At 38.2% G+C, this 70979-nt stretch overlaps 7 protein-coding genes across 8 annotated transcripts; 4 read left to right on the top strand and 3 right to left on the bottom strand.

Annotated features, from left to right (window-relative positions):
• LOC109845618 (NADH dehydrogenase [ubiquinone] flavoprotein 1, mitochondrial) lies at positions 1978–11832 on the top strand. The gene is made up of 3 exons (XM_020414892.1): positions 1978–2119; positions 9187–10385; positions 11300–11832. Exons 1-3 carry the CDS (start codon positions 2060–2062, stop codon positions 11535–11537), a joined length of 1497 nt encoding a protein of 498 aa, XP_020270481.1. The 5' UTR covers positions 1978–2059; the 3' UTR covers positions 11538–11832.
• On the top strand, positions 21135–22895 carry LOC109845908. The gene is made up of 3 exons (XM_020415157.1): positions 21135–21295; positions 22172–22504; positions 22676–22895. Exons 1-3 carry the CDS (start codon positions 21176–21178, stop codon positions 22739–22741), a joined length of 519 nt encoding a protein of 172 aa, XP_020270746.1. The 5' UTR covers positions 21135–21175; the 3' UTR covers positions 22742–22895.
• Positions 33577–34022, bottom strand: LOC109845745 (FK506-binding protein 4-like). The gene is made up of 2 exons (XM_020415017.1): positions 33933–34022; positions 33577–33837 (listed from the first exon to the last, which is right to left on the bottom strand). The coding sequence occupies exons 1-2, from the start codon at positions 34020–34022 to the stop codon at positions 33577–33579; spliced, it is 351 nt and encodes a 116-aa protein (XP_020270606.1).
• LOC109844552 (chaperone protein dnaJ A6, chloroplastic-like) lies at positions 46562–55836 on the top strand. Of its 2 annotated transcripts, none has more exons than XM_020413633.1 (7): positions 46562–46716; positions 48497–48632; positions 51096–51237; positions 51372–51429; positions 52483–52525; positions 54252–54381; positions 54798–55836. In XM_020413633.1, exons 2-7 carry the CDS (start codon positions 48517–48519, stop codon positions 55647–55649), a joined length of 1341 nt encoding a protein of 446 aa, XP_020269222.1. In that variant the 5' UTR covers positions 46562–46716; positions 48497–48516; the 3' UTR covers positions 55650–55836. The 2 variants fall into 2 exon arrangements, with proteins under 2 accessions (XP_020269222.1, XP_020269223.1); XM_020413634.1 differs by having other exon boundaries at positions 48492–48632.
• On the bottom strand, positions 55961–60647 carry LOC109844554 (bidirectional sugar transporter SWEET7b-like). The gene is made up of 5 exons (XM_020413635.1): positions 60582–60647; positions 59550–59586; positions 58788–59007; positions 57226–57387; positions 55961–56315 (listed from the first exon to the last, which is right to left on the bottom strand). The coding sequence occupies exons 1-5, from the start codon at positions 60622–60624 to the stop codon at positions 56082–56084; spliced, it is 696 nt and encodes a 231-aa protein (XP_020269224.1). The 5' UTR covers positions 60625–60647; the 3' UTR covers positions 55961–56081.
• LOC109845744 (zinc finger MYM-type protein 1-like) lies at positions 62792–66082 on the top strand. Its single transcript, XM_020415016.1, has 4 exons — positions 62792–62926; positions 63373–63455; positions 63570–65754; positions 65866–66082. Exons 3-4 carry the CDS (start codon positions 63578–63580, stop codon positions 66080–66082), a joined length of 2394 nt encoding a protein of 797 aa, XP_020270605.1. The 5' UTR covers positions 62792–62926; positions 63373–63455; positions 63570–63577.
• LOC109846472 (bidirectional sugar transporter SWEET4-like) lies at positions 66947–70143 on the bottom strand. The gene is made up of 6 exons (XM_020415716.1): positions 70026–70143; positions 69890–69936; positions 69032–69068; positions 68717–68936; positions 68063–68224; positions 66947–67320 (listed from the first exon to the last, which is right to left on the bottom strand). Exons 2-6 carry the CDS (start codon positions 69930–69932, stop codon positions 67090–67092), a joined length of 693 nt encoding a protein of 230 aa, XP_020271305.1. The 5' UTR covers positions 69933–69936; positions 70026–70143; the 3' UTR covers positions 66947–67089.

Raw genomic sequence — 70979 nt, 5'->3', positions numbered from 1 at the left:
CACATAGAACTAAAACAAGAACAAAATTTTATAGTGTTAGTCAAGTAGAACTCTAACAAAACTAGAATTGGGATAATGATACAAAATTATCCCACTTTTTTTATTTTTCTATACAAAAATGAGAGTTCTAGTCTCTCAAATTATTCCAAGTTTTAGCTTGGAACTAGGTGGTAAAAAACTGGAACTCATATTTTTTTGTTATTTTTTATTTTTTATATTTCTTTTTTTTTTCTTTACTTCTTTCCTATTATGGTTATCACCATCATTAGACCATCATTATAATAATAATTGTCAATATCTTATAGTCTAACCAAAATTTATTTAATAGTAAAGAACATTATTGTAAGCAATTATCAATCAATAATAGTAAGTTTAAAATACATAAATAGTATTTATATCTTCAAAATGCATAAATATATATTTCATGATTATAAAAATTTATCCCACGTTATTTTATCAAAATATCCCGCTTCCACAAAATTGTTCATATTTATCCCACTAAAATATCCCACTAGCAAAAAATTATTCTACTTTAACAATTATCCCATTTTGCATGAAAATGTCCTAATTGACTAACACCCCCTTAGTCATCTATAATACTTACTTTTTTTATCTAATATATATAATTATATAACTAATTTAACAATAAAGATCGCATCAGTCCAGAACTTATTAAACAACAAAATTGAGAAATGAGGGAAAAACATTTCGTATCTCAATATTCATTATACAAGTGAAACCTTTTGTAAATGAAAACTTTTGCACAATTGTCAATTGGAAAGAATAAAAATACGCTTCAAACTTGAGAGAAAGAGAGAGATTTCTTTCAAACCTTTTTATTTTTTATTTTTGGCGAGCCTCCAACTTTTTAGAGTAAATAAATGCTGTGAAAAACAACGTACAGGCGTACAGGTGCAAACTGAGTGAAAGTGTAAGACCATATGCAGCAGGGGTTATTTGAAGAGATATTTGGTTGCAGCAGGAGTTTTTTGAAAAGGTGAATCAAAAAGACAAGGCCAAGGGGTGAAAAATTCACCCTGGGTATTTCTGACCTGGTGGGCTCCACCTGATTAAATGCATGATAGGTTTATTAAAAAAATTAAATAGAAGCCGCCCAATCAGAAACGGGCACGTGGACGTGTGCATGGAGGCTGCAGGCGCATGCCTGCCAGCTACCGCGTGGTGAAATCTGATTGGGCGGCAATTTTTGTTTTCCTCCTTATTTTTAATTGATATTTTTTGAGATAAATACAATGAATTAATTTATAATTTTTATACCATTAATTTTCATTTTTCAAACTCTATAAATAGAGATTAACTTTGTGTCATTTGGACACCAAAAAAAATCTGAGTTTCTACACCCTATTCTTCTTCTTTCTACAATTTGAAGCTAGTTTCTTCATGGATCCTTCACAAAACTATCCTAATTTTTCCTACAACTACAACTTTCCTAACCAACCTCAAAATACCCTCCCTCAACCACAACATCCAAATATACAACACCCCGAAAATACTCAAAATACGGGGATGAAGCCCAATTATTTATTATTTATTAATAAATTATAATTATAAATATATGAGTTATATTAATAATAATAATAATAAAATAGTAATATAAATGAAATAGGAAAAAAAATGAATAAATATGGTGGGGTATATGTTGAAGTGATGTGGTTTATGGTGGGTCCCAAATAAAGTAAAAACTTTCTGAAAAATCTCCTGTTGTAGAGTTGATAGGGAAATGAAGATTATTGAATTAAATAAAGTGATGTGGCAGGAGAGAATGAGGTGAAATTTCACCTCTTGCTGGAGATGGTCTAAGACGTTAAAGTATTATTTAGCCCTTCAACTATTTGGACTTCCTAAAACAACCCAGTGGGCGTTTTCGTGGACCAGTTATCCGTGACGTGGATCATTAATGGGCCATGAAATCAATCAAAGCCCAATTAAACAGAAGTAGAAATTATATGCGAAAAAGTCCATTAAAGATCACTCTTCTCCATTCTCAAACACATCGTCCTCTTCTTCCCCCAAATTGAGGAGAGAGAAACCCTAGGCGATGGCAATGGCCAGCTTGGCGAGGCGCAAAGCCTGCAATCTCCTGTGCCCTAACTCAAAGGTCTGGTCCCAATTTCAAGTTTAGACTCTCGAATTGCTGCTCTTTTTTTTGTGGCTTTTTAGTGATTTGGATACGTTTAAATCTTGTCAATAGTAGCTTCGAGTTGTTGATTTTGGGATCTGATAAGTATGAATCGGTGGGATCGGAGAGATTGGGGATTCCGTAATTAGGATTTTTTAATAGATTTAGTATTATTATTATTATAGATTTTTGTTTGGAGATGGTTGCTTTTGAGCTTGAAGAGGGGGAAGTTTTGATCTTTGAGAAGAAATTTGTTTACTTAGTTGGATACTTTGTGCTTTTCTAGTTCGCTGACTGAGAGTTTTAAGATTTTGGAGTGTGAGTTCAGTAGTAGATCATATGTTTCGTGCTAATATACTCTAAAAATATTACTTAGTAGATCATATGTTTCGTGCTAATATTACTTTGTGCTTTTGAGCTGGATACTTTGTGCTTTTCTAGTTACCCTCTTTAGTTTAGTTCTATCCCTTGAACATAGTTAGGATAATTTTTTGATAGTATGTGATATTTTTCAGTAGATTTTAAAGTTTGTGGTATTTTTCCAGTAATGGAAATAGTTCTAGGTGGTAGACAAACAAAACGCTAAACTTGATTATTTTTTCATGCAACTCACCTTTCTTATTCTTTGTGGAACCCTGATGATATCTTGGCCAACATAAATTTTTCATTCTATGTAAATGCTGTTTCTTTAAATTTGTTCTTATTTGCAATTCAAACTGATCTAGTAGTTCTACTTGTTACATTTGTTTATAATCTATGCACATCAGATAGTCCATGCATATGCATGTCTCAGAAGCATGATAATTCTAGGTAGATACATGTCAAACTAAAGCAGGATAAGCGAATATGTAGTGAACTATAGAAGGATGAAGGGGAAGCACGTACACTGATGGGCTACAGCAGTGGAGCTTTGACTAGTGAGGGCCTAATTCCGATGGTAGAGTTGTGCATAACAAAAATGTGTTTATTCTTAGAGCAAGTCCAGCAAGCTCCCAGTTGGGAGTCCTAGTCAGCAAGCTCTCAAGAGCTCTCAAGCATTTTAGTATAAAAAATTATAAAAATAAGTCTTGGGAGCATCTCCTTATTTTATGGAGCTCCAACAAGCTCCTAGTTAGGAGCTCCAACAATATCATAAAAACCCCTCTTCTATTTTAATTTTTTTACCCATTAATTTCAATTATATTTAAACCTCTTTTATTAACTTTCTAACCGTTGGATACGGCCTTCGAGGGAGCGCACACGGTCTTCGAAAAGATTACTGCGGTCTTCGAAGTAATCTACGGTCTTCGAGGGAACGCTCACGATCTTCGAGGTAATCTACGGAATTTGAGGGAACGCTCACGGTCTTCGAGGTAGCTCGCGGTCTTCGAGGTTGGGCACGAAGTTTGAGGTATCACAAACTTTGACCGTCAACCGACTGATTCCTATAAAATTCGATGCCTTCTCACCTCAACCCATCGTCTCCCAGAACAAAATGTCTAGCTCATCTAGCTCTAGCGATGATGAAATGATGAAGACCTTTTTTATGGGAGCTGCTGTCGTCGAGGAAGAAGAACAAGAGAAAGGTTCAACTTCAGTTCAACACAAAAGATGTATCGTGCTCCATCGATACCGACTGGAAGGCCATAATCGGTTGTTTCAAGATTATTTTGCTGACGCACCAACATATCCTCTTCATTATTTTCGTCAAAGATTCAGAATGACGCGTTCGTTATTCCTTCGAATCCACGACGTTGTCGTCGAACATGACAAGTACTTCGTCCAAAAGAGGAATGATGCTGGACAGTTGGGACTATCTAGCCTTCAAAAGATTACTGCAGCTATGCGGATGCTCGCATATGGAGCATCCGCTAACGCCGTTGACGACTACGTTCGGATCGGTAAAAGTACGTCACTTGAGAGCGTGAAGAGGTTCGTTCGATCGATTATCAACATCTTTGGGGAGGAATACCTTCGTTCACCGACTAATGAAGACGTTGCACACTTGCTCGAGGAAGGTTCACAACGAGGTTTTCCTGGTATGCTTGGGAGCATCGACTGCATGCACTGGATATGGAAGAACTATCCAACCTTCTGGCAATGTATGTATACTGGACATTTTCATGAACCTACAATTATTTTGGAGGCCGTAGCTAGTAAAGATCTTTGGATATGACATGCCTTCTTTGGACTGCCGGGGTCTCACAATGACCTCAATGTTCTACATCGTTCATCGGTTTTCGCACAACTTGCGTAGGGAAGAGCTTCACCGTGCAACTATACTGTTAATGGTCACGAGTACAATATGAGATACTATCTCGCCGACGGGATTTACCCAGAGTGGTCCACATTAGTGAAGACTATTCTAGCACCGTGAGGAAACAAACATAAGTACTTTGCTCAACAACAAGAGAGCGCAAGAAAAGATCTTGAGCGAGCTTTTGGCGTGTTGCAAGCTCGATTTGCGATTGTTCGTGGACCAAGACGTTTCTGGCAACCTAGTGTGCTGAAAGACATCATGACAGCTTGCATCATAATGCATAACATGATCGTTGAAGATGAACGGGATTGTCAATTGGACAACAACTTCGACTTTAATGATTCGAGACCAGTCGTTGAACTTCCTCATGTGTGGACGGTACCTCTAACTGAGTTCATCCAAAATCATCATCAAATCAGGAACACGCAAACACACAAATCACTAAAGAATGATTTGATCGAGCATCTGTGGCAGCTCAAGGGATCCATCGACGAGGATTAAGTTTCTTTATGTCTAATGTAATTTCAGCAAAGAAGTTCGAGTTGTACTACGCCAATTTTCTTTTCAATAAAGTAGTTTTCATTAAATGCCAAAATTTTTAACTTCAAGTAGAATCATAAATCTAATACAAGATAATTAGGAAGAACTAATTAGGATGTGATGCGAGTACAATCATAAATCTAATACAAGATAATATATGATAATTAGGAAGAACCCTTAGACATCCACCTCTCCAATATCTCTGCCTGACGTATTTCAAAGTATTGTCGTTGAACTGAATTGAGTGTTGAGAGATCCATCTTCATGATATCGTCATCTTGTTTCTTCTGTTTTAGCTCTATTTTTTGATTGGTGGTTTCCTTCATCCACGCGAAAGCCTCTCCCATGATGGACTTAGCGGACTCAGAGTTTTTCATATTTTGTTTCCTCTTGAGCTTTGCCGCTTTCCTCCCTTCAGGTCTTGCTATAACATCATCCGAGTCAGTGTTCAACTCGATGGGGGTCGCTGGCATGGAATTGTTTGGTGAGGAATCAGAGTATGTGGTTCTTCTCGGCTGTGATCGAATCTTATTGTAAGTTTTTATTTGTTGGATCTACTTTTGATGATGACGCAACTCAACCCAGCAATGGTCAAACACGAATGGTTTACCATAAAGAGATTGATATAATTCTTTTACTTCTGCAGTCTACACAAGAGTTAATTTTAGAATAATCAAACATAATTAAACATATTGAATCTGAGCAAACATTATCAAACATAATTAAATATTTACCTGGTCAATAATTCCCGTACCAGATCTTTGTCTTCCTTCAATTTGAGCAACGCACCCACAAAACTTGTTGACGGACAATTGAATCGTTGACCAACGATGCATCATTTGGTTTGGTGTGCGGCTCGTTGGATCGGTGGAGTATAGAATAAAGTAGTCGTTAGCTCGGTGTCAAAACTTATCTTTGTGTTGCCCCGTACTTTGGATGGCGTCTTGGCTCGTGTTCAGCCAAGCAGACACAAGAAGCTTATCCTCGTGGACAGTCCAATTTTCGGACTGCGTGTAAGCCTTCTTCTGTGGTCGGTGTTTCTTGGGATGACACTTGTTGTGTTGCCGATTGCGAGAACTCGATGGGGTGACCTTCTTCTATGACTTCTGTATAGAACGACGATCCTTCACCGGTAAGGAGTTGTGAATAAAAGTTTTGGGAGGGATCCATGAGATTTGTAATTTGATAGGAAACTATAGAGTTTTTTTATGAGAGAATTGAGAATTGAGAGTTGTGTGGAAATCTTTGTGTAGTGAATTGAGAATTTATAGATGATTTTTTACTGTTCATGCCAGTTTTTTTCATCTCAACGGCTAAATTTTTCACTCAACGTCTTATTTTTAACGGCTCAATTCAACTCAACGTCTCAATTCAACTCAACGTCTTATCTTCATTATATCTATTATTTTATCAAAACAACAGACCCAATTAAATCCCCAAACCCAAATCCTCTCCCGTAACCTTCAACCCCAAACCCCAAACCCCAAACCCTTCGGCTATGACGACCACAACCTCCTCTTCGCCTCGCGTTCCTCTTCGGCTACGACGGCCACAAGGTCTGGCTCCCCAATCTCCAGCCCCAAACCCCAAACCCTTCGGCTACGACGACCACAACCTCCTCTTCGCCTCGCGTTCCTCTTCGGCTACGACGACCACAAGGTCTGGCTCCCCAACCCCAAATCCTCTTCTTCGACGGTGGCGAATAGATCGGCATTCGGCGGTGCAACAGGAGATTGGCCTGATTTGGTAGGGGGCTTTTTGTGTGTGTGTGTGTGTGGGGGGGGTTGTAAAATTTTACCCCAGTTGGGAGCTCCCAAGCGCTCCACAAATTTGTGGAGCGCTTCCGAGCTCTGAAGCTCTCCACCGCCACGTAGGCACTGAGAGCGGCCTTGGGAGCGGTTAGGAGCTTGCTGGAGGGGGGCTGCCAACTTCCACGACCACGTCAGCCTTGAGAGCCTCCTTCAGAGCTTGCTGGACTTGCTCTTATAGTCATATGTTAATATGACAGAATGATAATATGATCAGTGGTGAATAAATAAAATAAAAACAATCTTGGGAGGGTGGACAACAAGTATCTATTTACCTAAAAACCTAAAATATAATATTGTAAAGCCATATTCTTAACAAATGGGCTAATTTTCTAACTTGAGCTAAAATTCAAATGAGATACAAGTTTTTAAGGGTTGGGGTGTGAATATATTTAAATCATGGGGGACAAAGTGTAAGTCTACAAGACTCAAGAATGCAATTTTCAAATCCCTAGGGGTGCACTGCTATGTGTACACTTAGATCCTCCCCTCAATATGATTTGAGGTCCTTGAAAATAGACAGTTGGAAGCATTTATCCTACAGTTAATATGGTTTTGAGACTTTGAGAATGGTTTGAAAAGTTAATATGGGAACCTGGAGGAGTAACTTTTTGTAGGAACAAGTTACAAATGTAATGAAGAAAGGACTCATCTGATATCAGTTGACGCTAGGCATATTGCATATTTTTTGTTTCTAAAGTGTATTTTGTAAACATAGATGATCCCTTAAACACCAGCTAAAATCACTGTCCTCGTTTCTGTTCTGGCCAGCGTATGTTGCTGTACATGGAGCGAAATGCATGCTTGGTTATATTTTGTTTTTGTGTGTAAATGACATTTCAGAAGTATTTGTTATTAGCTTTTTTCTGTGTGTTAACGACTGGATTTTTAGACGTACTCACATATACTCCAAAACTGATCCATCATTTCGAAGTGTGTTCTTGTAGAGGAAGTTTCTAATAAGAGGCAAAAAATCCACATGTTGACATATCGAAAGTTCAACTTTGGTGAAGTGTTGACAGTATCCAAGGATAACATTCAGTTGGCCTGGTCTTCTCCCACGGGCCACACTTCATGATTTAATATGGATGGTTGATTTTTCTTGGAGTTGCTTTTCATAAGCCCTTAAATGTACACGACCTAGTTAAGGTGTTACTCAGAGAGGACTCATACCAAACATTAATGTTTGTTATCATTGATCTAGTAGAAGTCTTGTTTAATGTGATATAAAAAATGTGATAATTGTGTTGCAGGAGAAATGGTGGGACTGAGATGATGCTTGATAGACCTTGCATTCTCTAAGGATCTGTGATGTAGCAGAATAAATAGGTTAAAACCTTAGTTTTGAGGTCTTTGCATCAGGTGTTGTGGTACATGATCTGGATGACATGTTGAAAATGTATAGATGCAGAGAATTTATCCAGTTATACAGTTTTTCCCCCTCTTTTTTTTTACTGAAGCTGTTGTTTGATTAGCAAAATTTGGTAGACTGATAGAGGGTTTATAAGTTCAGGCCTAATAGCAGCAACGAGCAAGTTCGATTTTATGTCATGCCTTCTGTTAGTCAGTTAATTACTTAGTAGACTGTCCGGGTTGCAAACACTTTGTTTTCTGCCTTTTGTCTGTTGACTACTTAATAGCTTCTTCCTGTCTGATTTTCCTGATCAAATTCCTTGTCCATGAACTCCCTAACAGGAACTAGTGAGTGCTCATGTTTTCTCACCGTGTCATATTTCTTTTATTCTCGTCAATTTTGGATCTTTAGAAATTCTTAAGGTAACTGTAAGTCCTGCTATAGCTGCCCCTACCTCCTCTTGTCCTCCTCACACTTATATACAGACACATGCGAGCACACAAGCTTGTAAACACTTGCATATGTCATGCATGTGTCTGCTTTCAATTCTGTCCTTTGTAATCACCAAGCTTTACCTAATATCTTCAAGGAGCTCCATGTTCTGATTATAAATTTTGCTATTTCCTTGTCTGAAATTGGGAAAGAAATGCGTCATGAATGGGTTCATCGGTTCTTTCATAATCAAGCATCAATATTGACAAAGAAGGTCCTAGAATAAGCATTCCGGGTCCGTGGGACTTGCTTTTGTTATTGGTTTGGAGAAATATTACAATGTGGAGGGTTCCATGTAATTGTAGATTCATTCTGGTTTTGAAAGAAGATTCCAAGGATTTCATAATTTGTACAGTTGCAGAACCTTATTCTTATTTTTGGATGGACATGGGAGTAAATGTGATCGTTGCTTGAAGATTTATCTCCTAATTCTATTTGATTGCTTAAAGGGCATTTCCAAGCTTGTTGTAGCATCAAGATAGTGTTGGCAGCAGTGCATCTTTTTACTAACTCTTTTAAAATAGATAGCTTGGTTCATTCATTTGATTTCTCTCTGCCGAAATTTAATCCAAAGTTTGAAAATATTTCTGACACTCAATTTATTTCTTTCCAGGGTCTCCTCAAGAACCTATATTCTCTTCCAACAGCAACTCTAGATTCTACTACTAGATCATTCAACACCCAAGCTGCAACCACAGCAAGCACACCTCAGTCTCCTCCCCCACCTCCACCTCCAGAGAAAACCCACTTCGGTGGTCTCAAAGATGAGGACCGCATATTCACCAACCTTTATGGCTTGCACGACCCATTCCTCAAAGGTGCTATGAAGAGGGGTGACTGGTACAAGACTAAGGACCTTGTGCTCAAGGGAACCGATTGGATTGTGAATGAAATGAAGAAATCTGGCCTCCGAGGACGTGGAGGAGCTGGTTTCCCTTCTGGTCTCAAGTGGTCGTTCATGCCCAAGGTATCCGATGGCCGCCCCTCGTATCTTGTTGTGAATGCTGATGAGAGTGAACCCGGTACTTGCAAAGATAGAGAAATTATGCGCCATGACCCCCATAAACTTCTTGAGGGGTGTTTGATTGCTGGTGTTGGCATGAGGGCAACCGCTGCTTACATCTACATCAGAGGAGAGTATGTAAACGAACGTTTAAACCTTGAGAAGGCAAGGAAAGAAGCATATGCAGCTGGGCTTTTAGGGAAGAATGCATGTGGATCCGGGTATGATTTTGATGTTCATATCCACTATGGTGCTGGTGCTTATATCTGTGGGGAGGAGACTGCTTTATTGGAGAGTCTCGAAGGAAAACAAGGGAAACCAAGATTGAAGCCCCCATTCCCAGCCAATGCGGGTCTCTACGGTTGCCCAACCACTGTAACCAACGTTGAAACTGTTGCAGTATCTCCCACGATTCTGAGGCGTGGGCCCGAATGGTTTGCAAGCTTTGGTCGGAAGAACAATTCTGGCACAAAGCTCTTCTGCATTTCCGGACACGTGAACAAGCCTTGCACTGTGGAAGAAGAGATGAGCATTCCATTGAAAGAGTTGCTAGAAAGACACTGCGGTGGAGTAAGAGGAGGGTGGGATAACTTGCTGGCAATTATACCTGGAGGTTCCTCGGTTCCCCTCCTCCCGAAACACATTTGTGATGATGTCTTGATGGACTACGATGCCCTAAAGGCCGTTACGTCCGGATTGGGAACCGCAGCGGTGATTGTTATGGACAAATCCACTGATGTTGTGGATGCAATTGCAAGGTTGTCGTACTTCTACAAGCACGAGAGCTGCGGGCAGTGCACACCTTGCAGGTAAGGGTGGAAATGAACCAAATTGAATTGAGTAGTAACTAGTAAGATATTTGGGCTCAAATTTTGTTCATTTAGCTTTATTCAGATTCATTTCATTTATATATTTTGGTGTTCGATAATTATTCGTGAATAATCCTCTTATGTATTTGCGCAAATTTTTTCCCATATTATTTGATAATTATTCTTCAGTAATTGTTTGGTAACGGGCACCAGTAGTGATACAGAGAAATACTAATAGAGTAACAGAAACATGTCACACTATATAAAAGCTAAAAAATGAGAGAGAGAGAAACATGTTTTCATATATTGTAATTTTCTGGGTAATAAAACTAGCAGGCAATCACATTTGTGCAAAGGATCTTACTAATACAATGTAGAAAAATCAATAACAAATAGCCACAGAAACATGCTTCCCTACAACGATTAGAGAAACAGTCCCAATGCAGCGGTGTCACTTGCTTTTAATAGTAAACTTAGAAAACAGAAAGCTGGCTGGTTTCAAATTTGACATCTATAACTATGCATACAAAGACAACATCTTATCATATTTCACAAAAGTTCTTGGTCAAGGACTAAATTACAAAATATAAATGAATAGGTGGTAATAAAATGAATCAAATATGTAGATGGTTTATGAACTGAATAGTTCCAATCACTTGTTTACTATTAACAATATCAGTTAGGAGAAATTATGAGATTATAACTAATGAAGGAGGAGGACAAAGGCTAGGCCTAGGAGAACTTGGCTAGAAGCTCTCAAGAGAAATATGACAAGGATTTCTTAGTGCAGGAGATGATTCATGTAGCTGACTCCAAATTTTTTTGGATATAGGCTTTATTGCTGTTAATGTTCTTGCATTAAATGAACTACTGAATAGAATATCAACTGTTCGATCGATTTCAACCCTTTGCAGGGAGGGGACAGGATGGCTATGGATGATGATGGAGAGGTTGAAGGTGGGCAACGCAAAACTTGAAGAGATTGATATGCTTCAAGAGATCACAAAGCAGATCGAAGGCCACACGATCTGTGCGTTGGGTGATGCAGCAGCTTGGCCAGTGCAGGGATTGATCAGGCATTTCAGGCCGGAGCTCGAGAGGAGGATCAGGGAGAGAGCAGAGAGGGAGCTCTTGGAGGCTGCGGCAGCTTGAATTGATGCTGTGGATTGACCATCTCCCTTGTTTGATGTTGTGTATTGAAATAAGTTAATGCTATTTGTGTTCAGCATCTCTACTGAAAGTGAAGCTGGTTCTCTGTCAGGAAACCTTATATCACCTGTTTTCGTAAGTGCAGCTGAAATTGAGAAACTGATCAGGGAATGAATTCTTCTGACAAAACTATTGGACCCCATTTTTTGTTGTTTATGTCAAAAAGACATGTTTTGCTGCTATGAACGTTGTATTCTATTGACATGCGTACAGCAGTGATAGCACTTTTATTTGTTCGTGTTGTGCTATTAGCCTATTATGCCAAAAGTCAGTAGCAATACTATGTGGATACGAGCAGCGCTGGCGATGATATACCTCTCTCTTTTAAAGTTGAATATATCTTGCCTTCCCATATGCGGATTCTTCCGATAGAATTTGTGCTCCGGTATAACGTCATAGATCATTTGCAGGGACAACAAATAAAGTAGATTGATAAAAAAAATTTAAAATAATGCAATTTTGTATTTTAAGGGGTGGTCAATTTGGGCCTTGAGTGCAGCCGTTTGGGCCAGATTCAGATAAAGAACAGTTGGAGCCCAGCCCAGGTGAAACGTTTTAGCCCAAAACAACCAACCACGACGAAGAAAGTGAGGGAGAGGGTTTTAGCATGAAATCAGCAGCAGCAATGGCGGTGGGGGTTTGAGGAGGATTCTACTTCGCTCCTCTGTATCTTCTCCGAAACCCTCCCTCGTGGGACCCACTCCTCTCTCCTCTCCATCTCTGACCTCTGCTCGCCTCTCCCCTCGCAAGCTCCCATTGGGCTTCTCAAGGTGTCGTAACTTCTTTTGTTTCTGCATATTTTTTTAGTAATTTTAATGATTTTTTTGGGGTAAAGTTTTAATTTTTTAGATGCCCGTGTTCTGGGTTTTGTTGGTTATAGCTTCTGAAGACATATGTAGAATTTTGCCCGTGATTATTGAATTTTATTGGTAGTTTTGATGTTAATATGTGTTGTATGTGCAATACTGGATTTAATAGGATTCCTGTGGAGTTGGGATGTGTTCAATCTTTGATGCCTTTGCATAGTGTGACTGCTTCAGCATTGCTCATCTCCAAGCTCTCTTCAAAGCCTGGGGGCTGGGCTTGGCTTTCTGAAGGTAATTTTTTCCAATTAATTTCCATCAAATTTATTGCGATTTGTGATTTTTGTTGTCTGATAAAAATAACCTCTTGTAATTCTGTGTAGATCTGTTATTCGCAGAACTAGCAATTATAGAACTGCAATTGCAACTCATGTTGTTTGCTTGGATTGCTGAAGTTCATGAGTTGTAGTAGTTCTGCCTTTAATAGCAATAAAAGTTTAGTATAGACTTTTAAGTATTCAAGTTGAGATTACCACCTCTCTCCGATACCTGGAAATTTGTTTATTTTGAGAGTGGATTGCAGTTTGTTGTGGTGCCATCCAGCTCATTGTGAACTTGGATTCCTCAATCTCTTCTTTGCCTCACGCTTGATCATTTTCGGATCATTCATGCTCATCTTATACTTTTCGATGTTCCTACACTCTAAACAAAGAAGTAACATTTTCACTTTCTTTTATTTTCATTTTTCCTTTCGTTTACACTTTTCTTTCGGTCTGTTTTAGTTCATTTTCTATCCAACCACAAAGGTGATTTAAATATCAACAACAAAGTCTTTATTCTGACAGTTTGGCATCTTCTACATAAATTTTTACATCAATCAGCTTTTGTAATGGCCATCGCTTTTATGAAAGTAGAATCCATATGCAGTTTTGGTCTACCCCTGTTCCAGGCTCATAACTGCTCCTTTATTCATATTTAGATAATCTCATTTCAAGTGAGTTTTTACTCACATTATAACTATGTTATAACACCCTCAATAAGAGCTAAATCTAGTCTCTTATGAATGGACCCGTGCCTTCTCACGTTTACCTTGTTTGTGCAATTGTTTGTCTAACTTTCTGCTTCATGAAGCTTGGCCGATGGTATATCCTTCTATATAGTTTTTCTTTCCAAATTCATAGGTAGTTCATAAAAAAAACTAAACATTGCTGATAGAAAACCTTGGGTTTTTTATTAGAAATAATCTGCAAACCCATAATTATATGAATTGTACGGTTAAAGTATTAGATAGCCACATGCAACATATCACATCCTTGTTTAAAGATAATCATATAGGTTGATATGTTTATGCTTGTCATAGGGGATCACGGCTGTATTAAGTGCAAACAAAAATGTGTTTTTTAGGGCGTGTTTGGGAATCGTGGCGCTTGGCCTGTTTCTCTTTTTTATTCCCAAAGAAACCAAATGAAGTTGTTTGGTTACCAAGGCGTTTATCTTGGGCTAAAGCATGTCACAACCCAAAAATCCCAAAATAAACGCTTTTCACAAAACACCAAAAGGTGTTTTGAGTTTAGCGTTTCAATTTATTTTTTCTCCCATAGAGCTATGGCGACTCCTCAAGAGTCCTTCGCCACATCCGATCACGACTTGCCACCATGCCTCCATCTCCACTACGGCGAAAATTGTCACCACGCTGTAAGTTGCCGCCGTGCCAGTGGTCGCCGCCGGGCTTCATCATCTTCGGATCTCTGTGAAGAAATTACACCTTTCTCTCTTCAACAATGTTAATCTTTCTCTCTTTTCATCCATGTTTTTCTCTTCCCCTCAACCTTATACTTCTTTACAAGAGTTTGTTGTGAATTTCCCCCTAGTTAGTATGTATTTGTAGTTTAATTTGATTCTTTCCCTTAATTTGTGTCAATTCCATTGCCCTAATTTTTTTTATTTTCGGTCCCAAATGCTTCTTTTTTATGTTTTTAGTCTCTTTTTTTTTTTTTTTTTTGGGGGGGGGGGGGGGNNATTTTGGTTTTCATGTTAGTACTTCATTGGGTTTGTTCGTGTTAGGGTTTATTGACCTGTTTCTGATCTAGTTGACACATGTACTGTACACTTCTTATCTATAATTAAAGAAAATATTATTTTGTTTGTAAGAAGAAATTTGCTTAATCTACTTTCTTACCAGAGAATAGGAGACTAAACTGCACCTATAGCTTGTTTCAGCTATATAAGAGTAACAAAACAACACACTTGGAAAGGAACATAGCATGCTGTATTTGAGTCTCCAACAACTACTTGGAATAGAGCTTAAGATTCCATACTCCCAACTGCTGGTTAAAATCTTACCTTGAGTGAGCAAGTAATAATAAAACTCAAATCTTCCTCAATCCACTGCTTTAAAACTCCCAAGGTTCGTTCTATACACAATACTATCTCCTGTTATCGATGGCCCTGTGTCTCACAAAGTCCTGTGTCTCACAATTCTTCTAAATGGACTATAGGCCAGAGCAAGCAGGCAACCAGTTTATAGTTATTGATGATGTAATTTTCAAGGCTTCACCTGCACTTTAAGGCCAAAATTTGAACTAACAAAACTAGAATAAATCCTGACCCATTTGTTTGAAACAAGGTGTAGGTTCTGGCCTAGGTTTATTCCACTAACCTAATTTAAGAGGGAGTTGCAAAATAGTCCTCAGTGTTTCATTTGGCTCGATGTGGATGTGGAACCCTGCTATTCTTGGTTCATTTTCTGCCCTAGAGATTAACGCGGCTCACTTTGAAAAGGGGTATCATTTTAGCTGGCTTTGTGTACTAGAAAAAAATTGGAGGTTATTCTTTAGTTTCATGAGTATAATTTGCACAGATCAGAAAGTTTGGTAAAAATCACCTGTCAAATACTCAGCAAGATTCTATAACCCTGGCCCATTTTTCTGTAGTTAATCTGGCTAACAATTTTGCACCAATTTAGATATTCCTTAATTTCATCTTCTTGATCCATTTCACGAAAACTTGTGAACAACAATTTATGTCCTCAATTTGGTAAATTTGACAAAACCCCCAGGGGCAATTTCCAAGCATTTTGGGGGTAATATCAAAATGGCCAACTTTTTGTTTTTTGTTTGTTGTTGTTCCGAAGAATTGATTTTCTTTTTCTTTTTCTTTTTCTTTTGGGGTTAATCCAGAAAAGTAATCTAATCAATGGATATGCTGAAGTTAAACATGAAATTGATGGTATTTGGCTTGTAATGTGCTTCTTTCCCTCTTATTTCTTTATGATGTCTACATAAAACATGATATTGTAACATTTCTTAGTGATAAACTTGGTTTTTTCCTCCCTTGAACTATAGACTGAATGCTAATATTTTGCATCCATATTTCGATTACTTTTGTAGGATTCGCGACGCCACTATAACAAGGCCGATGAACTTCACAAAGGAGCATGTCCTGGTATCAGCCGGTATCACCTCCTCTCATCCTTACCTCAAATAATATCTTTTGAACTTTAAAGAGAAAATCCCAGGGTATCAACGGCGGAATTTGACTCTTTCCAAAGCTGTAATTTTCTTAAATTTTTTATCTGCTGAATTTGTATGCCTTCAATATGAATTACCTTTAAAGAGAATATCCCAGGGTATCAATGGCGGAATTGGACTCTTTCCGAAGTTGTAATTTTCTTAAAACTTGTGATCTGCTGAATTTGTATTGCCTTCAGTATGAATTTTTAATATTATGGTTGTATGGTGGGTTCCTAATTTGTGTATTGGAATGGTAAATTGCAGGTTAAATTTTACTAGTTGTGTTATGGTTATTTGTTACTCTTCGATGTTTCATTGTCAAAATGCTGTGAATTCCTTGTTTCCCACTTTTTCCACAGTAAATCATTTTCACTATTTTACACGTGTTACAGGATGCTGAATTGATTTACTTTTGTTGGTTTAATGTTTCAATGACAAGAGGTACAAAAATGTGTCGCGTTATTCTTTCGGCTTGATAGGGTGGTCTTTTGTCTATCTAGATTCTAGACCATGCAAAGAAACTATAGAGGATACATATAGATGTTCACATGACAGAGGGTTAATTTAAGGCTGTCAATCTTGGTATATGTACGACTTAACTTATGAGACTTGAAACCTGCGGGCTATGATTAAATGGAGATGAGTAAATGAAAATAAGGCTATTTATGTTTGATTTTATAGATTCTCAGTTGATTGTGGGTGAAAGAGGTTATAGGAGGTTCTTGTTGGTGAATAAATGACTACAAGTTTGCATACATGTGAAAAAACCCCATTGCATCAAGTCAAATATTGATTTAAAGTAGTAAGATACAAAGATCAAAAGGATGGATTTGAAAAGGCTTTTTACCATCAATAGTAGGAGTGCACAAAAATATCCTTATACGAGAAAATATTTATATAATGCCTATTTAAGATATGGTTATGGTTACTAAAATATATAACCAAACAAATATTGTTACGAATATGGTTATGTAGTTAAATATCCGTATTCGTGTCCGAAATATCCGAATATATTCTGGTCATATTGTTGCAACAATTTTAATTATTAGATTATTGGGTTTGAGGTTAATTTCTAATCTTAGGTTTTCAGATATAACCAACATGAATGAACTCTCTTGTATCAAAGGGATTATATTTTTCTTAAAGTATTATCTAGTTTTCTAATATCCGTTCTGTATGTGTGTATAGCCGCATATGTATCCGCATGCATATCTGTATCTAATTTTAGCGAATATGAATATGAATATTTCTTACCAATGTATATCTGAAGCTATATTTGTATGCTTGAGTGGTAAGCGGATACATATATGATAAATAGCATCTGGACCATAGTCTCTCTAATAAAAAATCAGTAGGATCAGGAGGTGAGAAAAGCTGATGTTGTCTTTTACCACCAACAAAAACAACTGATAAATCAAGTATTATAATCTCTTCTTAGGAGCTGTTTGTCCAGTAGAATTTGTAATGTTGAGGGATTTCAGTTATCCTTATGTTAAATGAGCTATCAATATAGAAATAGTTTACCATCCACGGGGGCTTCCAATATGGCTCCAACGATCTTCGGTTCGATTCTGGGTCAAGTTATCAAAAAAAAAGGAAAAAAAGATAGAAATACTTTGATGTGACTTGTGGTATAGAGTTTACTGTTATTCTGCTCTTTATAGCTCATTCAGCAAATTAAATTGTCATCTCATATTAATTATCTCTATAGACATGTCTTGGGAAATCGTATGTTTGTCAAAGCTACCATCGGATCTGCTTTAATAAGATCCCATTCACTACCTTAGAAGGATTAATTGTAGTTCTAGACTTATATCCTCTTGTATTGTACAGGGTTAACCATAATCTTTGTCATTACAGAATTATTTCTCCGTTGTTTATAAAAAAACACTAGAGGCACATCTTGGGGCACACTCCCAACCACATACCCTCACCTGCTACAGTACAGGGGGCCCCACCTGAGATTTTTTAAAAAAATCTCAGGTGGGGCCCCCTGTACTGTAGCAGGTGAGGGTATGTGGTTGGGAGTGTGCCCCAAGATGTGCCTCTAGTGCTCCTCTTGTTTATATCTGTCATGTGATGCTAAGAGGCTTCCTGTTCACTTTGTATATTACAGATAAAACAGCAATGGATATATGAGTCGCTGGGGATATCAGTGTGTTTAAGTGTGAATAAAAAAATTAGACATAAAAGTGACTGAATCCTAACACTAGATCATATCTTGCAACTAACCCCTTTTTAGAATGGATTGAAGAATTCCAAATTTCCAACTGATGAATCATAATTGATAGTCTCAATGCTTGAAGCCAAGAAGATTGAGCGGCTTGGATTGAAGTTTCCATGAAAGTAGAACCTTCACAATAGAATAAACATCTAATAATTTCATATCTTCTGAAGCATTCGATCAAGAAGAAATTTATTATTATTACTATTATTATTATTCCTATTGATGACCAAATTAGCACGTGTTGTTCCTCGTTTGGGTCAACACAGTATTGGTTATGAAAGGACACGGTTTAATTTTGGTATTATTTAGGGTTAATATCACACAACGCCCCTGAAGTTTGGGGTTGTTGCACTTGACTTCCCTAAACTTTATTTATCTTACTTAATTCCCCTGAACTATGAGGTGTCTCACAAAACTCTCCTAAACTTTAATTTATCTCACCTAGCCCCCTACTTGTAATTTGCATATAACTAATATTTTCTTGAGAGAAAAAAAAAACTCAAAATTTTGGGGACGGAGTATGTTGCATGCAAGTGACAAGTGACAAATTTTAAGTTTTTTTTTCACTTGAAGATATTTTAGTTATTTACACATTACATTCAGGGGGGTTATGTGAGATAATATAAGGTTCATGGAGGTTTTGTGAGACAACCCGTAGTTCAGGGTGGTTATGTGAGATGAACAAAGTTTAGGAGGGTTATGTACAACAAACCCCAAAGTTTTTTTTTTCTTGTTGTTGTTTTGCGTGGGGTGTTTTTTGAAATTAACCCTATTATTTATGATGCACTTTGAATCGTTTTTTGTAATCTCCTAAGATTTTATATTATCAATCATGTAGCTTTGTTATAGTTCAAAAGGAATAGAAAATTGAGGGGATTCTATTCCAAGGTATTTGTTCTCATGGTCTAAGCGTGACTTCTTTTTTGGATTCTTTTCAATTACTTTAATAAATAAAACATCTTTAGGTGTTTTTTAAGAGTCATAATATCTGTGAGACTGATTAGCCAATCACAATGAAATAAATAACAATGACTAATCTAATTATATCGTGGATGATTCATAAGAAAAATCAGTGGATCGGTGCATTAAATTATCCAAATATTTTGCTATATTTAGCTTTTCTTCCTGCGTGAAATAAAGGGGGGCAAATTCTTTATTGGAACTTCTATGGAAAAATCATATGAAAAGAAAAGAGAATGTCAATAATGCTAAATCATGTGTCTTAAATTAAGTTATTTCATGTTAATTATAATAATGTTTTTAACTGTTAAACTGATGTTTACTAACTATATTGATATTATATATTGATTGCATTGATTTAAAACTGATAATGCGAGTCATGTTTCTGTGTTCTGAACTAGATTTAAACATCTACTTGATCCTAATTATTTAATCAGATTTGAATATAGAGCCGTGCTTGTGCTTGATAATTGTAACTAAAATTCATGTGCCCGTCGGAGACATGTTAACCCTTGTTGCAATGGAAGTGATGTACTGGTTAGGCAAATTGATGGGTTAGACAAATTGATGAGATGATACCATAGGGCAAAAGAAACAGATTAGACTCAAAATAGATGTAGACTCAAAATAACAACTAGATGTAGACTCAAAATAACTTAATTTAACCAACCATCGTAGAAATCTATGAAAAAATATGATTCATGTCATAAGTCCTAGTATGAGATATCCTGGTGTAATATGTATATATCTACTCTTTTTTTCTTTTTTTTTCTTTTTTTTTTGATATTTTAATGGGGGCATAAGAGATCATAGATAGACCAAAAAGATCTTGATTTAAAGCAATATGAAAGATACGATAATAGTTGATTAAACAGAGGAGATGATTCATAATTTAACTGAATGGAAGAATATGATTAATACATCAAACTCTAAAAATTTGGTTTGTAGCTGTCATCTTTTAATCTCTACTCTCAATTATTTTTTATTTTTTAAAATTACTCATCAATTTGTAATATTTTGCCAATATTTTCTTCCATATCAGATGTGATGCTCATTAGTGTGTGGGGGGCGGATGTTGTCACACCATCTAAAACATATTTAAAATCAAGATAAAGCTATAAAGGTAGGAAGAGTTCAATTACATGGGTTCGGAGCCTTTGGACTCTTATAACTACATCGTCATGCAAGTACTCGTTAACATCCCAAATAATATTACAATAAGAAAACTAATAAATTATTGCAAATGTGCATTCATCAGTATTTTTAATTTTTTCTTCGAATTTCTGAGAACCTTCGAGCATTGGGGCCCACAATCCACGTCCCCCTATTATTGCTTAATTGCAACTAAATACTATGTAGTTTCTCCTACTTTGTACTTATATGCCCTCATATTTTTTTGGAAGCACTTATAGATGTAAAAATGTTTATAATTTGCACTTTAATACCCTCAGTTATGTTAACATTAAAAATTTCTCTTAAAAATTCTCATGAGACACTTAGATGCTAGTTTTAGAACTATTTACAAATTCAATATTAAAACTACCGTAATTCTATTTCAAACATTACCTTAGTTCTATTTTAAAAAAATAGGTTTGATAGTTTTAACAATAAATTTAGCACGTATCAAGAGTTAAAATGTTCTAAAATTAGCAAGTGAGTGTCACATGAACATTTTCAGAAGTAAACCCTCATATTTGTATGATTAAGAATATTAAAATGCATAACTTAAAACTTTTTAGCGTATAAGTATTCCCAAAAAAACAAGTGAAGGTATGTAATGTAAGTGCAAAAGTAAAAGGGAAACTATAGGGTAAATAACTCAAATGCAATTATGCCCTTATATCCTGGAGCAGGCTCTCTGTCCCTTTCACCCACGTGGGAACTGGCTCCCACATTTTAAAACTCAACGGTGGGACCCACGCGACAGCTACGCACTTCTCGGGTGCTTCCTCTTTCTCTCCTCGTATAAATATATAAAAGCCAGCTCGCCATCTTGCGTTAATCGCCGCAAACACACACGCGCGCGCTCTCTCTCTCTCTCTCTCTGCTCCCTCTCTCTTTCTCTCTCTAAAAAAGAAGATGAAGGTGAAGATTGATAGGAAAACAGTGGAGAAGAACAGGAGGATACAAATGAAGAGCTTGTGCTTCAAGCTCTCCTCTGTCATCCCTAAACATGCTCATAACTACAACTTCTCAAAGGTATGATATTCATAATACTACTAATAAACTACCCTCTAATACCATTAATTACAATTAACTTTGCTAATGAATTGATTAAGAGTGTATAATGAGTGCTACTGATGGGCCCCTACTACATGCTAGAATCAAAATTCGCACATTTAATAAGTCTTGTTTACTTTTGTCCAATAATTAATTAGTGCTTATAGCTTGTTTCAAGCCAAAGTGGTGACTGAGAAGGCTTAACGAGGAGGAAGTGAATCATGCATTAAATCTTTATGTGGAAGATTTAGTGGTGCGCTTTCAAGCTAGGTTTAGTTTCGTCTAAACAAACACCAGAGGGACGTGAAAATGGATTTGGACCCTCTCCACTACAAAAAAGTAGTGGAGAGACCACTACTTTTAATCTCAATCGTTGATTATTTAGTAGACGGTTATGATACAATCTAAATCTAACACTTACCATACCCCCGTATACTGCACTCATTCCTAATTTACACTAAAAGAAAAAATCACAACCAGCAACTAGATAATCAATGGATGTGATTATGTAGTGGTCCCTCCACTATTTTTTTTAACGGAGAGGATCTGAATCACGTGAAAATACCTCTTTTTCCCTAAATGACTAACTACTTTGGTTGTTTGAACTCCTGACTCCTGAATTATTTAACAAGCACGTGTTGATTAACAATGAGTTAATGCTTTGGTACGCAATTTTGTGAAGCTTTCTGATCACTTCAAAGTAGAGGACTATAACGATCGGAGCGCAAAACACCCCCCACATTGAAATTGTAAAATAACGAAAAAAAATGAGATCGTGCTTTATTTATTAAAAAAAAGGTATCGTATCTTCAATTTAAGGTCACAATTATTAAACTAACTTCGTTCCCATTTCAGGACGCGTTATCGCAGTATGATCATCTAGACCATGCTATTGATTACATAAAAAAATTGAGTGAACGAATCGAAAGACTGAAACAGAGGAAGAATAGCGTCACGGGCGAAGCGAGCGACAAGGAATCGGACGGTGGCATGGCCGGTGAGCTCGGGCTGCCCGTGGTCGAGGTGAGGCACCAAGACTCGATCGTCGAGGTGGTCCTCATCACTAGTCTAAAAACGAGCTTCGTGTTCCACGAGACGATCAAAGTTTTAGAAGAAGAGGGTATTGACGTTCTCAACGCTGGCTTCTCGGTTGTGAGGGACAAAATTTTCTACACCATACACTCGCAGGTATTTTGGTTTTCTTCCCTTTCATTTTGATATGAAAAAATATTTATTTATCGGCTAGAGTGAAAAGGATTACTAACTTTTCATTATGTCGTTGTTTTTTTTTTATAAATAATCTTGGGAGTAATCATAGTATATTGATGAAAACTATATTGCGTTTATGCATGGTTGCAGGTTGTTTCATCTATAAATGATTTTGAGGCTTCAAAGGTGTCTGAGAGACTAAAGAAATTGATATAACCATCGTGTTCCTCTATGATTTTCGATTTGTGTATCGTTGATAGAAGACGTTTCAAAATCGTCAGATGTAGTCAAGATGCGTTCATGATTTGAATTGTAGTAGTGCAGATGTATGCCTTATCTTTTTAAGGACAACAAAGAATAAAATTATTTAAATGATGCATATTGTTATGGTGTTCCCATTCGCTCGAGTGCAACTCAATGCCAAGCAACGGACAAGTGTACTTCTGTATGCTATGCCTCAATCAACTTGGCGGCCAGAGACTAGTAGGGATGACAATCCAGCCGACTTATCGAGTCGACAACCCTTCATGTCAACTCGAAAGGCGATACTTGTCGCCCCCGTTTGTCAAAGACGATTCACCATGAGTCCACTCGACCGTTTGCCAGACGACTCGAAAATCGTTACTTCTCGGCAAAACTAAAGGATAACCTCTTCCTCGAGCCTATCCTTACTGACAACGTGTCAACATCGCATTTAATGCATGTCAGACGCATCATGCCCCTAGTCTCGATAGCCTTCATGACTCATCGGACCACGTGAGGCACCGCCATGCCACTACTCACTTCTCGTTTAATGCTGAAGTGATCCTTCCCCCAATCACCAGCCGATGCCTATAAAGCAAGTGCTGACGCAACCGCCAGCCCACACTTCTTTCAGTGCTCGGTCGAAGTAACCAATCTACTCTTATACCCTAGGTATAAATACATGTACTATTCTGTCTTGGCCGGGGGATGGAAGATCTGACCCCCAGATCCTAATTTTCGAATTCTGATCCAAATTTTCTAAAATTGTAAATCATACTACACACACAAGAACTCTCACCGTTCTTATTTACCCCACTCAAGTTCATTAGCTAACTTGATCGTCGGAGATACAACGGGGAACCAAACCTCGTCGTCTCATGATTTTCTACACGTGCAGATTTTTTAGATTCCCAACTCAAGAATCGAACATAAAGTCAGGAAAGAAAGTGGTCTCTCATCAATCCTCAACAAACTCATCTAAACACGGATACATATTGACTATGTGATCGACTAGTACATCACCACACACTATACGTCCTTAGCATGAGATAAGCTTGTAACTTTGGTCGATCGAAAAGGGGATGATAGCAACTTGAGGTCTCTATTGTGCTGCAATATTTGTCTTGCAACTATTAAAAAAAGTAGCTAAGATGCTTTATAGAGAATTAACTCCAAAAAAAGAAAGAACTATAGAGAGAATGTACTCGTTTTGGGCCATGAATGAGATCATGATGTTATAGTAATATACAAATTTTAAATAAAAAGGAAACCATTCCGTCCAATTAAAATTAATATGATACAAGCATGAGATGAGATTTTTCATGAGTTAAAATATCTATTTTATTTATTCCTATTTCAAGAGGAGTGAGAAGAAAGAATACTACGTATTTATTTTAGTCCTTAAAATTCTGCTTAAAAAACTACTTTTCTCAAACATTTTATTTGAGGATTTCCAAATAATTAACCCTAGTCAACACTTTTAGGAAAATTAACAAATCCACACAGTTTGTATAAATTAGAGAAAATCCTCCTTAAACCTTGAAAACTATTTAAAAGCTATTATGAACTGAAATTATCATAAGGGGTTTTTCTCTTTTAACCCAAAATTTTACCCTCACTTATTTAAAAACCCACCCACTTTTGCGAACACCGATTTTACCTAATGTAACCATGTGTCTTAGTTTTAAACCCAATATCCATAATACCTCTCTATCTTTATACAGTATTTTTCCTAAAAAAACTGACACTGCCCTTTTTCTCTTTTTCTGAAGATCGCTCAAAGGACATCATATTAATGGCAATGATGGTGAGAGAATTAGGCGTGTTGCTTTCCTACTCCACCAAACCCCAATTTGGTACCCATCTTTAATTTACCCACCCACAATTAATTTCCCCTCTCTCCTTGAGAAATCTCTCTCTTCTAGTAATATTTCTCCTCATAGAAGACATTGATTCTACATCAGGTTGGTGGTTGAGATCTCCTATGTTCGTTCCATGCAGTAAAAGGTCAAGACTTCTGAATGTAACTATAAAGTGATTGAGATCCCATCTTCATATATTGATTGGTTGAAAAGACCCATTTTTTAATGAGAAAACCTTGCTTTTGTCGAGAAAACTATTTTTTCATGAAAAAACTTTGATTTTGTTGAATATATCCTATATAGTGAGCATCAGAAAAAATGATATACTTTCTTTAAAAAGTGCTATGAAAAGTTAAAAGTTTTATGTTTTCTTTATTTGACACAAACATAAAATCCATTTATTTTTCATTTCTATAGAATATAAAAAAATCTTCATCTTCGAATATTTAGAAATGGATATTGAGTAATACTGTGTATAAATGTAGAGAATTACATATTGACTATCAATGTTGAATTACATCATACACAATAAGAAAATGCATATTAAACTTGTGTTTGTCTGGTAATATTTGATTGACCCACTTATTTTATTTTTTATAAACTTCAGTAATGGATGAAGAGCTGTATTTTGCAATAATGAACTTCAGAGGAAACAATCACTTGATTCTAATGAACATCAAGGGAACTTTTAGTAATTTAGTGGCTGAGGTGCAAAGTAGAATTACTTTGTATTCAAGCCTAATAAAGCTGCCTTATGAAGTCCTATATACAGAAGGATTGTTTGCACGTGTCCATGATGGTGTCGATGTTTTAAAGATGTTCAATGTGCATCTAAGTTGTAAGAAGAAGATAGTTAAGATGCACGTTAACATAGATCGAGATATATTATTTGGTCTAGTGGCAAACACCATTCACATAAGGTAATAACTTGATATATATTGTAAATTCTATATTTCACAAAATTAATCCGTGTTTATTTAAATTTCTACAGTTGAATGAATAATTATGACTATATAATATGACATAATGAGCTATAATATTACACACGAAGTTTTAGTAATGTTTCTAATAGCTAGTCTAATAAGGTAACAGGTTAATGTTCTAATATGACATAAAATCCCATGTAGAAATTCTACCATATCTCTTTCGGAACAACATGCTCATTCATAGCATAATCCATCCAATTCACAAAAATGCATTACATGAAATTGAGAAATCTAGTATTCAAATTCCTATTTCGTGGTATCATGCCATTAGAAGTATTGGTCAAGAATTTAATAACATTGAATAGCTATTGCAAAGTCTTAAAAATTACTCAATTGCGCTCGATTTTAAGTTTGATTATTTGAAAAATGAACCTAGATGGTTGATAGTAAAATGCAATGGTATTGATTGTGAATGGATGGTTCATTGTAACCATTGTACATACAACAAATGACATTACGCGAAGAAAATTGGTCATGTGCATAGTTGTCTCGAAGGAGGCATAGGAGAGAAGGGAGATCCATGGGCGTCTTGGGGTTGCAACTATCGTGAAACGTACTATGCAATTGATCTTAAAAAGAAGCTTCTAAGAGAGTTTGGTGCTGATATCTGTAGACAATAAAAATTGCCTTTAAATCCTTATTAGAGAAGTTCAGAACAAAACTGCTAAAACCTCACCCGAAATAGCAAAAAAGGGGAAAACGCAGATACCTCCCAAACCGTAAGGAATTTAGCAAAACGGAGGAAGCGAACATAAGCCTTTGGCTTGGTTCGGATGGCTCCATCTCGTCGAGATAGGTGATTTTCATATATAATTCGTCCAATTCCAACTTACGGTTTGAAAGTTACGGCCTATTCTTCGATCCATGCTATAGAGCTCACCTAACGGCTTGAAGATCGCCTGCAGACCCAGGTTCGTTTGCAGTCCCCAGCTTCGCCTGCAGTTGCAAATCCGCCTGCAGACCCAATTCTGCCTGCAGTCGCAAATCCGCCTGCAGACCCAAGTCTGCCTGCAGTCCCAAATCCGCCTGCAGACCCCAAGTCTGCCTGCAATCCCCAGCTCCGCCTGCAGACCCAAGTATGCCTGCAGTCCCAAGCTCGCCTGCAGACTCAGCTCGCCTGCAAGCTCGCCTGCAGACCCAAGTCTGCCTGCTCGCATGCGGTCCCAGCTCGCCTGCAGTTGAAGCTCGCCTACAGCTCGAAGTTCGCCTGCACGATCAAGCTTGCCCGCAGACCTAAGTCTACCTGCAGACCCAAGTCTGCCTGCAGTCCCAAGCTCGCGAGGACAAACCTTCCTTATTTTCCGTGATGTAAGGGTAGGAGGGGCACAATACTCCAGGCCCGTCAGATGGCCATCCACAGTACGAATGAGCGGACAGGCGTCGAAACAGCCTGCACCCTCATAAATTCAGCTCACCTCAGTTGTCCAGGCGAAGATCTTCAGCAGCATGAAGAGGGGGATTGGCCGTTGCATATTCTGCTGGCTAATCTCCCAAAGGTTGAACCTGGACCTTTGCCAAAGGCTCCCTCATTTGAGAACCGAAGCTCCGGCTCCGGCATCAACTTCGATCGGATCGTCCAAGGGAAGCAGACTCGGCACGAGCACCGAGCGAGGCGTCCTATCGCCACCGAGGAACCCACGTTAAACAAGGAGGGCTTTCCCCCGCTTCTGTTGTAAACATTTGATTTGTTAGTTTGTAATAAGCTTTCTTATAAATACAAACGAAACTCCTTTCTTCGGAAGAATCAAAATTTACACATACAGAAGATGGCGACCACAGTGGGAGAATCCGTTCATTCAGATGAATTGGTGGTGGCGCAGTTTGACGAAGTTGCTGCAGGGACTACTGTTGAGTCCCTTGTGATCAAATTCGAGGGGTACTTACAATCGTCCTCTTCTGGCGGCAATACATCTCGCGATGGCTGCAGAGTCGTGCGGGTGGCCCAGCCTCAAGAGGCCGAGGCAACCAAGCCTGAGGGATCTACCCAAGCCGAGGCAGGGGGTTCTTTTCCCCCCCAAACCAGTGGAGTCCGAGCCGAGATTCGAGAATGCGGGTCTAGGAGCTGCTGGGTGGGTCGATGATCGATCCTCGCAGACCCCTGTGCAAAAGGAATCAACCATTCGTGTCGACGCAGACTACGCCTCCGCCGTCGACATGAACGCTCCTCGTTCAAAAAGATCCAAACAGCGGCGACGAAAAGCTCTCGCTCGTCTTGAGGCGCAATCCCTCATCCCCTACGACAGCCTGAATTATTATTCAGGCTTTGGGGGAATCAACCTCTTGAGCCAGGTTCCCATTTTTGGCGAACCGCTCAAATCAGGCGAGCCTAGCAGTTTAGGCGAGCCCAACCTCTTGAGCCAGGTTCCCAGTTTTGGCGAACCGCTCAAATCGGGGAGCCTAGCAGTTTAGGCGAGCCCCACTCTGTGGGCAAGGTGCTCAATTTTGACGAACCAAGGGCACCTGGCGAACTCTGCAGTTCAAGAGGGCTTCGTCAAACAAGTGGACTTCACCAATCTCGCCTGACGGCCCAAGTTCGCCAGAAAGGCGAAACAACATCTCGCCAGACAGGCGCAGGCACACTGTACCAATCTCGCCTGACGGGCGAACCTCGCCAGCCTGAACCTCGCCAACACGCTCACGCTCAAATGGGGGTGGCCACCCCGTTTGCCGGCACAGGTCTGACGTCCGTCTCTGACAACGACGACGACGATTGCTCGGCAACGGCAACGGCGCAGACTTCAAGCTCAATTCGAGGCAAGCACGTGAGTGTGCACATGACTGACATCCCTGAGGAGATGTCTAAGAGGCTCGACGAGCAACAAGCAACTATCGACTCCCTGAAAGAGATGTTGGAGCAGCTCCTGAGCGAGAAGAAGAGGAAGAGAGAGAGGACTTCGCGGGCTTCGCATAAATTCTTGAAGCACAAAGAGCGGGTGCCTACTCTTTCTCACTCCTCATCCGAGTCATCTAGAGGAGCGTCATCTTCGGGCCATAACCCAAGAGACAAGAGGTTCGACGATCTCCAGAGTCAACTCGACGCCTTGAAGCTCCAGAAGCGTGTGAGCAAGCTGGCGGTTGTCAGACCGTATCCAATTGAATGGGATGCGGTCTCCTACCCGGCAAAGTTCGAGCCGCTAGACCTCCTACAGTTCAATGGCAAGGGTTCTCCTACCCAGCACATCTACTACTTCCAGGCGCAAACTGGACACATAGTGGGAAACGATCCCATTATGACTCGACTGTTCATTGGTACCCTCAAGGGGGTCGCTTTTGAATGGTTCCGCAGATTAGAGCCTGGGTCCATCACCTGCTGGAAGGACATGGAAAGGCTCTTCATGGCCAGATTCTTTGACGATGACACAGAAGTATCTATGGCCACCCTGCTAACTGTGAAGCAGAGGAAGACAGAGTCTGTAAGCAACTTTGTCAAGAGATTCAGAAACCGGTCGCTGCATTCCCGCGATCGAGTTTCTGAGGCCACGCTCATCGAGATGTGCCGGAACAATCTCTCCATCAGCGTTCTGTCCAATATGGGCGCTGTTGAAGCTCGCTCATGGAAAGACTTACTCCGCCAAGGAGAACAAGTCGAGAGCATGCTCAAGCATATGGGTGACGAAGACCCGCATGAATTTCGAGGCGATGATGACCAAGATGCCTTGGTAGTAGAGACCATTTCCTCATATCCTGCGATATCCCCCGTCGATCCTCTTCAATAGGACGGCGGGCCCGCAGAGTCGCTCCAATCGCGACAATCCCTGTCATGTTAACACTACACCTCTGACATTCCCCCGTTGATCCTCTTCAATAGGACGGTGGGCCCACAAAACTATCAAGTTAACTATTACCTCTGATAGTCTCCTCCAAAATTCCCCCGTTAGTCCTCCTCAATAGGACGGCGGGCCACGAAGCTATCACATTAACAATCACCTCTGATAGCTCCCTTAACACTCCGACAAGTACACGAGTATAAACTACTTCTTCTGATCCTCCAACTGGTATAAGAGGTTAAATTATTTCCTACGCTTTCACTTCTTGAGCCAGGTTCCCAGTACGGGCGAACCGCTCAAATCAGGCGAGCCTAACAGTTTAGGCGAGCCCCACTTCTTGAGCCAGGTTCCCGGTTATGGCGAACCGCTCAAAACAGGCGAGACCAGCAGTTCAGATGGGCTGCATCAAACTCCCACTTGGTCAAACCTTCAGATAGTTAGGACCAAAGCCACAATCCCCCGCCAATCCTCTTCAATAGGATGGCGGGACCCCCAAATCTGTCACGTTAACAGTTACCTCTGACAAATCAACTTACCAGTCTTCTTCAATAGGATGGTAGGTCCATAGAGTTGCTCAAATCGCAATAAACTCCCACTGTCATGTTAACGGTCACCTCTGACAAAATCAACTTACCAATCCTCTTCAAAAGGATGGTAGGTCCTCAAAGTCGCTCCGATCGCGGCAATTCCTATCACGTTAACGATTACCTCTGATAGCCGACACCGTCATTCCCGCAAATGACGTTGTCCGATCAGTCGTCATACTCATACGTCCCTGAACGATTTGATTCTCCCTGCACCGTCTTTCCCATGAAAGGCGTTGTTGTTTGATAGTAGCCTACTAGGTGATGTGCTGCTATTTCAGGGTTCGTCTTTGCCCCATGAGAAGACAAATCAGGGTTCGTCTTCATCTTTGCCCTAAGAGAAGACAAGTTTCCCCCTTATCCTCCAACCGGTGCATGAGGCTAAACTGTTCCCTTATACTCCGACTGGTGCATGAGTCTAAACTGCTTCTTCTGATCCTCCAACTGGTATAAGAGGTTAAACTATTCCCTATACTTCCACTTCTTGAGCCAGGTTCCAGCATTGAGCCTAAGAGAGACTCCTCGACAACTTACCATGCTAAGGGCAAGAGCATGGCTAGTCCAACTCAAACGGCAGTTGGTAAAGACAAATCAAGTCCGTTGATAGCTGAGGGTTTGCTCAAAATCCTAGAAGGCGATCATCAGCTGCGAGTGAAGGGCAGGGATCACTTTACGGGACTTCATATCCAAAGTGTTCCAGACCCCATGCGGCCTGATTCAGGTCTGAAAACATTGGAGGAGGTTTTGTAGGCAATAAAAATTGCCTTTAAATCCTTATCAGAGAAGTTCAGAACAAAACTGCTAAAACCTCACCCGAAATAGCAAAAAAGGGGAAAACGCAGATATCTCCCAAACCGTAAGGAATTTGGCGAAACGGAGGAAGCGAACCGAAGCCTTCGGCTCGGTTCGGATGGCTCCATCTCGTCGAGATAGGCGATTTTCATATATAATTCGTCCAATTCCGACTTACGGTTTGAAAGTTACGGCCTATTCTTCAATCCATGCTCAGGAGCTATGCTATAGAGCTCGCCTAACGGCTTGAAGATCGCCTGCAGACCCAGGTTCGTTTGCAGTCCCCAGCTTAGCCTGCAGTTGCAAATCCGCCTACAGACCCAAGTCTGCCTGCAGTCGCAAATCCGCCTGCAGACCCAAGTCTGCCTGCAGTCCCAAATCCGCCTGCAAACCCAGTTCGCCTGCTAGCTCGCCTGCAGACCCAAGTCCGCCTGCAGTCCCAAACTCACCTGCAGACCCAGTTCGCCTGCAAGCTCGCCTGCAGACCCAAGCTGCAGACTCGCCAGCTCACTGTCAACTGCCCACTTGGAGTATGGGAACAGTTACATCAGTGGTCAAATCCCACAAATCAAGGGAGAGGGCACAATACTCCAGGCCCGTCAGATGGCCGTCCACAGTACGAATGAGCGGACAAGGCCCCGAACAGCCTGCACCCTCATAAATGCAGCTTACCTCACTTGTCCAAGCAGAAGGGAGGGCCGCCGGCGCTCAGTTAGTTGGCTATATCCACTCGAGTACCTGACAGCCGTTGTCACGCATACGAGGAGGGGCTTTCCCATTCCTAAGTGACGTGATGTAAAACATGGCTCCTCGAATGACCGCTCCTGTTGCAGGTGAACAGCAGGATATCTCTGAACGACGTGTGGTCACATCCCATAATTCAAGGAGCAGTCAAGCTGTCTCCCTCACGTGGTCAAATCCCATGAATCAAGGGATGGCCCATGTTATCCCTTGCCTATTAAAACCCATCTTCAGCCAGCATGAAAAAGGGGGATTGGCTGTTGCATATTCTGCTGGCTAATCTCCCAAAGGTTGAACCTGGACCTTTGCCAAAGGCTCCCTCATTTGAGAACCGAAGCTCCGGCAGCAACTTCGATCGGATCGTCCAAGGGAAGCAGGCTCGGCGCGAGCACCGAGCGAGGCGTCCTATCGCCACCGAGGAACCCACGTTAAACAAGGAGGGCCTTCCCTCCGCTTCTGTTGTAAACATTTGATTTATTAGTTTGTAATAAGCCTTCTTATCAATACAAACGAAGTTCCCTGTTTTCGGGAGATCAAAATTTACACATACAATATCCCATATGGAACAATCGTCCATCTAGAGCACAAACATTGATAAAGCATTTTCTACTAGATTTTTTGATTCCTCCGAGATAAATGCAATAGAGATCTTTGCCCTTAGAAGTTCACAATCATTCTGATGAATGAATAGAGTTGTGCCATTGATGATAGAATATATGTATCCCATCATGATAATGCCACAATCTAAGTTGTTGCACAAGCAAATGCTACAATCAACGATTAAATGATAAATAAAAACTAAACTATACTAATATATTTTAAGTTATAGTCAAACTCATCATGTTGAAGAACATGTCAGGTTTCTATATTACCCATCCACATTTTCTATTTTCCATTCATTCTTAATGTAAGCTGAGAAATTATTCATGAATTTCTTGGCATTATCAAGATATTTAATGTATGTGAGTGATGACTAGTGATAAAACTTTTTCTCAGACTTAATCAGTTCCAAGATATACCAGTGACTACTAATAGGAAAAATAATCTTTTTGCATTCTTCAAAGCATGCATGTGGAAGCTACCGGCCCTTGAGTTGTCTCACCCAATAACTAGGATTATTTTGTAGTAATACTCTCTGTTAAAACATGACCGTCATATTTAACCAAAAAAACAGTCTAAATGAAAGAAAAGTTTCCTAATACTCACAACAAAAAATGATCCGTGATGTGTACGTGTTTTAGGCATGCTTTTATTTTAATCTTCATCTTAAATCACTCTATCACACCATCAACTAACTGAAAATTATGCATGAAAAAATGATTATAACTAAAATATGGAAATATGCAAAAACTATTAAGGTTTAGGAAGCTTACATCATCAGAAATTGTCATTCCAATAAGAAGATGATATGTATCTGATCGAGTAATAGACTGCCAAACAAATTCATCTCTATGACTTATGAAACATACACAAGTTAAATAAAAGTAATATGAAAGGAAGAATAACATTAAAAAAATGTATAAAGGAAAATCACACGTGTCTCATAATTTATACTTATTCATTCTCTTCTTGCAAAATTCATCAAGGAGGTTCCTCTCACTTTCATTTACTTTTCCTTCACTGGATAATTGCAATTCCTAGGATAAAATCAGTCCCTCTATTGACTTTCTTTCTCTTCTCCAATGTTTATAACAGGAAAACATTAATCACTTCATTCTTTTCATTACAATACATACTCTTGTTTGGCGTTTGCAATTGAGAAATAATAATCATATCTCTCCTTTTCTCATTATGGCCCTTCAGCTGCATATAATGTGAATGATATACATGTGTGGATACATGTTTCTTATCTCTAACGATTCGTTTAATTGATGGGGTCCTATCTCTGATGTTCTTTTTAGTTGATGTTGTCCTTGAAAAAGATATATCCACAAAATCATCATCTTCAACTACCTCTTCCACAATCATCTCCCCTTGTTTTTCTTTCCTCTTGCGGTTATATTTATTTTCACTAGCATTCTCCTCTTTCTCACTTCTTTCTTTATCTTTACTATTCTCTTCATGGCTTTATACTCCTTATTCAAGAGCTATGCCGTCATCATCCTCATCATCATTCTCCCTGTCATTAGTATCATCATCATCCTCATCCTCCCCATCATTTGTATCTTCACCATCCTCCTCGTCTTTCCAATCCTCTCCATCTTCCTCTTCACTTTCATCTTTGGCTTCATTGCTGTCATTACCCCCAACACTCAACTTATTCTCTAACTTAATGAGCTCATGATACTCCTTCCTATTTTCTGCAAGCAAATCCCGCACTTGAAATAATGTCATCGCCTACAAATACAACACCATGAAAGGGTTAGGATTCACGAAAGATATTAATAAGTTGATAGCAACAAGACAACAACAGCAAAAAAAAGTGTATATACCGGTTGAGGATTTGATGCACTAGGAACAGATGATATAGTGGTTTCACCTGTGAAATTCCTAATACACTTTAGCTTTTCAATTAACCTCATCATGGCTTTTAGCTAAAAGAATCGAGACTTCCTCTCAATAAAAATGGGTCGTAAGATTTTCTATCTTATTTCACACTTTTGCTCCCCAACTATTTCATAAAACCAAACCTAGAAAAAAATAATAAATTTAGTTACAATTATTAATAAGTAAAAAAGGAAAACACATAATTTTATTAAAACATACCACCAATACCGATGCAAACCCACCCATGTACCCGGCTCGTTTGCGCTCTCCTATCGCTCGCTTTGAAATGGACAACTTTGCCTTCGTCATCTCCTTATACAATATATCATACACAGCACCATCCCAATTGCAGTTATGAAGAGCAAATAAATTGTCCGCATATCTAAATGCCCATAATGAACATGAGTTAGCGGGATGAGGGCACAATACAAATCCAATAATAAAAGTCACAAGTATTTTCACACACTCTATATGGTTGGAGTTCATCAACTCCACAATCAAATCAGTCATCCTCTTGCGAGTGCTCCACACTTTCTTGTTATCCTTCTCCTCAACATTCCTTTTCTTCCTCCTACTGGCCTTCTCCTCCTCCTCCTCTCATTGTTTCTTTTTACAATACGCATGCTCAGTATACATAGTATTAGATGCTCGACCATCCATTATAACCCTATTTCCAGTATTTGGCAATCTGATTATTTTATGCACATCATGAACACTAAACACAATATCTTTTCCCCCAATCCTAAATGAGCTATGCTTTGGATCAAATGCATGAAGTAAGCAATCGATTTCAACTTGTTCCTTAGGTATAACATGTAGATTGTTATTATTATCATTTAGCAAAGATCGTAAACAATTATTTAACAAATCAAAAAATACCACAATATTTGAAGGCATACTTAATTGTGCTACATCTTTCCTACAAAAAGAACATATCAGTCAAAATGAATGGCCCTTATAAACATAAAATTTAAGATATCATGTGGAAAAAGGTGATAACAAATGATGCTGCTGTATATAAAAGTGACAGTTAGCAATCCCAAGTTTTATTTATTTATTTAGTATGATATGGTTTCTATAGATATTGATGACTTTAATATGATATGGTCCCAAGTCCCAACTAAACGATCATCAGACTCATTTTCTCAAAAACTTTCAAACGAATATGATTGATGGATATTGAAACATGTCATATGCAAGAATCAGCATGTTAAAAATGGGATGAGAATAGCATTACCCAAGAATTATGATGGGCGCAATCAAACTAACTCTGCATAAATAAATGTCATGACTAAGACTAGGAATTACCAAAAGAATGAACGTACTAGCCATTAGTTCCATTTTCTAAACAAACACTAAACAGTTAGGTAGCGAATAACATCTAATATTCCTCAAAAAAATTCTTAAATGACTCTATTAATTACTGGCTGCTGCAATTAGGACTTGAGATATGTAGAAATGGCAGGAACAGACATTGGCATGCAGACAGGTTGGCGGTCGACCGCGTTCGTGCACAGAGCTTACTGGGCGTCTGGTTTGGTGGTGGTCGACCGCCGTGGGCCTGTTCTGGAGTGTGGGCGGTCGACCGTGGCAGTCGATCGCGATGGATCGCGGTCAACCGTCACGATCGACCGCCGTAGCGGTTTTTGGCTGGGTCTGTTTTCCAGACCCGTTTTGTTTGGGTTTTCTATAAATACCCAAACTCGATTCTAGGGTTTGTAAGCAAGGGGTTTTAGAGCAGATTGAGAGGGTTTTCTTTAGGCTTCTATTCTAAGAGCAATTGGAGAGATTGAGAGTTGATTTGTTGAGGGTTTATGAGAGATTTGTAACCCTAGTTTGTTCCTCTTGATTTCTAATAGTGAAAACTCCCCCCTCCTTGCCCCGTGAACATAGGCATCTCGCCGAACTACGTAAAATCTGGTGTTTGATTGTTTGTGCTATTGTTTGGAGTGGTTGTTTATCTCTCTCGGCTATTTGGTTGGATCTCGGCATAGGGGTTTCTCCCCAACAAGATATTCTAATAATACACTGATGAGTAGGATATTGCTCCAATCTAGAGATTAACTATGAATAATAAGAATAGCAGGAAAGGAATGCATGAGTTTTGTTCTCCATGCATGATTCTCGGGTCCTTAAACCTTTCAGAGACTGTATTTTCAGTCATGCAATTATTGAAATAAGGATTTTACATAAACAATTATTTTACTTTCGCTCGTTATCCAAAGTTACTGGTTCTATCAGACTCATTTTTCCGACGCAGACCTTTAATATTGTTTGGGATTTGGATCTCCTCCAACGTGATACATGCAAGTCAAATTTATTGTTGAATATTGATAGTCAATAATAGATAATTGAAGAATATTAACACATCAATCTTTATTTAGGGCTTGTTTGGATTGAGGGGAATAAGGGAGAAGAGAAGTTAGCGGAACCATTCATCTTGTTTGGGAACACTTAGGAGGTGAAATTATTCACCCTAGTTCCCCTTAGTTCACTTCTTAATAGTATAAAATTTATTACCCCCCAAATTGGGGTGTAACTAAGGAGAAGGGAACTCCCTTCTATTCCTTTCTCTTCTCTCACCTAGCTTCTCTTAACTTCCCTTAACCCCATTGAAATCCAAACACGCCCTTAATGTGACAACTAAATAGTTTTATAAATAATATGCTCTCTTTTGAAAATGCAAGAAAATCTTTCTAATATTAACATATCAAAACTATTGTATATAATAGTATACGTCAATGGCAATGTCAACTTGATTACTTAAAAACACAAGAAACATATAACGAGTCTTCCAATTCAATGTAGCAAGCCTGTGAAAACGGCGAAGGAATTGTGAAAAACGTGAAGAATAACTCAAAACAGACTCCACCACACCCTGGTGTGGTGTCTGCCATGGGTGTGGTAGAATCTGTCCTGCACCACACCCTCTGCCACACCCACGGTGCAGGGTGTGGCAGAATCTGTCCTGCACCACACCCTCTGCCACACCCATGGTGCATGGTGTGGCAGACTCATTTTTAGAATCCTCATTTGTATAGGAATCCTCCTTTGTTTTGGGATTGTGTTTTATTATAAATAGGACCACGTTTTTTAGGGTTTCTTAAGAAGAGAAAAGGAGAGAATTAGCATTATTTTGAGCACTTTGAGAGGGAGATATTATGAGGGAGTTGAGAGCTTTGGTTAGGGTTATATTTTGTGAGTTGTAACCCGTTGTATTTCTCCTCCATATAGTGAAATCTCCCCATCCTCTCCCCGTGGACGTAGGCAATTTGCCGAACCACGTATATCTCTGTGTTTGGTTTGATTTGTCGTAATTGGCTTGGTTTGTGCAAGTGTGTGGCTTTCTTCTTCCGTGATCTCAAGTTCGTTGTGTGTGCGTGCAACGCTTCCGCATAGGCGCGTGACAAGTGGTATCAGAGCTCAGATTTCAGATCTAGGGTTTTGGATTAGGTGGAGGAAGATTCAGTTGGAAGCTTGGTTCTTGGAGTTCTAGGCTTTGGTGGAGTTAGGGTTTGAAGTTGCCGTTGAAGATCTCGCTTTCCTCGTGTGGTTAGGAGTTCTATTTGGAATCCAATCTAGGATTCAGTTGGGTAATTTCTTATTCTTTTTAAAGTTTGGATCTTTCTCTATAATTTGGAATTTGTGATTATGGGTAAAGAAGTTGGTGAAAGCAGCAAGATGACAGGCACAGTTTAAGTGGGTTTTCAGAACACTAAGATTAGTGTAGTGAAATATGACGGCAAAATCAAATTTGGTTTGTGGATGAGCGACGTACATGATATGCTCAATGCTCAAAATTTGGAGGAGACCATCATGGTCAATGTGAGGCCACCTAAATATGAAGAGTCGGTATGGGAAAAGATGAATAGGAACGCTTGTGGGGTGATCAGGTCCTGTTTGGAACAGGAGCTGAAATACGATGTGATTGGGGTGACGTCTGCGATGAAGATGTGGGAAATTCTCAACAATAAGTACCTTACGAAGAGTGTTGAGAACCGGTTGCACTTGCTGCGAAGGTTATTCAGATTCCAGATGTCCAGAGGTACCTCGCTTGCGGCTCATGTGAACAACTACACTAAGTTGTTGTCGGACTTGGCGAACGTGGATGAGAAGATCACAGATGAGTACAAGGCTATTATTCTTTTGGGCTCCTTACCGGATGAGGAGTATGATACCTTTGTGCTTATGTTGTTGAACGAGAGATCTTCTATCACTTATAGTGAAGTGACTAACGCATTGACGAACTATAATTTGAGGAGGAAGGATAAGGAGACTTCCCGCGCTAGTACTTCAGGAGAGGCCTTATCGACGAGAGGTAGAAGATTATATCAAAAAGGTGAAAATAGAGGGAGGTCAAAGTCAAGAGGTCGTCACCAGCTTGGAAAGAACCAATGTGCATTCTGCAAAGAGCAGGGACATTAGAAGAGAGACTGCCCGAAAGTCAAAGAAAAGGAGAATAGCAAGAATAAGGGCCCGAAGGCCAATGAGGTGAATGTTGCGAAAGGCGATGATTCCGATGATTCGAGCTTTTCTCTTTTGATTACTCCGGAGGTGAACCATTTGGATGCATCAGAGTGGATGCTTGATTCTGGCGCTACTTATCATGTGACTCCTAGGCGAGATTGGTTCTCATCATTTGAGAGACTCGACGGGGGTGTTGTTGTCATGGGAAATGATCAATCCTATGGAGTTTGTGGGATAGGTACTGTGAGGATTCAGATGCACGATGGAGTAGTCCGTGAGTTGAAGGAGGTGAGATTCGTTCCTCAACTGAAGAAGAATCTTATCTCAGTTGGAGCTCTGGAGGCGAAGGGATTCAGGGTGACCTTTGAGGATGCTGTAGCGAAGGTTACTAAGGGATCTTTGGTGATGATGAAGGGAGTCCGCAGTCATAATTTATACTATCTGAAGGGGAGCACCGAGATTGGCCATGTTGCTTCGGCTACTTCAGATGCGGACATGAGCAGACTTTGGCATTACAGGTTAGGGCACACAGGAGAGAAGTCACTGCAGGCTTTGTGCAAGCAGGGGCTATTGAAGGGAGCCAAGAGTGGAAAGATTGAGTTCTGTGAGCACTGTGTTCTTGGCAAGAAGACGAAGGTGAAGTTCGGGACGGCCATTCATAGGACGAGGGGCATCTTGGACTACGTGCACACAGATGTTTGGGGTCCCACTAAGACGGCATCACTTGGTGGTCGACATTGGTTCGTCACGTTCGTTGATGACTATTCTAGGCGATGTTGGGTGTACACCATGAAGCATAAGAGTGAAGTCCTAGATTTGTTTGTGGAGTGGAAGAAGAGATTGGAACTGCAGACTGGGAGAAAGATCAAGACGTTGCGATCCGACAACGGCGGCGAGTATACCTCAGACCCCTTTCTGCAGCTATGTCGAGACGAGGGCATAGAGAGGCACTTCACAGTTAGTCATACACCGCAGCAGAATGGGGTGGCGGAGAGATTGAATCGGTCTTTGCTGGAGAAGATTCGATGTTTATTGGCGCATAGTGGTTTGGAGAAGATCTTTTGGGCTGAGGCACTTTCTTATGCGAGCCACCTCATTAACAGGCTGCCTTCATCTGCGATTGAGGGGAAGACCCCTATGGAGATGTGGTCGGGAGAGACAGCACATGACTATGACCAGCTTAAGGTATTTGGTTGCCCTGCATATTATCATGTTAGAACTGATAAGTTGGAACCTCGAGCTAGGAAGGCCATATTTGTAGGATTCAAGCGTGGTGTCAAGGGATACAAGTTTTGGGATCCAGTTGATAAGAAGATTGTGCTGAGTAGGGACGTCACATTCGATGAGGCTTCTATCTTGAAGCTTCCCAGCTCTCATCAGGTGGAGAGCGACCCGACAAAGGAGATTTCGCAGGTGGTGGAGATTGATGCAGCTCCATAGAGTCCAGATAGTGCAGTATCCATTAGAGTGCCGACTGAGGTGATGCCAGGCGAGCACGACGATGATGCGGAGGATACGGGTACTCATGAGCAGGATCAGGGACCGACGGCTCAGGTTCAGGATTCTATTGCTACACGGAGACAGAGGAGAGACATACGGGTGCCAGCACGGTATGCCGACACAGTTGCATATGCACTTCCGGTGGAGAGTATCGATGAGATGGTGCCTACTACATTCAGAGAGGCCGAGCAGAGTTCGGAGGCTGATTCGTGGCAGGTGGCTATGCAGGAGGAGATGGAGTCCCTTCATAAGAACGATACATAGGAGCTTGTTGAGCTTCCAAAGGGGCGGAAGGCGATTAGGTGCAAGTGGGTGTACACGAAGAAGGAGGGCATTGAGGGCACTCCAGTGAGATTCAAGGCTAGGTTGGTTGCGAAGGGCTATGCACAGGAGGAAGGTATTGATTACAATGAGGTTTTCTCTCCGGTGGTGAAGCACTCTTCGATTCGGATTTTGCTAGCTTTGGTGGCACAGTATGGTTTGGAGTTAGATCAGTTGGATGTGAAGACGACATTTCTTCATGGTGATCTTAATGAAGAAATATATATGACTCAGCCATTGGGATTCCGAGCTGCAGGGAAAGATAAGTTGGTTTGCAGGTTAAAGAAATCGCTATACGGTTTGAAGCAATCTCCTCGACAGTGGTATAGGCGATTCGATGGTCTTATGCTTGGTCATTCGTACACTCGGAGTCAGTTTGATCCTTGCGTGTATTTTTGCAAGTTGAGAGGAGGTGCGTACATTTATTTGTTGCTTTATGTCGATGACATGTTGGTTGCCTCTAGTTCCAGGTCAGCTATAGATGAGTTAAAAGTTCAGCTTTTGAATGAGTTTGAGATGAAGGACTTGGGCGAGGCGAAGCGCATTTTAGGGATGGAGATCGGCAGAGATAAAAAGAAGGGCAGGATTTGTTTGACACAGGTGGCTTATTTGAAGAAGGTTCTACAGCGATTCCATGTTAGCATGGATACGAAGCCAGTTTGTGTACCTTTGGGAGCCCATTTGAAGCTTTCAGCTGGCCTTTCACCGAAGTCAGTTGAAGACCGTGAATTGATGACGAAGACTCCATATGCGGGCGCAGTTGGGAGCTTGATGTACGCAATGGTATGTACGAGGCCGGATTTGTCACAGGCGGTGAGTATGGTGTCGAGATACATGCACGATCCAGGAGTGGGTCATTGGGACGCCGTGAGATGGATTTTGAGGTACATTCGAGGTACGCTCAATGTTGGTTTGGTTTATGAGTGAGACACTACAGGTGGGCAGTTGTGCATTGGATGTGTTGATTCAGATTATGCCGGGGATTTGGATAAGCGTCGGTCTACTACGGGATATGTGTTTACTTTGACCCGTGCGCCGGTGTGTTGGAGATGCACCTTACAGTATATGGCGGTTACGGAGGCTGTGAAGGAGGCTATTTGGCTTCAAGGACTTTTGGAGGAACTTGGTATATTGTAGCGGTCCGTCACCATTCATTGTGATAGCATGAGTGCTATCTATTTGGTGAAGAATCAGGTTTTTCATGCGAGGACGAAGCACATTGACGTTCGTTATCACTTCGTTCGAGATGTTCTTGAAGATGGCGATGTGGAGATTGTGAAAGCCCACACAAAGGATAATCCGGCAGATATGCTCACAAAAACTTGTTACACATTCGTGATTGTTGAGGCCGTTGACGGCCATTTGGATGAACTACGGGCGGCTTGATTCCTTGGGAGAGGGAGTACGTAGGCAACCACATTGGTGTAGCCGAGTTTTGAGAGACGACACAGTGGTGCTCATGTTGGTGTCGGCTCAGTGTTGGGATGTAAAACCCCAAAAATTTTAAAAATATTATTATAAATGATAATAAATGAGTTTTATTATGATTTGTGATCATTCTGGGATGAATGGATTAGATTGGAATCGATTTGAGATCGATTCGCAGTTTCAGCCTCGGTATCGCGAGTCTACTGAAAACTAATACTATTTTATTTTTAGTAATTTTTCTATTAATCAGATTGGCACGAAATTTGCGCCATTGATTTTAAAATGTTAAGACCGTGTTGTGATTAAATTTTCGTTACGTTTTGACAACGGAGACTGAAATACTATTTTGAGACGGTATCAAGTCCGTTAGCATCTGTCGTATTTGTATTTTTAATAATTTTTATGTTGATCAGATAAATATGGGGATTACACCTTTGATCGTAGAATGTTGAGACGGTCTTGTGGGTAAAATTTTATTACTTTCTGAGAATAGAGATTTGAAACTCAACTTTTAAATAGTTTAAAATTATAAATATTATTATTTATTTTATTCCTTTTCTTTTCTTCTCTCCCCCTACCCCCACCTATCCCCCTCCTATAAAAGCCTCTCCCCCTCTCTCTTCTGAGCACGTAGAGAAGAGAAAAAAGAGAGAGAAAGAGAAGGGGGAGAGAGGGAGAGAGAAAGAGAGGGAGAGAGAAAGAAGGAGAGAGAGAGAGAGAGAGAAAAAAGACAGAGAGGAAGAAAAGGTAGTAAAAGATAGAGGGGATTTTGGCTATTCGGAGAAAAGGAACAGATAGGAAATCTAATTTCAGAGATCAATAAAGGCAAGTTCATCTCTTTCCAAACTCATCCCCAGTAAATTTTGATATTGATGAATATACATGATATTGATGAATATACATGATATTGATGAAAAGATATGATATTAATAAAAATTGATGAATATACATGATATTGATGAATATACATGATATTGATGAAAAGACATGATATTGATAAAAATTGATGAATATACATGATATTGAAGAAAAGACTTGATATTGATGAAAATTGATGAATAAAATATAAGACTAAATTCCTAAAGACATGATATTGCTAGCTAGAACTATACGTACATGTCTACCGCTGGAAATACTGTTACTATTTTATACATATAATACTATTCATACATACGGTACTATTCATAAATACCGTTACTATTCATATGTACGGTACTATTCATACATACTGTGGTACTATTCATAAATACCTTACTATTCATATGTATGACACTATTCATAAATAACGTTACTATTCATATGTACGGTACTATTCATAAATACCGTTACTATTCATACATACTGTTGTACTATTCATACGTACTGTTATTGTTCATACATACGACACTATTCATAAGTACTGACACTATTCATACGTATGGGTACTATTTATACATACTGTTACTATTCATGCATACGGTACTATTCATATGTACTGTTACTATTCATGAGTACGGATACTAGTCGTAAAGTACTGTTGCTATTAGTAAGTACTGCTACTATTCACAATTTGTTAATACAGCAGATAGTCGGGGTTGGTAACCATGACCATTTACTGGACAGTTTCGCCCAGTTTTATTTTCTGGAGTTTGTTTGCGCCGTTTTGTAACTCGATCGCGGAGTTTGAGCCGCTCGATGTTATACTTACAGTCATGAATATGACGAAATACGCATTTGAATATCCCACGGGGATTATGACGAATTGAGATCTATTTACTTGTGAGTTAGTACACTGCAAATGAGACTGTGATGATACCTATTTGTCGATCCGCACGGTGATGCGATGATACCTATTTGTCGATCCGCACTATGATGTGATGATACCTATTTGTCGATCCGCATGATGATGCGATGATACCTATTTGTCGATCCGCACTATGATTCGATGATACATATTTGTCGATCCGTACGGTGATGCGATGATACCTATTTATCGATCCGCACTATGATGCGATGATACCTATTTGTCGATCCGCTATGATGCGATGATATCTATTTGTCGATCCGCGCGATGATGCGATGAGTTGGAAGAAGTTCAGAATGATAATATTATAAACTATTTACCTGAGTATTTGGCGGATGCCAAAAGTATTTCTACTTATTGTTGAGATACTTTGTTATACGAGTACACGAGATACATATGTTGATGTCTATTATGATGCTTTACTTTCCAGTTATATTTTGATTGCTTAGTTCAGAGTTAATATTTAGTTATTTACTACCTGAGACATACGGTATATACATGAGGGTTTCCTTGTTTGGATTATTTCGCTCGACGTACTACGTCTCAAGTTGTAAGTTTCTAAATATTAATTCCATTAGATACAGGGAAAATGATCTAGGTAGACTATGCTTAATAGATAGAGCCTCTACTTCATCATCTAGCAGCCCTTCCCCTGGGAGCGGATGGAGGTGAACTTGCTGTAGCGCTCTGACACTCTTGTTGTTGTTCTTTTTCTTTTAAATTTTCCTTTCAGGCAGCTCAGAGTTCCGGAGAGCCGCAGGATGACGGAGTTTCTGGCATAGTCGTCGTCGCATGATTTATTAGTTGAGACTCCACCGAAGATTTATTTTCACTGTTCAGACATTAGAGTTGTATTCCATTTGTAAAGGCTAGGTGCCTTTGTACGATTTTCAGTTGACTCGTGTTGAGACATTTTACATTATTTCAGACTCTAGATGTATTTTAGTTTATTTCAGTTCAGACATGATATCATTTATGAGATATATCTTTCTACATCATGTCTATTTTATTTACTTTTCCTTATTTTGCCTGTTTTGTACCTTCACTCATAATTGATTTCACTAGAGAATATTACTGTGATTGGTGAAACATGTTATTGCACAGTATGGGTGCATGGCAGGTTTGACATCTCTGGGTTCACCTTGGACTGCAGCCATGTGTGAAAACAGGGGGCGTCACATGGGAACACTTCGCCGAGGTGGAGAATTATGAAAACGGCGAAGGAATTGTGAAAAACGTGAAGAATAACCCAAAACAGACTCCACCACACCCTGGTGTGGTGTCTGCCATGGGTGTGGTAGAATCTGTCCTGCACCACACCCTCTGCCACACCCATGGTGCAGGGTGTGGCAGACTCGTTTTTAGAATCCTCCTTTGTATAGGAATCCTCCTTTGTTTGGGATTGTGTTTTATTATAAATAGGACCACGTTTTTTAGGGTTTCTAAAGGAGAGAAAAGAAGAGATTTAGCATTGTTTTGAGCACTTTGAGAGGGAGATATTGTGAGGGAGTTGAGAGCTTTGGTTAGGGTTATATTTGAGTGATTTTGTGAGTTGTAACCCGTTGTATTTCTCCTCCATATAGTGAAATCTCCCCATCCTCTCCCCGTGGACGTAGGCAATTGCCGAACCACGTATATCTCCGTGTTTGGTTTGATTTGTCGTAATTGGCTTGGTTTGTGCAAGTGTGTGGCTTTCTTCTTTCGTGATCTCAAGTTCGTTGTGTGTGCGTGCAACGCTTCCGCATAGGCGCGCGACAAGCCTATCTTTCACAAGGGAACTAAGCATTCAAATGTAATGACAATAAATTCAGATAAATTAATAAAATTTAATTGCAAAGTAGCCTTAGTCTTCGATTGGGAAGAACCCCTCGATTTACTTCAACTAGACATCTTCGACAACCTATCGACAAGAATTTAAAAAATATAAAATTATTATTATGAATCTCCCAACCGCAGGCTCAGTTTCTTTATAAATCAGAAAAATTAATGTATAAACTATCAAATTTACCTAAATTCTTCTACTATAGTGGTCTTTTCTCTTTCGCGTGAGAGTTGATCTTGCCTCGTCGTGATGCAACAAAATAAGAACGAGAGAGGTACATGATGCCAAAATAAGAGCGAGAGGGTGCGTTTATGCAACCTAGAGAGATTAAGAGCAAGTATTTTCTAGATTTTTTAGATCAATTTGGGGGTGTTGAGACTTGAGAATTGCCTCTTTGGGCTCCATGGGGATCGACTGCTATTGGAAAGTGAAGCGAGGGGAGGGGGGGGGGGGGTATATTCATATGCTTCCTGTTCTAATTTCGTAAAAAAATAATTTTTCATACTTTAAGTTTTATTTCTATGATACAGAGAATATATGAGCTATAAAATTGAATGAAAATATTAGATGATATAAATATGAGCAAAACATCAACTAAAAGTTAACATGAATATGAGTCAACTCACAACTAAAAGTTTAATGGACATATTACAAGTAAATTCATATGCAAAATTCTTTTGTGAATTGAATGACCATCCATCTTTTAAAGACTTCAAGATACTAATAAATAGAAATATTGTACGAAATTAATGTATTTATAACTCATAAATAGTAGATCACGTAGCCACAGTCTGGGTTGAATGAAACAATGATAATATTTTATTTGAGAGATAAATTATTGAGTTGATGATCAATCCCACAAAAAACTTTATTTTTTTATTTTTACTCTATTTTTATTAATTCAGATAATCATGATATTCAACCACGTGCATTGCACGTGCATCACAACTCATGATATTCAACCATATGCATTGCACGTGCATCTTAACTAGTATTTAAAAAAAAAAAGGAAACAGGAGGGTTAAAAAAAGGGCAAAAACTCCAACCTAATACGTCACTTTTTCGGCTAAAAAATGTTTATTGTGACATTCGGGCTCAAAACTTTTGGTGACCAATAAAAAGAAAACAAAAGAGGGCAGAAAACGTTCAGGGCAACTTTGAGGGCTTATCGCTCTATCGACGAGAGTCGATAAGGTAGAAGTGTTGCGTTCAATAGAGTCGATAAGGTAGGAAAGTTGCCCTGCATAAGGGAGGCGGCCAGCGGCTGAGAGGACTCAGCAGAGCCAGGATTCTTCTCTCTTTGCTTCGCTCAGAGGAAATTCCCTCCACTCTCTCTCTCTCTCTAGAATCCCAGCTTCTCTCTCTCTCTCTCTCTCTCGATAACCCACAAAAAGAATTAGTGTTCAAGGTACCAAACCCTTACATCTCTTTCCTCACTCCTTATTATTTATTCATGTTTTGTATGAGATTAATTAATCTGGGTGTTTGACTTTTTTTGTTGTTGATATTTTCATGTAATCATTATGTGAGGGGAATTTATGATGGTGGGTTGTTTTTGGATTTGCATCTTGTATCTGTTTGATTACCCATTTTAGTCCCATATGGAAAGATTGTTGTTAATGGAGTAGTTTGTTGTAATTTGAACGAGACCCAATTTCAAAAAAAAAAAGACGGGATTATGGGTATAAAATGGCCTCCTATTGTTGTCGATGCTTTATTCGGCATTATTTGATGTCAATTTGTCGACTTTAAGTGCTAGATGTAAGTGTCCTGGAATTTATTATTAAGAGAGGAGTGAAGCTTTAAGGGGATAACAAAGAATTGAAAGAGTACTATGAATGACACAAAAGAGGTGACTTATATAAGTATTGAGCTCATCTAACTTATAAAATTTGACCTTATTTGTCCAATGGATTGGAGGTTTATCTGAAAGATGGTGACCTTTGTTACGTAGGACTATTACATAGATTTGAGACTTACACAGTCTGTTGTTTTTATTACCTTTTTTCTGTCATTATTCGGAGGTTTTAACTAGTTGGTTTGTCGCTAGGTTGCGACACTGCCATTGTGTGTGAAATGGACAAATGGAGGGTGAGGATGGCCGTGTTCTAGTCTGTTAATATGGGTTCAGTTAGCTTGTTTAGGGTCCTTAACTCTAGCAGATCTCTTCAATTTAATATGGGTTCAGTTAGCTTGTTTAGGGTCCTTAACTCTAGCAGATCTCTTCAATTTGAGCTTGCAACGGAAAATTTTGAACGTTAGCTTGTTTAGGGTCCTTAACTCTAGCAGATCTCTTCAATTTGAGCTTGCAACGGAAAATTTTGAACGATTTTGAGGAATAATAGGCTGAATATTGTCCACTTTGTTTTTAGTAACATATGAACCAGGATGAACTCCTACGCAATGTTTAGTGTGATTAGGATTAATTATTTTTTGTATTAATTGTTCATTGTGCTTCATAAATTTGAAGCCCATTGATAGATGCTGGAGGCAAATAAGAATAGGAGTACATGTGAACTTGTGAGTGACACTTGACATATTAATTAAAAGTCCACCAATAGGCCGAAGGGCAGTTTACAATATCCAATTAGTTCACTTAGCAAATATCACAAAGCTAAAGGAGATAAACTCAAAATTCTTAGGTTTAAGATCTGATTTTAGACAAAGGTACATGTTGCTGCTAAAAATATAACATTGAACAGGCACCCCACTACTTGACTGTTAATTGAAGAGTGACTTTGAAGACTCTACTTATATATTGTCAAAATCGTCCCTTGAAAGAAGCAGACTCCATCTTCATTTGAGTTAACGTAATATGTTGGATACTTGGTGAAAGAGTTAATCCTTGCGCTACAATCTTCATCTTGAATGGGAACACTGAATGGATTGACTTATGGCATCACCAATGAAACTTGATATGTCTTCATCAACAATGATCATTAAGAAAGATGTTCTCAAATCTTTTGTATCGTCCATTACGTCATTGTAATAAAATCAAAGATGATAGATAGATCCCAATTTCAGTGTCGTTGAGATTCTCGAGTATACCCAGCACTATATGTGTTTGTGGTCATGGTTCAAGTTCTCATATTTTATTCTGGCAGAGATCATCGCAGTCAGTTGTTGATTAGAGTTTACTTGACAAAACTGGAGCTATCAGCTGATCATAATTATCATTGCTAGTGCAGGTAACTTGAAAGCCAACCTCATGGCCGGTACATGTGTGCCACAGCTGGGAACTAGCCCACATTTAATGCTTAGATCACCATCCCGACAAGTAGCAGCGTGTTGTTTCACAGATAATTCGAAGGTCTCCCATTTTGGGTAAGCACTGTTCTTGTCCTTTTCTTCCTTTGAAAAATGTTAAGTTTTTGTTTCTTCCTGTTTTGGATGACACTTTTATTTGTGATTTCCTAAGATATGAATTGTAGTGACCATTATTTATTAGCTCCTGTTTCTAATACTTTATATGTGTTTACCTCTTTGCCCGTTTTCATGTTATTTTCATCCTTTATATCTTTCACTTGCTATGTGCCTTTATTGAATCCCAGGACTGATTGACTGTCATAAATTGCTTCATATCATGCCATACATTTTGTCATCGACTCATCGCTAGCATTAATGTGTTTTAATATCTCATTTTTTCTTAAACCATAATGGTACCTTGAGTTTTTCCAAAATGAGACCATTGCTTATTACCTTCTGCTTCTGCTACCGTAAATGTGTTCACCTCTTTTTCCTGCTGCATGTTCTTTTCGTCCTGTATATCTTTTGCTTACTATGTTCCTTTTTTTGAATCCTAGGACTGATTGATTGCCATCAATTGCTGAGTGATTGATTGCCATTAAATGCTTCATATCATGCTATTTTTGGTCGTCACTGTCATTAGTATGATTTTGGCATCTCTATTTTTCTTAAACCAGTATGGTATCTTCTAGCACAAATTAAGTCTGGATCTGTATTTGCTATGATGGTCAACGGTTGCTATTATATGCATGGGTAGAAGTCCTGTATTCGAGTAACTAGATCTACCATTTATTGTTTCAGTTTAAACTTGTATGACCAAGGAGTAATGCTAAAAATTTCCTTCGAGGCTTTGACTGTGCTTGAGATGAAAATGTTCAATAAGATTGCTCCGGAAATATTCACCTTCGGCATAAATTAATACAATCAAATGCAGTTGTGATTTAAAAAAAAAAACTGAGGCTTAATAAGCCATGTTCCCCAACTTTCCCTTTTCTTTCAGCATTTTCCAACTCAACACTGTCTTTTTCTTGACAATGTCAATTCAGAAAATTGTGCTTTGTGTATCTTGAATACACATTCTCTCAATTTTCTTTTCTGCGGACTATCTTCTTTTCACTATCACTATGCTTAGGGTTCTACCAAGGGATCTTCGAGGTGGTAGAGGCTGCGATCTTTGTGTTCTTTTCTCTACAAGTTTTCATCGTTGATGCTTTACATTTCCAAAGTTGCTTTTAGAAGTTTCGGGCACGAACACTTGGGCTTGTGCCAATCCTGGTTCCCTGAGTTATAAGTTAACTTCCAAATTGAGTCTTATTTCACTTAATCCTACTTTTGGCTTGTACAAAACAGGCTTGTTGCGTCATGACCAGTTTTTTTGTTCAGAATTTGGAATGTTCAAGTCAATATATTTTGTGTGAATTTTTATTATTGTCCCTCTGGCCAGCCTCCTCTTTCTTTATAAGTGATTGAACTTGAGAAGGGGTAGCGTGAAGGGTTAAGAAGTACAGTTTGGGTGGAGAATGCCTCTCTTGTTGTGTTAATTGTCGTTGATCACTGTATTTATATCTTAATTGGACGGTCTTACCTATGTTTTAATTACTTGGATGACCGACCATGTAATTAAATACTAATTGGATTGCTAGTCACTCCTAATGTTTTTTGTCAATTTAAGTTGTATATTTTTTATCATTTTTAAGCAACACAACTTACTCAATATGTCACAAGTTAATATTGTCATGGAATAAAACGTCAAATCCAGTACCCAATACAAGTTCGCGATATGTCATAAATTTTCATTCCTATAAGTGATCAAGATATTACACATAGGAAGAAATTATGTTAATTAATGAAAAGCATTAGAACTGATTAATAATCTAATTAGTATTTAATTACATGACTAGCAATCCAAGCAATTAAAACATAGGTATAAGCGCCCACTTAAGTGAGAAATACACTGACAAACAATCTAGTTAACCATCTCTTTTCTTGTTTGGTTATGTATTTGAAGTTATGTATAATGTTGTTTATAATGTATAATGTGTGTATGTCAGCTCGTAATAACTGAATGATTACTTAACAAAGACCAATGTAGTAAAAGTTTGGAGGGTATAGGTCTTTAGTGAAATACACCGCTAGATATTTATCATAATTTGAACATAGTATATTTTCATTATAGCTTGGACAGGTAACACAAAGTAATCTCTGCAAACCTTATTTTCGTTGAAGTATGACTGTATGACATTAGATTGAAGAAGGTAAATAACTACGTTAACAAGCTGACAAAAACTAGTTTCTGGCGTGACCTTTTTTGGTTATCTTTCTTTATTGCTCAAAACTCAAGCTTCAATATCATACTGCTCCAAGATGAACAAAATTATTTACATAAATTTGTATTCAATGAAGCTGTAACTTTATACACGGGGTAATGTGGGACAAAAAGTTCACATCTTGGCACGAAATAACTGCTGTCAATTGTTTTTTCCTTTACAAATTTGAAGTTTATTTATTATAGCCTTTAATATATTCTTAATCTGTGTACAGTACGTTGAGTAGAGACAAAGGATTGACATCCTCAAAAGCGAGCTTCTTTGCTCCAGTCTCTATATATTCCTTCTTTAAACATGGACCATCTCAAAACTTGCATCGTCGTAAGGGATCTCGGCTTATTGTCAGGGCTAATGCTGTGAGTACTCCTGTATTCTTAGTTTTGCGTGGATTTGCTTCTATAGTTGGATGAGATGACTGTTATTGTGCGCTAAAGTTTTTTATTTTAAGAAGTTTTCTTACCAAATATATTCTGGGGGCTACTGTTTTTAGGATTACTATTCTGTCCTTGGCGTGTCAAAAAATGCCAGCAAATCTGAAATAAAAAGTGGTAAGTGCCTTCTGCTGATTATTGTTCCCTTGACTATTTTTGATTTGTTGTCCTTTCTCCTTTCCCCCCTTGTAATACGATTTAATTATTTTAATTGATTTTTTGCATTGATAAGGTGAGCTAGCCCTTACAGATATAAAATAAATAGATAAATAAAATAGCCGAAATAATAAAAAAACTTTCCTTCTTGCTTAGTCAACAATAGAGGTGAAGATGTTGGTCAAGCTTGCTATTTTGCCATGATCTATGAAATGAGAAACCCTTTAAAAAAATAAAATAAAAGATCTTTGGCCAAGTTTGGTCCCAAAGGTACATTGGGCTCAAAAAAACATGGAGTAGAGCAGCCACGCTCTTTAAAGCTTCAAGTAAGCAGGAGCTTGATTCTTTTTATTGAATAATTTGGTTTTATTATTTATTTATAATCGTTGGCATGAGCTATAACTGTAAACTACCCAAGAATGCAAAACATACTCGAAGGGATCTGAATAAGACAGAACTCACATGAGGTGGTTAAATATGTCGAGTTCCCTTTTTTTTCAGAAGGATGTTATAATATATTGTTAAAGAATATCTATTTATCAAATTTTATATACAAATATGATTCCGTGAACATCTCTTCCAATCATAGAGTGAAGGTATAATTCACACACTATGACACATCTTTTTTGATATATATGATTTAATTTGGAAGTGTAAGGGAATTGTGTAGGAGAGTCCACGATTAAGCTTCTGGAAATGGTTTCCTTTTCTGAAAAGCTGAACTTGACCAACACTTAAGCTTAGTAAACTTGTTGTGTCTTGATTGAAAATTGAAAGTCGGTACCCTTTTCCTGGAAATTTCATTTGATAGATTGATCCCTCTTTCTTTGACAATGTTCATAGCAAAATTTTGGTCTTCGTGCACTATGGGATCAAACCTTCTGCTTCTGCTTATTATTTGAAGCAACATCAATTATCGCAATTTATATTTTCAGAACTTCACTTGCATATATTGTTGTTGCCAAACGCATATTAGTTTGATAATTAAATACTAATGATATCTTTTCTGGTCAGCTTATCGGAAGCTCGCAAGGAATTACCATCCAGATGTGAACAAGTGAGTAAAATATTTATTTGTCTGATGTACTTAATGCAAGTTTATTTAAAATTAAGATTCTTTCCAAGCTTACTATTGACTGAAACATGTCTCTGCAGTTAGCTTTGTTAACTTATTATAATGTTTCTTGTTAATGCTAATGGTTATGTATATATAGAGGAACTAAACACTTAGCTTATTAACCTTTATGCACATTTTGTTTTCTGTGTCCAGAATTCTGTTGCTTGCCTAGATGTTGCAGTGTTGGCTCCTGAAAATCAGCTTTTGATTGGAAGTTTGATTGTTTATTTCTTTAGCTCTACCATAGCAAAATTAAATTTAGGAATAACCAAAAAGGGAATGAGGTGGTGCACCTTGTGGACACACTATTTTGTTTGCTTAACTGAGGTGGTTTAGAGATCTTATTGTTGGAAAATCATAATAGGAACTTGCATTTTAGGATATTTATCTTGTTGATAATCAATGCAAGTATTTAACTTTGTGATTAATGTCCATAAGACTCACCTATAGGTTTAGCATACTCAAAACTTGAGCATTCATATTTTCTTTTTGAGCATACCTGCATTGGACTTTACAATTAAGAATCCTTGCCCACCAGATACAGTTATGATTTAAATGTTCCCTTTTATTTTTTTATAATGTGAACTAGAACTATAACCATGACTTCCCTTGTAGAAGGTCAATCATCAAATAATTGATACTGACATGATGATATCTAATAAAAGCTATAAGTGTGCATTTTCTTTACTTTAGTATGTTTTCCTTTTTGGGGAAAGGTCAGTCTGGGGGAAAGAAATACATTTCATTTGTTGTTTGTATATTTAAGGATAATTGCACTTAAATACTCTATTGTTTACCCAATGTTGCATATAAATACCCTTAGTTGTAAATGATTGCACTTAAATATCCTAAAGTTTCTGAAAGTTGCACTTTAGTATCCTCCGCTATGCAAGTATGAGAATTTTGCCACGAAAATTCTCATGCGACACTTCATGCTACTTTTAGAGCATTTCAACCCTTATTTTTTGTTAAATCTATTGTAAAACCTAACAAAATCCTGTTTTCAAATCTAACCTAGTTCTTTTTTAAAATAGGATTTTGATAGGTTTAACAATAAATTTAACAAAAAAAAAGTGTCCAAATGTTCTAAAAATAGCACTGGGTGTTGCATGAGAATTTTTGGAGGGAAATTCTAACGTTTGCATAACCGAGGGGTACTAAAGTGCAACATTTAGAAACTTTAGGGTATTTTATGCAGCCATTTACAACTGAGGGTATTTATGTGCAACATTGGGTAAACAATAGGGCATTTAAGTGTAATTTACCCTTTATTTGACTCTGAGAAAATGAAAAATATTTGTAAAATTTATTGAATGAGTTGCATGGTGAGTGTACGTATAATTTGGACCAAAAGAAATATACCACTGTTAATGCATAGGACTAGCACTTTGAGAAGGAAAATGTTCTACTGGCCATTCATTACTTCATAATAAAAAATGCCCTACTGGCCATTCATTCACTTCATGTCCTTTGGCTTCATCTTCCAGTGGAAAGAATTGGCGCTGGCTAGTTCACTTTGGTATAATTCCATATTTGTTTCTGTAAGCATGTTCTTTGATTATGATTGATATAAGCATTTTTTTTCTTTCAATCTAATTGTTGATATATCATGTTTTTAGAATTATGTTAGCTAGCTCTCATTGTTGGTTTTGTTTCCTCGTCTTAGAGAACCTGGAGCAGAACAGAAGTTCAAGGACATCAGCAATGCTTATGAGGTATTATCCGATGATGAGAAACGATCTCTGTATGATAAATATGGAGAAGCTGGCCTCAAGGGCTCCGGTATGGGAATGGGGGTAAGTTCTCCTTGAAGATCGTATAGATGCTCAATATTTTTTTAGGTACATTTCACAAAACTACTATGAAAACCTCAGGTTTTTTTAATAAAACTGCCATAAACTCTCTTATTAGAGAAGACCACCTTGAACTGTTTTCTTTAAACTTATATGTCTCGTGCTTCCCACATGAGACGCTACGGACAATTTTGCACTTTTGTAATTTATATATGCTCTACGTTACCTTCATCCATCTCTCATTGTCCAAGCGTTAGCATCATTATCAACAACTGCCAACAATCATGTCATGTTTTTTCCCCCTTCTCTTCTAAAAAAGGTCTATGGTAGCTTTATGCTTAGTTCTGTGAAATTTATCCTTCTTTTCTTCTATTATATGTCTTCCTTCTGCCTAACATCGTAAAATATCTCGATTTCAGGACTTTAGCAACCCGTTCGACATCTTTGAGTCATTATTTGAAGGCATGGGTGGTATGGGCGGGATGGGAGGAGGCAGAGCAGCTCGCAATCGTCCCATGCAAGGTGAGGACGAGAGCTATAGCCTCATCCTTAACTTCAAAGAAGCAGTCTTTGGTGTTGAGAAAGAGATCGAGGTCACCCGCCTGGAGACCTGCAACACATGCGATGGCTCCGGTGCCAAACCTGGCACCAAGCCGACCAAATGCACGGCCTGCGGTGGCCAAGGCCAGGTTGTCTCCTCGACGAGAACCCCCTTAGGCATATTTCAGCAGGTCACGACCTGCTCGACCTGCAGTGGGACCGGAGAGTCATCGACTCCTTGTAACACTTGCGGAGGCGATGGGCGAGTTAGAAAGACGAAGAGGATCAGTTTGAAGGTCCCGGCAGGAGTCGATTCCGGAAGCAGGCTTAGGGTTAGGTCGGAGGGGAATGCCGGGAGGAAAGGCGGCCCGCCTGGAGATTTGTACGTGTTCATCGACGTCCTCTCGGATCCCGTGCTGAAGAGGGACGGAACAAACATTCTCTACACGACTAAGGTTTCGTATATCGACGCGATACTGGGGACGACGATGAAGGTGCCGACAGTGGATGGGGAGGTGGAGCTGAAGATTCCGGCGGGGACGCAGCCGAGCACGACACTGGTGATGGCGAAGAAAGGGGTGCCATATCTGGGGAAGCCTAACATGAGGGGAGATCAGCTGGTGAGGGTTCAGGTGGAGATACCCAAGAGGCTGAGCAAGGAGGAGAGGAAGTTGGTAGATGAGCTAGCAAACCTCAGGAACAAGACCAAGACTGCCAACAGCAGAAGATAGTCTTGGGGACTACTTTTCGTGTTCTAGATATTCTTTACCATGAAATGCTGTAGCAGGAGAGAAAGCAGCAAGTTTTGTTAACTATATGAGCATGCATGATTTCAAATTTGTGGACTGGATAGTGCTAGACTACTAGTTATATATTAAAGGAGGAAGAAATCCAGTACTTTCCTCAAATCATTTGGTAGATTATGTTTTCTAATTGATATGTTGTGCGATCTGTGAAGGTGACATGAAATATGAGTTGCTGATCAAAATTACAGGGAAGTGGTTTGTAACGCTAATTGACAGTGAAAATTGAGACGATATAGAGCCGAAGTTTCCACCAAATTCAGTGCTCTTATCAAAGTAATCAGGTTTCCTCTGTTTCGTGTTCCTAAGTGAAAAATCAAAGTAAAGCTCCATCAGCACAAATCCAATGCAATCTCTCGCTCATCGTTCTTGCTCGGTCTCAGGTTGAGGCTTGGGGTACCGGACTTTGAAGTAGATTCTGGCATAGATGATGAGTTCGAAGACGCTGATGACAATGCCGATGGCGCTGGGGATCACCATGTAGAGGCTGAACTTGATAGAGTAGTAGATCGTCCAGCAAATGCCGTTGGCTAAGTTCGTCAAAGACGGCATTAATGGCATGTAGCTCAAGTTCTCGGTCCGGGTCACAGATATCTGCAACGCCCGATAGATAAATTTCCTCGATCACTTGTTATTGGAGTCCTTCGCTAGAGATCCCACCCAATATTTTTGGACATTTGATACTATAAAATTAACAAAATCTTGCAAGATTAATAATATATACTGTTTTGTTCCACGGGTCTGGCCTGTTCTTTGTCAACTGGATGGGCTCTGGTTTTGACATTTTTCGTAACTAAATTTATACCTTACTTTATAGTAAAATACACAATGAAAGAAACCATGATAATCATGCACAAATTATCTGACTAATAAGGATTGCTTAAACGTTGAACATTAAGAACTTTCATGCAAGGGCGGACCTCACATAACAGTTCCTTATTTGTCACCTTTTAGTCCACATTTGCACTTGCATTTAGCCTATTTTTCAGACCAAATTATTCAAATCTTTCATATGAAAAAGTCCTAAGGAAAGAACTTTTTTAAGTTTTGTGATTCATCCCTATAATACTCAAACAGCAGTACAAGAAACATTTCCTGAGAAATATAAATGATTAATTGCAAAAAGACCCTATGTCAGTATCATCCCATTGCGAATAGACCATGTAGTTCTTTTTGTGCGAATAGACCTTTTGTAGTACTGGCACTTGTGCGAATATATCCCCTTTGTGAATGAATTTTTAGATTATTTTAAAAGTAAAAAATTCAGCAATTAGGAGCATATCTTCACCAATAGAACTAGAAGTTCTATCCTATCCGCGTCCTCAAAACATTTTTAATAATTTTAATAGTTAAAGAAAACTACTTAGGAGGTCTACTCTCACAAATAGAACTATAGAAGTTCTATTTGCAGTTGGGTGATACTAAGGAGATCTATTCGCAATTGACCCTAATTTAAATACGTTATTACATTTGGAGAGGAAAAGGGGGGAAAGAAAATACTTACCAGCGCACTGAGAGGAGAGGCGTACATGAGAATACCGAAAATGATGCAGAGGATACCAACGATGGTGGACCTTGTCTCTTGGGAACGGACGCAGGAAAGCACAAGCACGACCACCAGCACAAAGAACATCAGCTCCAGGATGAAGATTGCGATAAGTGTCCGCTGAAATTAAACAAGGCTAAATTTTTACAATACCCTCTAAAATTTAGAGCGTTTAGTGAAAAACCAGCTAAATTAATAAATTAGCCACGAAAAAAATTTATGTAATTCAAAAACTTTCATGAGGTGTTATTTTACATTTTCATAAACGGCATTAACGTGAAGTTTAAAAAAGCGGCAAGTATAAAGACAAAATTGTCAAAAATATATCACGCGCAAAGCACTTGGCGACTAAAACTGACTATCGTATGTAGCATTGTAGGGGGGAACGCAGTAGGAAATTCTTTTTTTTCTTTGCATAAACACCCAGAGTTTGACAGGTTTATGTCGTGCCCACTAAATATAATGGGTGTTAAGCTATTGGTCCTCCTTCCTCTAAAGAATTGGTCCACCAAATCTCATTTATTTGAATAAGTCCCCCGAAATTTGATATAGCGAAGGGCAATGAGTCCCTCAGGAACTTAATGGCTGCTGCAAATTAGTCTCTTTAGTTGAAATCTGTTAGTTTAACCGCAAAATTAAGTAAACATAGTTAGTTCTTTTGTTATTCCGTTATACTAGTGTGAACACCGTGCTCACGTACCTTTTGCTACAGTATTCCCGGTTTAACTGCTACAGTATTTCAACTTTTTTTAAAATTACCACAGTATCACATCTCTGCTACAGTATTCACGTGGGTTAAGTAATATTTTAAAATAAAAAAAAAGCGTTGTCCAGTTTCATGCTTGCTACAGTGATAATACTACTGTAGTATTTACTGTATCATGAATAGTAAATCTTGGGTTCTCCTATTTGTATAGAGGAGTAGATATACCTATGTCTTCAAATCCCTCTTCATTTCTCGCGATCATGAAGACCATTCCTCAATTCCCAGCCCATTAAAACCCACTCTATGTGAGATGCTCTTAATTACAAATGTCCACTGTGCAAAGTTTAATGGATTTATAGAGAGATCGTTGGCTAGCTGTTGCCTGGTATTATTAAAAAAAAGAAAAGAAAAACGAAACATTGTTGCTTTTTATTTCACAGTTAATTAAACTTACAAATTGAAACTAAATGAACTAATTTAGTGCAATCAATGAGTTTGGAACTTCTTTTATAATATAAAATTTTGAGTACTTGTTTCAAAACAGACTATAGAGGAGTTTCTGTGCATTTAAGTTTAGGGGAGCTTTACTTGTTCTCCATTATATTTAGAAAATTAATTTAGTGGAGAAATCACTAACTTATTATTTAGTGGACGTACGGCTGTAATTAGTTTTATGATTTGGAATGCTAAATAGCATACTATTGTGGTTAAACATATTAGTTTCTATGATACTTTTTGATAGAACTAAGAAAAAAAAAATTCAAGAAATTTGAAATGCGCAGGGAAATCATAGGAAGCATGCATGCGTACGTACTCGCTGGTTGGGGTTGTTGGCGCAGAGGATGAAGACGACGATGTAGATCAACTGGAGCAGGACGCCGAACATGTTGACGGGGAGGACGAGGAAGGAGCCGGGGTGGACGAAGGGGAGGCGGTAGAAGAACCAGAGAAGGCAATTTATGAACGTGGCGAAGTACGGCCACGGCGAGTAGTCCTCCACCGCGCGATTCGCCACGATATCCAGAATTGTGGGACTATATAAAGTACACTCTTCGGTCAAAGTCCAATTCCGGTTTGGGGTTTCCTCATTGGACCCTAAACTATTTTTATTTGATGTTGGGCCCCACGTTCTCATATCTGCATCTAAACCTCTAAATCCATTTGAGTTGTTACTTGGCGGTGGTGTTTAAAACAGGGGTTAATTTCACAAAACCCCAAACTTTTTTTATCTCACATAACTCTTCTGAAGTGACTTACAAAACCCCCTACACTTTTAACTTTTCTTACCGGCTACCCTGTATGTAATTTGCAAATGAATAAATTTTTCTTGAGAGGGGAAAAAAACCCAAATTTTATATTTTAAATGACAAAATACAACGGGGGGTTATGTGTAATTAACCCTTAAAACAACTTAAATGGATTTGAAGTTGTAAACTACAAATATGGGTGTGCTACTTAGTGCTTACCAACTTGATCAATTTGGGGTGTTAGAATAAAATTAAAATTTAGGGTCAAATATAAGAAAATCCTTTCATTTTGAATAAAATGGAGCGAAAAACAGAGGGAGAGAGAGTACGCAGGGGCCAGAAAAAGAGCCAACGAGAAGAAACTCCCTGTCACAATGAAGATAAATTTAGTTAATTAATGGATAGAAATTATATAAAGTTTTTAGAATCTTTATAGAGAAGTATTACCGAGAAACGAGGAACTGCAAGAATATGAAATCTCGAACGGATTATCGCTAAAAATTCAAACTTTTTACCAAAACAAGTAAAGATTCTTGAGATTACACTGAAAGTTTTAAAAAAAATGAATGTCTGTTATTCTTCTAGAAGAATGAACTTAAATTAAAAGAAAAATTTAAAAAGTAGCTAACTCCTTGTCCTAAACCAAAATCACACCAAAATAAATAAATAATTAATTAATTAACAAAAACCCGAAGTCCAGCAAATAGGAAATTATATGAAATAATTTTCAAAGTTTTAAAACAAGAGAGAATCTCGATAAAAAGTTTTGAAGAAAAAGGCGCCAAGTGAGATATTTTTATTGTAGCTTTCTCGATGAAGAAACTAACAGCTCCGAAACTCAAAATATTCACCAAGGAAATATTTCTAAAACAGGAAACTAAAGTAGAAGTTTGCGATCATTACCTTAATAACAACCGCCTCAAACAAAATGAAGACTAATGAGCTATTTTTTTTTTTTTTTTTTGAAATCCTTAGATCTGAAAAAGCCAGTCTCTCGTCCTTAAAAGGAATTAGACCAAAATTTTCGTCGTTGAACTCACAACTAAACTTGAGATTGATGAGATATCCTATCTCTTTTAAGAAAACAACTATTTTTCAACTAATTTTTCGAGGGGAAAAAGCTCGTAACTTGAGATCGCTACTCAGATCTCAGATAATTGGCGCGAAATTCTCAAAAGAAGCCCAAAAAACCTAGATATTTTCAAAGTAATTCAGATAATTCAACAGACAAAAAAAATCAGCATAACTCCTCACTGACATCTCAAAATAAGAGATTTTCCCGGAATTTTCCAAAAATGGAAAAAAATCCTAGAAATTACCAGATCGCTCTCGGATCTAGACCAATCCATCGAGAAACTCACCTACTAGACCGACGATAGTACGGATCGCTCCGTAGATCGCCATCTTCTCCAACCGATCAAAAGAGCTCAACTAAATCCGACGAAAATACTGAAATTAACGGTAAAAATAAGCTAAAATTCGAACTAATTGCGCTGATTGAGATCGAAATTTACCTTTATTAAGAAAAGGAGAGAGATTTTATTATTTAATTTTTTTTTCTTTTTCTGTCTCCTGAGCTCGAGTTGATTTGCGTGGTTTTCGGGGTTTATGAAGGGCGGGAGTGCTCGTTAAGCCTGTATACGATTACCACTGGACATGGAATTATTTACAGGTAGTGCCACTAAGCGTTGGCAATGAATTGGTGGACCATTGTTGCCACGGTTTAATCGCAATTAAATACTCTAAACTTTCTACTACGTTGCACCTACATACTCTTTGTTTTTTGCAGCACTCATATACCCTTGACATTTTTAAAAATTTTACTTATACCCTCACCTGTTTATGCATGACAGCACTTATGTATTTTAAAATTTTTAAAACTTATGGTTAATCAAATATCCTAAAATTTTTAAAACTTATACTTAAATATTCTCAAATCTGCATAACTGAGAGTATTTACGTGTAAAGTTTAAAACCTTAGGGCTTGTTTGGATTGAGTGGAATGAGGGTGAAGGAAAGTTAGGGGAACCATTCACCTCCATTCACCTTGTTTGGGAACACTTAGGAGGTGAAGTTAATTCACCCTAGTTCCCCTTGGTTCACCCCCTAATAGTATAAAATTTGTTACCCCCCAAATTGGGGTGTAACCAAGGGGAAGGGAACTCCCTTCCCTTCTCTTCCCTTCCCTTCTCTCAGTTTCCCTTAACTTCCCTTCACCCCCTACAAATCCAAACAGGCCCTTAGGATATAATAGATATGCCTATCAAAACAAATGAGGATCTATTCACCACAAATAGAGCTACAGAGAGTCTATTCGTAATTAACCCAAAGAAATATGGCCCAACCTACTAAGTATAGTAGAATAAAAACTTGGAATAATATTTATTCATACCCCTTGTCTTTCTTTCGGGATTTTTCCAAGTCCTTTACTTTAATACCCGAATTCAAAAATTTTATCCAAAAAACACCTCCATTTTTATCTGTTTTATTGCAGCTAATTAAGGTAATAATTTTCTACATACGAATAAGAAAGTATTAGGTAGAAGTAAAAATTCAAGAACTGGGTAGTTTTAAATTTTATATAGACTTCACGCGGCAGGTGCAAAAGTGGATTAAAGATAATTCATTATTTGCTCCGTATCTTGTAGTAGGTTAATGAGAAATTAATTATCTCCATGTTAAATTTGAAAGCAGACATTCTCAGTGAAATTCAAGGGGATGAGTGAAATATGCTTCATTCCCTCTTTGGATTCGTCTAGATGATTAAGATAAAATGAGGGTAAATTACACTAAGCCCCCTCCCCAACCCCGCCAACCCACGCCAAAAAAAAAGAACTTTCAGTATATTTTATAGTAAATCCCCAAAAAAAACTTTGAAAATTGCACCAAACCCCCAATAACTATCGAAATTGCTGCAAAATCCCCAAAAGAGTTTTTCTCCGCTAATATTTGCAGATAACTCCCACGATGGCATCAGTCCACATTTTGCATGTGCAAACACATTTAGATCCTTAATGGTCTGACGCCGTCATTACAGTTATCTGGAAAATGCGAAAACCTATTGGGAAGTTTTCTGCAATTTCAACAGTTATAGGCGGTTTATTGCATTTTTAGAAATTCGATCCCGTGGGTTTAATGTAAAGACTTTAATAGCTAGTTTACTACTTTAGAGTTTAGATATTAAATAAAAGAAAAGAGTGACGAGTTTAATTAATTTTTACCTTTACATAAATCAAGTTAACTAGTAAGTATACAATGCCAAACATGTTAAAATAAAATGGTTCTCACTTTCTGTACACTTTTGGACATGCACATGAGCATAAGCAGAGCCGGCCCTAGGGGTAGGCGGGAGAGGCCTTCGCCTAGGGCCTCAAAAAATAGGGGCCCCAATATAATACTTCTATACCTTTTATAGATATGAAAAAGTAAGAGGATTTTTGTGCAAAATTGTTAGAGGGTTCTAATAGCATAATTCCAATTCCTATAAATACACAAAAGTGACAAAACCTAGGTCTCTCTCTGACCTCTCATCTTCTTCAGTTATTCCCGACTCCGTCCGCTCCTCCACGGCTCCACCGTCGATTCGTCGAAGTGTCGAACTCCACGGCGCCGCCTCCGGCGACTCCCTCCGCCCCTCCCACCGGAAAACGCGACCTCGCCGAGTCTGTTTGCCGTCTACGCCTGACGCCTCCTCCGCCGAATTAAGGTGCGAGATGCTTTTTCGCTTAAACCTGGCATGTTCGGCTGTAATTGACTAATGTAAAGTGTAAACAGTAAACTATGTAATTGTGTAGCTACTAGCTAAGTAGCTTTGTAGGCTATAATTGACTAATGTCCTACTACAGCATCCTACAACTTTTTTTTTTGTCCTTTAGCAATAGCTTCATAGACTTTTAAAGACGGATAAAAGTAAGTTAATTAACCTAAATGGAGATTCCTATAATCCTATGTCCAGTTTTGATATATTAACATCAAATTTGATTTATTTCAGAGCTTGTTACCATGGCCAAAAACTAGTTGATGCATGTTACCATTCAATTATATGATTTATTTCAGAGCTTGTTTCATGACCCAATATGATCAAATGATTGCATCGTATTCGTGTCCCAAAAAAAATCTTAAGTCCAAACTTTGTTTTTGTCTATTGAATAGGAACAAGAGATAAAAGTGCATCTTTTAGGATTCAAGCGTGTTGATCTGAAATTTGTTTGAAGTGAAGCTATTCAAATTTCAAGGTAATTTTATAACTTCATAAATTATAATTTTTGTTGATCTTATGTATTTTAGTATTTGTATATAATTTTTTGTTGATCTGAAATTTGCATTGTTGATTGATCATATTTTTTCAGCGTTCATCATGCTTCCTAGAAAGTATAGTTCTGGATATGAAAAAAGAAAAAAGAAACAAAAATTGGAAAAATTGGAAAAGTCTCAAGCAGGAGCGCTAGATAAGTTTTTTAGTAGTAGACATACAGAGCATGATAACGAAGAACATAATAATGAAGAAAATCAAAATGAAGAACAGAAAAATGATATGAATATTGAAGAACCTACTGAACACAATATGAATATTGAAGAACCTGCAGAAGATGATAGAAACATTGAGGAACCTACTCAACTTAGGATTGAGAGTGTCAATGAAAACATGAATGTTGACGATCCAGCAAATTGGGGTAATATTGATCAAAAATTGAGAGATCTTTTAGTAGAAAGAGGACCCAAAAGAGTTGTTATTGATTTTCCTAAAGATATTGAAGGCAGACATTTCTCTTCCACTCATTACACTCGACAATGGTTAAATGGAGAGAAACATGATAGGAGATGGCTAATATATTCAACTTCTTTGAATGTGGTATTTTGCTTTTGTTGCAAATTATTTAGAAAAGATGGAAACAAGAATCAAATGGGTTCTTTGGTTAATGAAGGATTTAAAAATTGGAAGAATCTTAGTCATAGACTTCAAAGTCATGAAGGGAGTAGTGAGCACATAAGTTGCATGAGAAGTTGGATTGAATTGGAAATGAGATTGCGTAGTATTGAAACAATTGATAAAAGTGTGCAAGAAATATTAAACAAAGAGAGAGAACATTGGAGACAAGTATTATTAAGAATAGTTGCTGTTGTAAAAACACTTGCTAAAAATGGTTTAGCATTTCGTGGGGATAATGAGAAGATTTATCAAGAGAACAATGGAAATTTTTTAAGTTTAATTGAAATGATTGCCGAATTTGATCCGGTAATGAAAGAGCATATTCGACGTTATCAAAGTGGTGAATCTCATAAGCATTATCTCAGTCATAAAATTCAAAATGAACTGATAGGAATGTTAGCGGGAGAGATTAAACATACAATGATCAAAATAATTAAAGAAGCAAAATATTTTGCTGTTATACTAGATTGTACTCCAGATATAAGCCATGAAGAACAAATGACTCTTATAATAAGATGTGTGGATGTTTCAGAAAGTCCAGTAAAGGTAGAAGAGTTCTTTCTAGAATTTCTTAAGGCCGACGACACGTCAGGACTGGGACTTTTTAGTGAACTTGAAGATGTATTGAAGATTCTGGAACTTGACATTTCTAATGTAAGAGGACAAGGGTATGACAATGGATCTAATATGAAAGGAAAAAATAAAGGTGTGCAGAAAAGACTCCTCGAAGTAAATCCTAGAGCATTCTATACTCCATGTGGTTGTCATAGTCTTAACCTCGCACTTTGTGATATGGCAAACTCTTGTCCGAAAGCTATATCTTTTTTTGGAGTGATACAACGTTTATATACTTTGTTTTCATCTTCTACTAAGCGGTGGGATATTTTCAAAGAACATGTTTCTGGTCTCACACTTAAGCCATTGTCACAAACACGGTGGGAAAGTCATGTTGAAAGTGTAAGAGCAGTAAGATTTCAAGCTACAGAAATAAGAGATGCTTTAATTCACTTGGCAAGTATCGATGGAGATCCAAAAATAAAGAGTGAAGCTGAGTCCTTAGCAACAAATGAAATGGAGAATTTTGAGTTCTTATTGGGTATGATTGTTTGGCACAATTTATTATTTGCTGTTAATTCTGTTAGCAAATTTTTGCAAAAGGAAGACATGCAAATTGATATTGCTATAGATCAATTGAATGGGCTTATATTATTTTTTGAAAAGTACAGAGAAAATGGATTTAAGGAGGCCATTACTGAAGCTAAAAAGGTTGCATCTGAAATGGAAATTGAAGCTGTATTTCGTGAAAAGCGTATCATTCGCAAGAAGAGGAAATTTGATGAATGTGCTACCGAAGAGACAATATTATCTCCTGAAGAATCATTTAGAGTTAAATACTTTCTATATATAGTGGATCAAGCTATTTCTTCTCTTAAGAGTAGGTTTGAACAATTTCGGCATTATGAAGAAGTCTTTGGGTTTTTATTTGATTTGAAGAAATTCAGCATTGTTGATGATGCTAGTTTGAAGGCTTATTGTGCGAAACTTGAAGAATCTTTAAAGCATGACAGTCATTTTGATATTGATGGCGAAGATTTATTTTTAGAGTTGAAACTTTTGAGAGAATACTTACCAAAAGAAACAAAAAAAGCAATTGACGTGCTGAATTATTTGAAGAAATTGGATGGTACTTTTCCGAATGCTTGGATTGCTTACAGAATATTGTTGACCATACCTGTTACTGTTGCCTCTGCAGAAAGAAGCTTTTCAAAGTTAAAGTTGATCAAATCTTATCTTCGATCAACTATGTCACAAGAAAGATTGAACGGCTTAGCTTTACTGTCAATTGAGAAAAATGTAGTGGAGAAACTTGATTATACAAGTTTAATTAATGATTTTGCATCTAAAAATGCAAGAAGAGGCTTCATAAAGTGATACTTCTATTGGTTCATTGATCTTGTTTTGGGAATGAGAGTGTTAGGGTGTGATTTGTAGGCCTTTGGCCAGGGTGGGTAGCTAAGGAGAACTACATTGTGTTTGATCCTTGAGGTTAGTTATAACATCTCTTGGTATGTAGGCAACCCTAAAGTTACTTGGGTGCAACACTTTATTTTTAAAAAGGCGGTTTGATTCTGTCCATGATTACTGGACTTACATTTAAAGGGGGGGAAGAACTTGTTACTCACGGGAGAGTTAGAATGTTACTGTAAATGTACTGTGTACACGATGGCACAAAATCTTTTAAGAAAAAGGGCGGTTTGATTCTGTCCATGATTACTGGACTTACATTTAAAGGGGGGGAAGAACTTGTTACTCACGGGAGAGTTAGAATGTTACTGTAAATGTACTGTGTACACGATGGCTACAATGTGGGTTATATATTTATATAGGGAAAATTTGCAAAATAGACCGTTTTTATAAAGTAATTAGCGAAATAGACCACTTTTAAAAGTAATTAGCAAAATAGACATCTTTTTGGCCAATAGACAAAAAAGAGGTTGATTTTGAAAAAATGGCTTCAGAAAACATACGGGGCTACTAGTCCCGTATGTTTAAAGCTAACTAATCTAATGATTAGTACACTAATCATTAGATTAGTTAGCTTTAAATATACGGGACTAGTAGTCCCGTATGTTTTCTGAAGTCATTTTTTCAAAATCGACCTCTTTTGTCAAAAAGAGGTCTATTTTGCTAATTACTCTCAAAAGCGGTCTATTTCGCTAATTACTTTATAAAAACGGTCTATTTTGCAAATTTTCCCATTTATATACCCAGAGAACAAATTAAAAACAACACATGATTCAGAGGCAGTGCGTGCATAGTACGTGCGTAGTAGCTAGTCAGCAGATCACACATTGCATATATTTCACAGACACCACAACAACACACAGCACAAGACAGAAAGGGATCGATCAGCTTGGAGAAGATAGTACTAAAAAGTACTAGCTATCCAACTGAACTGAGCAGATCAGTTCTTGTTTGGTGGACTTGAAGTAGATGCCGTAGATGAGGAGCTGGATGACCCCGAGGAAAGTACCAAGGCCGTTGGGGATGACCATGTAGAGGTCGAATTTGATCAAGGCGTAGGACGTCCAGCACACGCCGTTGATGAAGCTGGTGAATGATGGCATGAAGGGCAAGTACTCCACGCTCTTTGTCGATACCACTACCTTCTGCACATACACAAAATTAACCCCCCGCAATTTAGTTAGTTTTTTTAGAATTTTGTTGGCGTTTTATGGGATTGAGAAATGCTAATATCTACACAAATACTATCTATTCTACAGCAAGTACTACAAAAGAAAAAGGAGGGGCTATAGACTGCAATATTGATCAAGAGGATAGGTTTTTAGAAGCAAAGCCTTGTTCTGCCCACTGTAATTAATTAGATAAAGAGCATTATTAGGGTTCAAGAGTGACACTTGAAACAAGCTAGAACCTAGCTAGTGCAAGCAAGCATCAAAACCTGTAACAAGCTAGTAGAGAAAAATCCAAACAGCTAGCGCCAATTTGATATATAATTAGCTAGTGTAAAGCTGTAAAATAATTACTTAATGGTTGACCAAAATTATAACATCTTGTGTCTCAGATTACGGAAGCGCCTATTTTATATAAAAATTTACGGATTCCGATTCCGATCTCAGCAATTAGACAGTTAGATAAAGTACTTTTTACATTCAAGACGTACATTTAGCGCGGAATCGATGAATACTTATGATCTACTACTAACTAACTTGTTAATGCTCAAATTGAAGTAGAGGATTGTATCAGGGTGACGATAGGATAGATAACAAATCACAATAGTTCCTGTTTTATATAAAATTCTATGAATTCAAATTCTGTTTTAAGGTAAGTGGAGTACGGTAGATAGGCCACATTTTAATATCGTAATCATCGTGGAAATGCAGAACTTACCAAGACAGCTAGAGGAGAGGCGTACATGCAGACACCGAAGATAATGCAGAGGATGCCAACGATCATAGACCGCTTCTCGTGGGTATGAGTGAGGGACAACACCAGCCCAGCAACTACGGCAATAAATGCAAGCTCGGCCAAAAGGATCCCCACGATCTTTGACTGAAATAAACCCCAACAATTTGAGGGAAAAGACATATCATTGATAAAATCATTCAATTATACTCTTTGAAATAGTGCTAAGGTTTAATTACAGATAAATCCCCTGTAATATTGCCCCCATTACGGATAGACTAGATTCCCAATACTATTGCGCCTAAAAGGGACTCCTAGCAGTACTATTGCCCAAGTGCGAATAGATCTCAGGGGTGTATCCGCACCCATTGGGCTATAGTATAAGGGGGTCTATCCGCAAAAAGCCCTAATTTTAAAAGGTCACCTGCATGTACACTTCATGTATTATGATGTAGGCTCGTGTATTTCTAACAAGGACATATGAGTATCACGATCTGGTAGCTTTTTGCAAGATTTTCTAGAAATTTAATTTTTTAGGAAAATTAGGATAATTCACGCTGTATCTCAACCTAACTAAATGATATCATCCAAAATTCAGGAAACGTAAGTACTAATAAAATAGTTGGGCAGTGTGATTACTCGTTGTTTGGCATCGTTGGCGAAGATGAGGAAGATGAGGATGTAGGTGCCCTGGAGGACGAGACCGGAGCCGTTGATGGTGATGACGAGGAGGGAGTCAGGGTGGACGATCGGGAGACCGTAGAGGCACCAAAGCAAGCAGTTCATGAATGTTGCTAGGTACGGCACCGGCGAGTACTTCTCCACCGACTTCTTCTTCAATATGTCCACAAATGTGGGCCTAATTAAGGGCAAATTTCATTTCAGATTTCAGTCTAAATAAGTTAGACCCAAAAAAGGAAAACAGAGACATAGAGTGAGAGGGAGCTAGCTTACAGAGGGGCCAGAAAAAGGCCGAAGGAGATGATATTTCCTGGCAAAGAAAATTTTAATGAATTAAAAAAATTGAAAAAATGGAAATTAAAGGAAGAAATTACGATTGGTTAGTTGACACGTGAAAAAAAAGTGTGAAACCTATAACGGATTTTGAAATTTTAAACTTGTTGGAAAAAAGTACGAAAGATTCTAGAAACAACAAATGAGATTATAGGTCAGAAATGAGATAATAGCAGGAAATCATTGGATCAAAGAAATTAGAGAAAAATAAATTGGAAACAGAGAAAACATTCGGAGCTCCCTGTTTTTATCAGCGGACTCTGGATCTCGAAAAAATTGATCAAGTAATTGAATTTTTTGAAAAAGGCGCTAGTCACTGACGTGAATATTTGGATCGAAGATTCTCGATCAAGAAATCAAACGATCAAAAAAGCTCCAAAAAAATTCGTTCAGAGCTCATAAAAGACACCAAATCTTTAAGATCATCGTTTATTCTCCGATAAAATAACTCGAAAACGAAAGGAAATTCCACTGAATTTTCATTAATGAGCTCAATATCTGAAACAATAAACACAAAAAAAACGCTAAACATCAAGTAATTTGATCCTAGCTAACTCAAGTAATTTTGAACTTTTCTGAAATAGGCGCCAATTTTTTAGGCAAACTTTTAAATCTAGATTCTCGATCAAGAAATCAACCGATCAAAAAACTCCAAAAAAGTTCCCCTCCCGAGCTCGGAGAAAACACTAAATCTTGACATTATCGCTCATTCTCCAGAAAATTAACTCAAAAATCAACGAAATTCCACCAAAATTCAACCAAAAAAAGGCTTAAAATCTTCAGATCACAGAATCTCACCAAGAACTCCAACGGCACTACGAATAGCTTCGGCGTTCACCATCCCCTATATCGAACACAAAAAAAAAACAACTCAAAATTAACCACAAAATAAAACTTAAAACCGAATCAATTCATAAAATCTCATTAAAATCTACCTTTATTAGGAAAAAAAATAGAGCTAGGGCACAAGAGAAAAGAGGGAGAAAGTTTTATTTTATTTTCTCCGCTCTTTCTCTCTTATTTTCTCCCTCTCGCTTTGAGCCTGAGTTGCATGCATGCGACTGGGGGGGTTTATATATTGTTGCTGGCCGTTAGAGCGGTAAAAGGATTGCCACTGGATTTTGCGTTATTTACGGAGGACTGCCACGGTGTTTGTGGACGGGAGTATGGGAGTTAGTTTCGGGTCTAGAGGCTAGCCGTGTGAAAAACTTCTTGTGAGCGGCTGGCAATTTCAACCTTTTGGTTTGGTTTTATTTACGGTAGTGCCACTCCAAATATTGCGAGGTCTTCGAATTTTAAGTAACATTTCACCTCTTAAATCCAGAGAGAAGAATATTAGCGTAAAGTTAACAAAGAGCCATTATTAATTTTTAATTCTGTAAAACAAAATTTTATTACCATAGTATGACTGCTATGAAGGATAGTTTTTGATACTACGTGGTGTTTTCTACAAATTAATTTTAAAAATCAAGTCGCTCTGTAAACTGGTTATGTCTTTATTACCATTCACATACATGTTTCATTGATATGCTATTGTGCTTTATCAACTTCAATTAATTTGTATTTAATTTAGTCGACTTTAAATTCTCTTGATTGATTAACATTTAAATTATTAAATATGAAGTATGTGTTTTTCGTTTATTAAGATTTGCTTTATTTAATTATGGTAATTTCATGTTGGAGCGATCATGATATGACTTGATAGGATGAGATTAAATTTCTAAATATTTTAAATTTTATAATAAGATAAAACACTTACGAGAATAATTCAAAGTACTTAAAAGACCTCCTTTGGGACACGCAGGGTCAATTTTGACAATTAAAAGATGACTGTTATTTTACGTAACGGCAAATTACTAAAAGGACGTACGGTCCTAGCGACTAGAAG

Source organism: Asparagus officinalis, chromosome 6 (genome assembly GCF_001876935.1).
Source record: "Asparagus officinalis chromosome 6, Aspof.V1, whole genome shotgun sequence".
In the NCBI taxonomy this organism is placed as follows: domain Eukaryota; kingdom Viridiplantae; phylum Streptophyta; class Magnoliopsida; order Asparagales; family Asparagaceae; genus Asparagus; species Asparagus officinalis.
This window is presented reverse-complemented; position numbering and strand designations above follow the sequence as displayed.

Coding starts and splice junctions, on each gene's coding strand:
- LOC109845618 (XM_020414892.1), top strand. CDS start 2,060: ATGGCAATGGCCAGCTTGGCGAGGCGCAAAGCCTGCAATCTCCTGTGC. Junction 2,120..9,186: donor TCCTGTGCCCTAACTCAAAG/GTCTGGTCCCAA, acceptor ATTTCTTTCCAG/GGTCTCCTCAAGAACCTATA. Junction 10,386..11,299: donor GGGCAGTGCACACCTTGCAG/GTAAGGGTGGAA, acceptor AACCCTTTGCAG/GGAGGGGACAGGATGGCTAT.
- LOC109845908 (XM_020415157.1), top strand. CDS start 21,176: ATGAAGGTGAAGATTGATAGGAAAACAGTGGAGAAGAACAGGAGGATA. Junction 21,296..22,171: donor ATAACTACAACTTCTCAAAG/GTATGATATTCA, acceptor TTCCCATTTCAG/GACGCGTTATCGCAGTATGA. Junction 22,505..22,675: donor TCTACACCATACACTCGCAG/GTATTTTGGTTT, acceptor GCATGGTTGCAG/GTTGTTTCATCTATAAATGA.
- LOC109844554 (XM_020413635.1), bottom strand. CDS start 60,624: ATGGCGATCTACGGAGCGATCCGTACTATCGTCGGTCTAGTAG. Junction 59,008..59,549: donor GCTCTTTTTCTGGCCCCTGC/GTACTCTCTCTC, acceptor TACTTTATATAG/TCCCACAATTCTGGATATCG. Junction 56,316..57,225: donor CCTCTCCTCTCAGTGCGCTG/GTAAGTATTTTC, acceptor CGGGCGTTGCAG/ATATCTGTGACCCGGACCGA.
- LOC109846472 (XM_020415716.1), bottom strand. CDS start 69,932: ATGGTGAACGCCGAAGCTATTCGTAGTGCCGTTGGAGTTCTTG. Junction 69,069..69,889: donor TAGTGCCGTTGGAGTTCTTG/GTGAGATTCTGT, acceptor TTTCTTTGCCAG/GAAATATCATCTCCTTCGGC. Junction 67,321..68,062: donor CCTCTCCTCTAGCTGTCTTG/GTAAGTTCTGCA, acceptor GTGTATGTGCAG/AAGGTAGTGGTATCGACAAA.
- LOC109845744 (XM_020415016.1), top strand. CDS start 63,578: ATGCTTCCTAGAAAGTATAGTTCTGGATATGAAAAAAGAAAAAAGAAA. Junction 65,755..65,865: donor GGCGAAGATTTATTTTTAGA/GTTGAAACTTTT, acceptor GATTGCTTACAG/AATATTGTTGACCATACCTG.
- LOC109845745 (XM_020415017.1), bottom strand. CDS start 34,022: ATGAGGTTAATTGAAAAGCTAAAGTGTATTAGGAATTTCACAGGTGAA. Junction 33,838..33,932: donor GTGCATCAAATCCTCAACCG/GTATATACACTT, acceptor TTGTATTTGTAG/GCGATGACATTATTTCAAGT.
- LOC109844552 (XM_020413633.1), top strand. CDS start 48,517: ATGGCCGGTACATGTGTGCCACAGCTGGGAACTAGCCCACATTTAATG. Junction 51,430..52,482: donor CAAATCTGAAATAAAAAGTG/GTAAGTGCCTTC, acceptor TTTTCTGGTCAG/CTTATCGGAAGCTCGCAAGG. Junction 52,526..54,251: donor TACCATCCAGATGTGAACAA/GTGAGTAAAATA, acceptor TCCTCGTCTTAG/AGAACCTGGAGCAGAACAGA.